Raw genomic sequence first — 72089 nt, forward strand, 5'->3', positions numbered from 1 at the left:
AGAGTAGACACAGATGCTGACTCTATCCAGTTGCTTCTATCTAGTGGGGAGGTGGCTCAGCAGGTAATATGCTTTCAGCACAAGCCAACAAACAAAGCAAAACAAAAACTGTACAAAGGCCAGGTGGACGTGAATGCTTGCCTGTAATTCCAGCCTCAGAGGTGGAGACAGCAGATCCCTGGGGGGAAGCAGGCATTGGGAATAGCTTTATCAGCAAGTTTGAGGTTTTCCTGAGAGACCCTGCCTCAAAGAAAATAAGGTGGTGAGTGATGGAGAAGGAATTCCCACATCAACCACAGGCTTCCATATGTGTTTTCATGTGAGTGAGCACCTGAAGACATGTGTGTCCACACACACCCACACAAACTCAAACACACAAACACATATCCATGCACACATGTACACATAAAAGTAAGACAAAAACACACATATAGAATAGGTGAAACATATATAAAAATATGCCAACGTTAACAAGAAATGAGAGAGAAAGAGAGAAGGGGAGGGGGAGCTCCATTAACTTTAGAGAGCACAAACTTCAGAACAAAGAAAGTCATCACGGATAAAAAGTGTCACTACATAATAATAATGGACTTGATTCTCCTGCAAACTATAGCATTAACATGCGGATGCCAAACAGTGAAGTGGCAAACTAATGGAACAAAACTGACAGAACTATGAGAAGAACCAGATCAATACACTACTGTATTGAAAGTCTTCAACAGCTCATTGCTAAAAGTATATGAAGTAGGCCAAAAAAAAAAAGAAAAAAAAAAAACATTAAAGATGTAGATGAACAAGAAAAAAAGAAAAAGGAAAAAAGAAAGATAGCAAGAAAGAAAGAAGGAAAGAAAGAAAGAAAGAAAGAAAGAAAGAAAGAAAGAAAGAAAGACAAGAATACACGAGGGCACTAGAAAATGACATGTGCTTCTAGCTCTGGAATCTGTAATCTGGTACTCTTTTCTTTAGGCTCAGAAATGCAGACAGAAGGCTTCCTCCTCTGCTAATGTACAAGCCTCCTCTGATCCAGGCCATCACTGAGAGCCCAGCTAACGACTCCCCTGGAGATTGGAAAGGTAAGGGGTTGATTTTATAATGCTCCAAAGACCTTGCAAGGTGGTGTGCACCAAGATCCAAATATCCTGGATGTTGGTGTGAACTACAGGGCCCAATGCAGATTGCTCTCACACAGACTAACTGCTATTTGTATGGAATGTCTCCCATAATTTAGGGCACTGTGCCTTTTCTGTAGAAAGGGAGAAAAATTGTACTAACAAAGGGCCTGACAACGATGTGAAAAATGAATGCTAACGTTTCTGCTTGACTGATAATCTCTGATGTTACCCCTGGGAAGCCCCAGCTTTCAGTATGATTTATTTATCCATGTTTAGTTTTCACTCCCATAACGGGTTATCTGGCAAACATAGCAGTGGGCAGTGGAAAGAAAATGAATGCTGGAAGCAGAATGAAGAAAGGGTGTCATGTTTTTAGGGGGAGGGTATATATATATATATATATATATATATATATACATATATATATATATATGTGTGTGTGTGTGTGTTCTTTTTCTGATTTTTGAATTGAAGTTTTTATTCAAACTAAGAAAGAACAAATAGAGACAGAAATTGAATTCTGGCAGATAAATGGGAAAGAGCTGTTCAATGCACAGACATCCTGTAGATGCACACAGGGACCTCAGCCAAGGTCATGAGATTTTCAAGTGCAAAAGAGAATCAGATAAGGAATTTGGCTGTCTCTTGTGTGCTCCTCCAAAAGAAGTGCCCAGGCTCTGGCCATCTGGCATCTCTCCCACTTGCAGTGCCTGCTATGTGCTATAAAACAGACTGTACTCTGGCTTTCTTGGCAAGATAGCTTCCTAAGAGTTCTCCAATAATGTCACTACAGTGTTCCCATAACCCAGAAGAAATTTAAGACCAAAGCTATCCCAGGGAATGCCAGAAACACCTCACCCTCGGCTTACCCCAGGGAACCAAACACTAGCTCTCAAGGGTCTGAGGGCTGGGAAAAAAGGCCAAACAAAGAGTCTGAAGTTTTGAGTCTAGGATTCAAATCAATATGGTGTGGCAAAAGTGCTGACCTCTGCCTGGGCTCTCGGACTGTCTGTGGAGCTTTGCTGTGCGGATGAAAGTCCTCCTGCTTCTCAATAGATGTATATTTATGTCTATCATTGAAATGGTCACTCACAGTGAAGCATAGTATTTCTTCTGTCACTGGATTTACAGCATAAGAAAAAGCAGAAAATCTGACAGCCCAAAACAGATCTTTAGTCTGTCTTTGGCTAACTACCAGAGGAGTGCATGAGGTAATTCGAGTTGAGAGGAATCAAAACTTTATGGTTATTCCAATAGAATTTTACATCTTTACCCTCAAAGGCAGGATATAACCTGGCAGACAGCTCCGTCTAGACTTTAACAACCTCACTTACAGAACCCTTCAACCTTGAACCTCTCTATACATGACTGGCTTCACTTTCACTGGTGAAAAAGAAAAGTGACTTGAATGGCCTGCAGTAGAGGGCTATGTATCTAATTCATTAATTAGAGGCACATTCTTCAGGGAGCCCCACAGTTCCTTGAGTTACCGATTGCTGTGGCCTCTATTTCAGGTTTACCAGGAAGCAGTTATTTGGGAACAAGGCCTTGGAACAGAAAATGTAAGTGTCTCTTGCAAGAACTGTCATTATGTAAGACTTCAAACTGATAGTGGCTGAAAAGATTTGAACAAGGCTACACAAGCTGCCTGCCAGTGCTTTCGTACTCAGGGAGCTGTGACGGCCTTCTCTCAATTGACAGTCAGAGAGAGATGGGCAACTCCTCGGGTTCACCTGATCGTGCCTAGTTTGCTTCTTTACAGGCTAAACTATGGCTTCTCATCTCCCTCTGCCTGCTCTCTGTAAAAGAACTTACATTTGATTTTATTCATTGTCATTCTATCCAGAAAGAGAATCCAGATGCATCTGTTAGATCTAAAAATGTCTCTCTTCAAGGGTCAATAAGAGAAAGAGAAGAGAACGTGGTTTAAAACAATTGTACTGTTACAGTTTATCAATACACGCCCTTCAGAGTTTTATTTTGTACTTAAAAAATACTGGGAGGGTTGATCGCTCTCTCTATGTGTGTGTGTGTACTCACGGGTGTGTGCTCACGTATGTGTATAGTATGTGTGCCCATGAAAGTGTATATGCTCATGTCTATATTTTTGGGTAAGTGTTCAGATATGGGTGTGCCAAAGCCTACTAGATTTCCTAAATGAAAATAAGAATGTAAAAATGGCCTTTCAGGTGATTTTAACAATAATTTTACTCATTCAGTTTACTCAGGTGGTTCTCAGAAGTTAAATTAGTTTTGTTTTTGGTTTGGTTTTGTTTGGGTTTTTTTTATTTTTTATTTTATTTTTTTATTTTTTATTAATTACACTTTATTCACTTTGTATCCCCCCATAAGCCCCTCCCTCCTCCCCTCCCATCCCACTCTCCCTCCCCCTTCTTCACCTATGCCCCTCCCCAAGTCCACTGATAGGGGAGGTCCCCCTCTCTTTCCTTCTGATCTTAGTCACATAAGGAGTGGCTGCATTATCATCTTCTATGGCCTGGTAAGGCTGCTTCCCCCTCAGGGGGAGGTGATCAAAGAGCAGGCCAATCAGATTATGTCAGAGGCAGTCCCTCTTCCCATTACTATGGAACCCACTTGGACACTAAACTGCCATGGGCTACATCTGTGCAGGGGTTCTAGGTTATCTCCATGCCTGGTACTTGGTTGGAGTATGAGTCTCTGGGAAGACCCCTGTGTTCAAATTTTCTGGTTCTGTTGCTCTCCTTGTGGAGTTCCTGTCCTCTCCAGATCTTACTTTTTCCCACTTCTTACCTAAGATTCCATGCACACTGCCCAACAGTTGGCCATAAGTCTCAGCATCTGCTTTGATAGTCTGCAGGGCAGAGCCTTTCAGAGGCCCTCTGTAGCAGGTTCCTAGGTTGTTTCCTGTTTTCTTCTTCTTCTGATGTCCATTCTCTTTACCTTTCAGGATGGGGATTGAGCATTTTAATCAGGATCCTTTTTCTTGATTAGTTTCTTTAGATGTACAGATTTTAGTAGGTTTATCCTATATTACATGTCTATATGAGTGAATATATACTGTGTGTGTGTGTTTCTGCTTCTGGGACAGCTCACTCAGGATGATCCTTTCCAGATCCCACCATTTACCTGCAAATTTCATGATCTCCTTATTTTTCATTGCTGAGTAATACTCCATTGTGTAGATGTACCACAATTTCTGCATCCATTCTTCAGTTGAGGGGCATTTGGGCTGTTTCCAGCTTATGGCTATTACAAATAAAGCTGCTACAAACATGGTTGAGCAAATGTCCTTATTGTGTACTTGAGCCTCTTTGGGATATATGCCTAGGAATGGTATGGCTGGATGTTGAGGAAGTGCTATTCCGAGTTGTCTGAGAAAGTGTCAGATTGATTTCCAGAGTGGTTGTACAAGTTTACATTCCCACCAGCAGTGGAGGAGGGTTCCCCTTTCTCCACAACCTCTCCAGCATGTGTTGTCACTTGAGTTTTTCATCTTGGCCATTCTGATGGGTGTAAGGTGAAATTTCAGGGTCATTTTGACTTGCATTTCCCTAATGGCTAATGATGTTGAGCATTTCTTTAAGTGTTTCTCTGCTATTCGATATTCCTCTACAGAGAATTCTCTGTTTAGCTTTGTTCCCCATTTTTTAATTGGATTACTTGGTTTGCTGCTTTTCAGCTTCTTTAGTTCTTTATATATACTAGATATTAGATAAAGGGTTGGTGAAGATTCTTTCCCAATCTGTAGGTAGTCGTTTTGTTTTGATGATGGTATCCTTTGTTTTACAGAAGCTTTTCAGTTTCATGAGGTCCCATTTATTGATTGTTGTTCTTAGAGCCTGTGCTGTTGGTGTTCTGTTCAGGAAGTTGTTTCCTGTACCAATGAGTTCTAGGGTACTTTTTCTTCTAAAGCGGTCGTCGAAAGTCTCCCATCCAAAAAAAAGCCCAGGATCAGACGGTTTCAGTGCAAAATTCTACCAGACCTTCAAAGAAGAGCTAACTCCAGTTCTCTTCAAACTATTCCACAAAATAGAAACAGAAGGAACACTACCAAACTCATTCTATGAAGCCACAGTCACCTTGGTACCTAAACCTCACAAAGACCCAACAAAGAAAGACAGTTTCAGGCCAATCTCCCTTATGAACATTGATGCAAAATAACTCAACAAAATATTTGCAAACCAAATACAAGATCACATCAAAAATATCATCCACTATGACCAAGTAGGCTTTATCCCAGGTATGCAGGGGTGGTTCAATATATGGAAATCCATCAATGCGATTCACCATATTAACAAACTGAAAAAAAAAAAAACAACACATGATAATCTCCTAGATGCTGAAAAAGCATTTGACAAAATCTAGCATCCATTCATGTTTAAAGTATTGGAGAGATCAGGGATACAAGGCACATATCTAAACATAGTAAAGGCGATATACAGCAAGCCTATAGCCAACATCAAACTGAACGGAGAGAAACTTAAAGCAATCCCACTGAAATCAGGGACAAGTCAAGGCTGCCCATTCTCTCCATATCTCTTCAACATAGTTCTGAAAGTCCTTTCTAGAGCAATAAGACAGTTGAAGGAGATCAAGGGGATACAAATTGGAAAGGAAGAAGTCAAATTATCACTATTTGCAGATGATATGATAGTTATTGTATGAGTGATCTCAAAAATTCTACCAGGGAACTCCTACAGCTGATAAACACCTTCAGCAAAGTGGCTGGATACAAAATTAACTCCAAAAAATCAGTAGCCCTCCTGTATACAAAAGACAAAGGGCTGAGAAAGAAATTAGGGAAACAACACCCTTCACAATAGCCACAAATGATATAAGGTACTTTGGTGTGACCCTAACCAAGCAAGTCAAAAACTTGTTTGAAAAAAATTTCAAGTCTCTGAAGAAACAATTAGAAGAAGATATCAGAAGATGGAAAAATCTCCCATGCTCATGGCTTGGCAGGATTAACACAGTAAAAATGGCCATCTTACCAAACGCAATCTACAGACTCAATGCAATTCCCAACAAATTACCAAAACAATTCTTTACAGACCTGGAAAGAAAAATTCTCAACTTCATATGGAATAACCCATAAGAAACTCAGAATTGCTAAAACAATCCTCTACAATAAAAGATCTTCTGGAGGTATCTCCATCCCTCATCTTAAGCTGTACTATAGTGCAACCGTTATAAAAACTGCATGGTACTGGCATAGAAACAGAATGGTGGATCAATGGAACTGAACAGAGGACCCAGAAATAAACCCACACACTTATGGACACTGATCCTTGACAAAGATGCCAAAACCATACAATGGAAAAAAGATAGCATCTTCAACAAATGGTGCTGATCTAATTGGATGTCTACATGTAGAAAAATGCAAAGAGATCCATACTTATCACCCTGCACAAAACTAAAGTCCATGTGGATCAAAAACCTCAACATAAAACCTGACACATTAAACTTGTTTAGGTTTTTTGTTGTTGTTGAACTCATTGTACCATTTATGTAATAAAAAACTACCAGATATTGGTAATTTCATATGGATTAGTCAAACTAGGCATATTGAAGTCAGATGACAGCTTGCGTTTTGTGGTTTCAGGAGTTCTGTAAGGGCCATCATGTTGGATGAAACCACCTCCTTTATACTGAACAAACCATGTAACAAAAATAAACAGTATTGTATAAACAAAAAAAAAGGAGAAAGGAAGTATGTGTCTCAATTTGAAATAATATCTTTCCTTTGAGTTAAATGAAGGCAGCAGGCACCAGGACCCCAAAGGGGGTGGCATGCAGAGGTGACTGCACACACAGCGCCTCCCCCTGACAGATTCTCCAGCTCCTGTTGCTTCCCATCCTGGAAGCTCATCCTTTCACTCTGAGTCAGTGTTGGCTGAAGGGGTGGCTCCCTGATCTGAACAGGCCACCCGATTCTCACAGTTTCTGCTGAGGAAAGAGGCTGGGAGGATTGCCATCCAAATTTGTGGCCATGTTACTTGATCCTATGTGGTCTTCGGGGTTGCCACATCTAAAAGCCGAGCACAGGGTTACAGCCCTTGGCAGGTTGCCCAGGAAACCCCAGTAATGCCCAGTAACCAGTCCCAGAGGGCAGCATGCAGTCCACTACATTTGTACATCAGGAGCAACTTTGGAAGTGAAACCATAACTTGGAACAACCAGCCCCCATGGGCTGTGCTTGACCAAAAATTGACAGCTGGCCCAGTTTTGTTCTCATTTCTGATTTGGCATCAGTCAGAGAAGGCAAGCTCTGCTCCCTGACCAACCATGAGGGAGATGCCTTCATGGCTTCTTTTTCTGCTGTCATGATAGAAGACCAAAACAACTGAAGGGAGAAAGCGTTTAGTTTTTATCACATCCAGTACAGTCTGAGAAGGGAAGTCACAGGAGCTTAGGTTCCTGGCTGCACTGCCCTCATGGCCAAAAAACAGAGCAGTGAAAGCTCATGTGTTCAGTGTTCAGCTCACTTTCTCCATTTTATACACTTTAGGATCCCCTCATAATCAAGATGATCGTCACACATACACATTTACAGGTCCATCTCCTACCGGGTTCTAGATCCTGTCAGGTCTCTGATTGACACTAACTGTCACAGAAACCCTTCTTGTAAGCCCACATCCAGCTTCTCAGGTTAACTGCCTCTAACCATAGCACGCACTGGCCTCTAGCCTTGCCCACAGTAGAGGATTCTTACTCTTTTTCTTGCCTTAGGGTCTGTGATAAAACCCAAGTGGTTCCTAGCTGAATCTCTGGGTACCCTGGGCTCTGACTGAACAGCCTTCACTCCTTCACTGTGCTTGCTCATTCCCACAAGCTCCCACAAACTCTGTTCCCATCCAGAATTCTAAGTATGTGTCTTGTCTTGGGAGTTGCTGCCCTCAACATCTTTGTTGTTTCTCTACTCCATGGGCTTTAGGTCTCCTGGGGCCGCTGGTTTGCCTCATGAAGGCAGTGGTACTTCGTCAAAGCTGTTTAAACATCTCTGTTCACTGCCCCCCCTAACAGTTATACTTGTGCTGCCTTGGAAGTGCCCAAAGCTAAGGCAGGGAAAGCAAGAACAAACTCTTTCCAACTTCTGGTTTTAGATATTTAGGTATTTCTAAGCATTTTTTCCCTAGCAAGGTTGGGGAAAATGGATGAAATGGAGATGAATATTCTGTCCTCACTTTCCTACAGGTATCTTCTACTTCTTTCAGGTCCTCTGGACCAGTGTGTATGTGTGTGTGTGGTGGTGGGAGGAGGGATTCAGGATTTTTCTCCATCCTATGTGTCTTCCTTCTCTAGAGGGATGCCTCCACATCCCGGAGTCTACACTACAAACAGCTTCCACATTGTTGTAGGAACAAATTTATATCCACACTTGCTGGCGACAAGATGCTGCCTTGAGCCCTGTTGATGTTCTTCCACCCATGCATGCCTTCAGGACATCCAGCAGGAGGACACATGGTCCAGCTAGTGGCCACCAGAACTCCGCTCCCATCTTATTGCTTGTTCTGCTCTGACTGACTGGTGCTTTGCTGCTCTGGTTGTCGAATACATTTCGTATCTATCAGTCTCCCTGTCTCAGACTGCCTTGGTGGGGAAGGTAAAACACACAGAAATGCGAATGCGTTCACACATGAATCTCCTTTTACTACTACTTGCTTGTAAGTGGGCTCTGTTTTAAGCCTCTAAGTGTTTCTCAACCTGTAGGTCATGACCCCTTCAGCAAACCTCTGTCTCCAAAAGCATTTACATTACAATTCATAGCAGTAACAAAATGACAGTTACGAGGTAGCAATGAAAATAATTTTATGATGGGGGCGGGTCACCACACCATGAGGAATCATATTAAAGGGTCACAGCATTGAGGAAGGTTGAGAACCACTGCTAAGGGTCTAAGCAAATGTCAGTGAACAGAGATAAGGAAAGCATTGTCTTCCTTTTGCCCTGCCAGTGCACAGCTCTGCATACGGTCTATTGTGCTTTGGATATAAATGATGCCAAGGCCACATCATGCCTACATCATGCCCTGTTCCCTTATTTTGTCTTTCTCTCCTTCCTGGCAGCCATGAAGTGACCAGCATTGCTACACATACCATCCTGCCTCCATGATGCTCTACTTCATTTACAGCAATGAATGAAAAGGTCATGGGCTAAACAATATTCTTTCACAGCAACAATGAGTGAATGACCAGCCTGTGCCCATGGAATCAGATAAGGTTGTGTTCATTCTGGGCTCTGACACTGACCACCAGGATAATATTGGGTCAATTGCTGAGTCCTATGAACTCTAGTGTTCTGATCTGCAAAGCTTAGAAACTGTCATGCAGAGCCATGTGAGGATTAAGTGGGGACATTTGTAAAATACACAGAAAAACACATAATATAAGCACTATTTTTTAAAGCAATTCTCCCATATTTCTGAATGTTGGTAGAACCCTAAAGTGTTATTATATGAATAAGCAAAACTTGAGCTTTATGGATTTTGTCTTAACAGTGGAGATGGGGTGTAGCTTATCAAAATTCATGCTTGAAAAATGGAAGATGAGGTCTGATGCATCTGAGGTAGGGGACTTAGGCATGCACATTCTTAATATGGGTGATACTATCCTGAGAGCAGAAACAATTGGTTTCTGCAGAGCAAACAAACCTTAAATATTATGGTTGTATATAGCCTTGTAAAGGGCTGTAAGTATGTAAATAAATGTTTGAAATATTTTAGTGTTAAATGTTTACTGTGCCACTAGGAATACGGCTCATTTGATGAAGTGTTAAAAACATGAGAACTGGAGTTCAGATCCTAAGAGCACATAGAAGCTTGTGGTGGGAGGGTGACCCACCTATAATTCCCGCATTTGGGAGGTGGAAACAAGAGACTCCTAGAGTAACCTGGCTAGCTAGACTAGCCAGAACCAGGGAGCTCTGGGCTCAGCGAGAAACCCTTGCCTTGGTAAATAAAGTGAAGATCAATTGAAGACATCTCTTACCCAGGTCTGCTAGTGCCAGGAGCATCATGCACACATGCACAACATATACCATGCACACACACACACACACACACACACACACACACACACACACACACTATGCATACTCAAACATGCAAAAAAATCTCACTCGTTGGAGAAAACAACAATCATTAGAGGGAAAAAGAAGTTTAGTTAAGGGTATTAGTAATGAGTGGGAATTGAAAAGCCAGGCAAAGGGGAAGAAGTAGACAGTCTTTAGGTGTGTCTACAGTCAGGAAAAGCTCAGAGCTCAGATGAGAGAGAGTGACAGGAGACAAGTGACCAAGTCACAGACGTGGGCCATAGGCAGCATAGGTCTGTGCTGTCACACAGTCCTACAGCGAGGAACAAAATGACTACTCTTCTGATTCCCAGTACTCCACATCCTGCCACACCCCAGCCTGTGCATACTCCCCAGAGGTGCACAATGATGACAATGGCCACTGTGGAGTTCTGTCAAGTCTGTGATGTCGGAGCTCCACTCATAGCACTAACTTGCATGGCTATTTGATTAATGCTCCCATCAGCTCATTGTTCTGACTTAATGTTTGCCATCTTCACCTTCTCAGGCAATTTGCATGTTTTGTCTTCTAATCTTTGACCTGTCCTCATGAAACAAATGGAGAAAGCACTTGTATTACCCAGCATTCTGTAAAGGAACAGAACCGATAGAATGAATATATATATATGTGTGTGGGGTGTATGATAGTCATGCATATGATATATACATATATATGCATATGCATGTATATGTGTGTACATACATGATGAGGGTGGGATTTTATTGCAGGCTGCAGTCCAAAATGAAAAGACCAGGTACAGGTGTAAGGTTATTGTGTAATTCAAGTGCTGATTTCATATCTGGTTGTAATCCTTGTTCTGAGAATCTTAATCTCAATGTTGTGTAAAATCTGCTCCCCAACTGTCCCCTGATACGCCAGTAAAGCAGGCTTATTGCCAATCACTGAGCAGAGAAGAGAATAGGGTTGGACATCCTGCCAGCCAGAGGAGCAGTTAGAGGAGGAAGTAGGGGATTCATTGAAGGGCTGATGCCCAGAGATCAGCAAAGAGAGCTCAGTAGAAGAAGCTACAAAGCGCAAGTATCTCTGAGATGTACACTAGGAGAAAGTGAGAATAGAGGATTAAGAATAGAGTTCAATTTAGCTAGGGCAACAGGTTGTGCCTTGGTGCAGTGTCTGGGGCTGATCCTGAGGATCCCAGGCCTCTGTAGGTCTGAGGTTGGAGTTCTGTGCCCCATACTCGAGCGGTAATCAGTGGGGGGTGGGCACAGCACTCCTGCACGCAGCAGGAGGCTAGAGTCTGGAGCCTGTCGGAGCCCAGAAACTTTTCTGGAGCTGAGTCTCCTGAGGTTGGAGCTGATATTTCCTCCACTGTGGGGTAGTCTGTGCTGTTTTGGGGTTCACAGTTCTGTCTGGGATGGCAAGTAGGGGAGGAGAACCTCCCTTATCAGAGGACTTAGAAAGGGGCATTGGAGGAGATAAGGGAGGGAGGATGGGAGTGGGAGGGGACTAGGGAGGGGGCTACAGCTCGGTTACAAAAGGAATAACCTGTAATTAATAAAACAATAAATAAAATTTAAAAAAAGAATAGAGTTAACACTGCTCAGGATTGTGCTGTGAAGATTGTTAAAATAATATAATAGAGTCTCAATTATTTGTGTGATAGCTGGGTTAAGAGAGATACTAAGAGAAACAAACACAGTTCTCTAAAAATAACATTAACACCAGGGATTTGGTAATTGTTCAGTTCCTAAGAATGGATGGCTCAGCAGTCCCAGTCTGGTGCAGGAGCCCCTGAAAATTCCTAGAGAGCTGCTGGTATTTAATCTACATTGGAATGCCGAAGAAATAGGTTCTAATATTGGTGAAGGAGTGCCTTGGAAACAGGTTAAATGAACTTGTCAGCGGGAGTGAGGGCAAGAAGGCAAAAACAAACAAACAAACAAAAAACAAAACAAACAGACAAAAAAAAAGCTTCTATGTTCCCAATACCTCTCCCATGTTTACATGGGAGGCCACCAGAAGGTGTGGCCCAGATTTAGGGCAATTTCTCCCGCCTCAAATGACCCAATCAAGAGAATGCTTGGGTACTAGTTATTTGTTCTTTGTTTTTTTTGTTGTTGTTTTCCCGGATGTTGTCAAGTTGACAACCCATATTGCCTTTCACAGTGCTCCTTTCCTCTCTACTTCTTTTTCACTTCAGGTAGTTTGTTCTTGGCTCCTGGGTCCTTTTGTCATTTCTGCCCAGCCTGCGGGATTTTCTTGACATTTCCTTTGTTATCTAATTCCCTTATTCTTAGAACCACCTTTAATCCACTGTGTAAATGGAAGGCCTATGTTTATTTTTTTGTTTATCAACCCAGATTGGAGTGAGACAGGTAGGTAGAGCCAAGGAGGGAAAGAGGTCAGCTGCCAGGCTCTAAAAAGCTCTTGGGCTGCCATCTTGGGACTGCCTGGCACATTGTTTGGGGAGTGCTTTCTTGTGTAGCATCTTTGGTGTATTTGCATGCTTGGCTATTTGTTATTAGATTTGACATTAACACTGTGATGGGACCCTTATGCACAGAGCATATGATTATCAGGGCCCAAATATAGCTGGAGCAAAGCAATGTTAGTATTGACCATACTCTAAGGCTAGTGATGATCCTTTTCCTAAATTGAATATTCTGTGGCCTCAGAGTGACTAAGATCCATCCCCTGCCTTACTTGGTTAGCTGTCTTAAGCACAGTATAAGGGCCCGAGACACTGCTGTCTCTGTCCCCAGCCACGGGGATCACTCCTTGCCCTGTTAACATGGGTCACACATGCGCTTCTTCACATTCCTGGCTTGCTTAGTCCATGTCTGGTACTTGACTAAATGGCTTTACATGGAAGATTTCCTTTAGTCTGCACACTCTCTGATATCCACACTTCACTGTTATCCAGATTTTAAAGATGTGGGCTGGAGATTATAAATAACTTAGGTTCGTGCTGCTAAGAAACTGGTAGAGCTGAGCTCCCTGTATTTCTGTGGGCCTGAGTTCTTCTTCTCTGTTCCGCATGGCCTTTTTTTTGTGTGAACACTGGTATCTCCCATCGGCTTCTAGGGTCTTGAAGGGTCACAACTTCCATATTTCATACATAAGAAAATTGGCCTGGAATATGATAGATGCACAATAAAGCTTGTTCAATGATAGCTGGATGGATAAATGACATTATATCCTAGACAAGTACCTGTTTACAAACTAAGGTTTTTATATAGTAAGGAAGCACAATCAGAGGCAGGAGAGTTGCCTTAGTGGTTAAGAAAATCTGCTTCTCTTCCAGAGGATCCAGATTCGATTTCCCAGCACCCACATAGCAGCTCACAACTGCCTGCAGCTCTAATTCCAGGGCATCCAATGCCCTTGCCAAGTCTCTGCAGGAAGCAGGCATGCAGCACACAGACTTCCATGCAGGCTAAATTTTCTTATACACAAAATAAAAATAAAGAAATCTAATGCAAACCAAGAAAAAAAGAAAAAAAAGCTCAATGAATTGGCTGAACAAGACATTGCCCCAGTTCCTTGAGGAGTAGATTTCTTTTCTTCGGCTTCCGTGAGGCTAAAATGTCTTTTTTAAATTGTTGTTGAGTAAAAAAAGCACGTGTAGTAGACACTTATATTGTGACTTTATTATTTTTAAAAAATTGCAGGGGAGTTTAAAAAATTCAGACAAATAAGATATATTTAAAATATGATACCATGTATGGAATGACTTAAAAAGGAAAATGTTTTCGTCATAAAAACAGAATCTTAGCAGTGAGTGAATCAGTAGATATTTCTAGGATGGGTGAAAGACTAGAATCTTGTGATAAACATCATCATTATATTTTTAATATCTTTTGCTTTTCAATTTTGATTTTAAAATAACATGGCCCCAGATATTTAGTTTGCTTGAATGAACCAATTTTATGGGGAGGAAATGATTTTTAAATAGTTTATCTGTTTGACCCTTCTGAGTGCTGGCAACAACCTGGGCTGTGATTGTTTAATTTCCGAATTAGTTGGGTTTTATCTCAGAGTGTTTGTAGTTCTGAAGCAAAAGAACAAGCAAGGAAAGAAACAAAAAACAGTTACAATGTATAGCTTCATGAGCTAAAGTAATGAAAAGCAACTCCCAGAGTGAATCCCCAAAATACGAAAAGGCAAAGAAACAACAACAACAACAACAACAACAACAAAAAACCTAGTCCCTAGCTTCTATGGCCCTTCTTCCTCGAGGTATCCTTAAAGTAACTTTCATTCATCTGTCTTCCGAGGCGGTGATTGGTCAAGGTTAATAGGCTGAGTTGGAGGGGTTTACAGTTAATCTTTAGGTGAAAATTAAAGGCAAAGTGTAAGCACAGACTGTAAAAGTACCAGTAGCAGAGATTGGAGCCGGGAAGATGGGTCTCTGTCGTCCACACGTCTCGAGGGAAGGAGTTCTTAACCCTGGTTGCATGCTAAAGTCGCCCGGGTATAGGGGATGCGGTCTATGTGTGTGTGTGTGTGTGGGGGGGTGACCTCAGAGATTTAGGTTAGCTTTTACTGGTGAGTAAACTGAATCATCTCAGGGAATTAACAAAGTAGAGGCAAGCCTGAGAGTCATCAAGGAGGAATTTCATGCAACTGGGAATGCCGGCTAATGGGGCAACCAAGAAGGGAAGTTTAGCGGGGCCTGGTAGACCACGCCTGTAATCCCAGCACTTGAGGAGGCAGAGGCAGGTGGATCTCTGTGAGTTCAGGTCCAGCCTGGTCTACAAAGCGACTCCGGGACAGCCAAGGTTACCCAGAGAGACTCCGTCTCAAAAAACAAAACACAACAGAACAGAACAAAAAGTGAGGGTGGCCCCTGCCTTTGCTATAAAGAAAGGAACCAACCCCAGAAGGAAAATCAGGTAAAGCATGGCCCTCACTCCCTAAGCTTTGCTACTCCTCTCCTCTAGAGTGGCCGGAAGCCGTGGGAGCACCTCTGAGTGTGTCAGAGAAGCTGACTCAGAGTAAACCTTCGGAACTGAACTCAGTCTGCTTTCTTACAAGATCCCCAGGTGATTCACGTAGGGGTGTTTGAGAAGTCAGACCCAACCAGTGTCCCGATACAACAGAATAACTGAGGGGAAAGGCTTGCCTGGTGTGGGAGTGAAAGCTGAAGCCAAGATCAGTTTTTGATGATAGCTGGCGTGTCTCCCTAACAGCCTTGGCTCCTGGACATTCTTCTGGATTAGAAAGCACCTGTATACGGGGCTTTTCCGCCCCCATCTTATCTTATCCTGTAAGGGCGGCTGCAAAAGTGTTTGTGTCTGGTAGAAGCCTGCCAGATGGAGGTCTGCTCTTATCACACATTAGGTCTTAACTAGAGATTATGGCAGCGACCAGCAGCGTACTCAAAGTCAGGTAGGAGCCCATAGGGTGGGTTAAAAGCAAACACCACGTTTTCCCCCGGAGCAGGATACACAGGAGCTAGGAACGTAGCCCTAAATCTACTGAAAGGCTTACAGATCCTTTCTCCAGAGGAAGGCCCATGTGAAAAGGGTCCTGGTAGAATCGGGGACTGTCGGTCACCAGCGGGGCCCCTCCGAGCCTTCATTTTCTCACCTATAAAATGGAGAGAATAGAGAAGTTCACAATCAAGGTCAAAGGACTACGTGGGTGTTTGGAGGGGAAAGTACATCTGAAGGCTGCCTGAACTATAAAGTGCCTCACACCTGACAAACTGCTCCAGCCTCAGCTCTTGGGAGCCCAGCTTTGTCCCCTGAACTGTCCCGAGGACCCTTCCTAAGACGTATGAACAATCTGATCCCAGGCAAACTTCTAAAGGTTTGTTTAGCAAATTGGAAAGAAAATCTCATCCTCGTTTGCTTGATTTTGTTTTTTTTTTCAAAACATTTCATTTTATCATTTATTATTAACATATTTTGTGTTGCTAAACATTACTTGAAAGCAGGATTTTTAATTCCCATGAATTTTATATTATGGGATACATGTTATGCATCTAATTTTGACTCATACATAATTCTGCAGTGATTATCCTTAAAATTAAATATAAATGCGCATATCCCTTTTTCAGTATATATTTATATAAGTAAATTTATTGAATTAGAAGGTTAAAATTTTTCTAATGTGTTTGGCACGTAGTTTGTCATGTTTCCAGCTAGAAGTGAATGTTTGTTTTTCTTTGCTCTCATCAGGGAAAGGTGTGTTTTGGTGTCTGTGATTGAAAGGCAATATATATATTTTTATATATATGTATGTATTTGTAATTTGAATTGAATTGCTTTGGTTATTGGAATACACATGTATTCTCTTTTCACACAAACACAAACACACACACACACACACAAGGCTGATCCTCATGCTGATCTCATGCTTCCTAGGCAAATGCTCTGCCACTGACCTATAACTTCAGCCTTAAAAAACAAACAAAAAACTTCCTAATTTGAAACAGGCCCTCCATAAGCTGACTTGGCTGCCCTTGAACTCACATCATGGCACAGGCCTCCTGCCTCTGCTTCTTGAGTAGTTGAGGTTATACTTGTACAGCACCAGGCCCAGCTGAGGTTATAAGTTCTTAAGATAAATAACCGTATAAAGTTTTTGTTACTTCTCACCTTTCTTCATTTTTTTTTTTTACCAGAATACTTTAAATCCTCTGTCATTCTATTATCTCCCACTCAAACACTGCTCCCAACGGTGAAAATTTTTGGCCAAATGGAATAGAAGGGTGTTTCCTCCTTGTCCTCAACGGGCCTTTTATGCTTATAAAATTAGTCAGAGAGTTGTGGTCAAGAATAAGAATGTCATCAAACAGCATAATTTCTCTTGTTTTAGCAATAGATAATTTTAACTCCTTTCACTTTCAAATTTGAATGAATTCAAATTAGCCAAAAGTCTAAAGGAGACCCTGCTTACCTGACAAAGGAAAGAGGCTCTATATGAATCTGTTCTGTCCAACCCAGCATCTTAATAGTTCTAGTGTGCGTTTGACTATGCATGACCAGATCCCAACGTAGAATCTGCTAATGGGATATTAAAAAGCAAGAATGTGTGATTACTATAACATCAGAAACAGACCTGCCCCTCCCTGTTCAATGCACAGTTGCTATGTTTGATGGAATCTGTTCATGGAATATTTATCAATATCCTTCTGTTGATAATGCTTTCTATGGGAGGAAAAGGTACATACGTTAATCTAGAGGATGCTTGCAGTCTGTCTCTACTTTTTTTTTTTTTTTTTTTTTTTTTTTTTTCACAAAGAATACCCGTGAGATGGCTCAGGTATGGGTACTTGTGACATGAGCCTGCTGGCCTTCTGTTTGTCCCAGTCCATGGAAAGGTGGAAGAAAAGAACTGACTACAGAGGACTCCAGTCCTCTGATTTCCACACATGTGTTATGACATGTTCACTCACATGCATGAATGCATACACACACACATACAACAATAGTAATATTTTTAATTTTTTAAAAAAGTCCCTACTTCTTTTGGACTCTAGCCAGCACCAGAGCTTGGTGGGAGCAGAGAATGTGTGGCCTGTATTGGTTTAGGGTCTGAATATAGGCCATGATGTCACAAGGAAAGCACACTGATGTTGCAAGTGGTATCCATTCCAGGGACTGTCCTTCTACACAGTTTGTTTCACCACAAATAGTACTTCTGTGATTGAGAGAAACAATGATCGGTCCTTCAATGTGGCTTTTCCTTGGGAAACCAAAAGCAACAATTGCCAGTGGCATCATTAATTAAAGCCTTATACCCAAATGAGATTGATATTAAAACACATCCTGAGAAACACTAACAATCTACAAAGTCTTACAAAGTAAACTTTAAGTAGGATATAAGCATGGTGCATTTAGTTTTATCTTAACACTGATTCCAAATGCAAACACATTCCCAATTGCCAAGGCAGATGCAGTGTTCATTCGTTTTTAAACTCTATTTTACTTGGGGTCCTTAAAGCCTCTCCCTTCCACCCCCCTCAACCTTAGGCAGGAGAGAGAAGGTTGGTGGGGAGAGGGGGTGCAGACCCCTTCACTTCTCCTGCTGTTTAGAGTTGATGGGTTCTTAGAGGCCATACAGCAAGTCTCCTCCAAGCTGCTACATCTGTTTGCTCCAAGCCACCATGCTGTCTGTCTCTGGTCCCTCCAAACTGCCATCAGCCAGGCCACTGGCCACAAGCTAACACTGCAAACCACACCTCTCTCTCTCTTTCTCTCTCATGTTTATATCCCTCAGAGTCCTAGACTGCACCCCTCTCCATGCTGCAAGAGTCAGGACCTTATCAGATGGCAAAGACCACACCCCCGAGTGAGACAGTTAGTTACCAGCTATGGACAAACAAAAGCCCAAACTAAAACCCCACTGTTGGGATTAAAACAAAAACATATTTACATAACATATCTGAGTTTTTAAAGAAACCAAAACTTCCTCTAGGGGGAGGTAAGGGCGGAGAAAATGTAGGTGTAGAAAGTGACCAAAGGCGGAATAGGTGAAAAGCAAGGCTGGTTAAAGCAAGTGTATTTGGGCAAAATTGAAGTGTTTAACAACAATTCAGTCTTAGAACTGAATGTTATCTTAGGTGAACTGTTATCAACCACAGCTTATCTCTTGTCTAGTTTGCTAAAGACAGATCTATTGGCTTCCTCTGAATCATCTTAATAGGGCCAGAACATTTTGCGAGCTTGTTGCTCCTTTGATTTCAGGATTGTGAAGCTTTATAGAACAGCTCTGGAATAAAAACCTGTTGTTCTCAATTTCACATGAGGTGTCATCATTGAATCCCACTGTATGTGACATGTAAGATGTTGAAAAATTTCCTGCCCTCATTAAAAAATTAGTAGCTAATATTCATCATCTCCTATATATTCAGGACATGAATCCTTTTTAACTTAATCTTCACAATAACTCACTGGGCTAGTTTCAACTGTTTTTATTTTCCTTTATAACTGGACAAATGAGTCTCAGGGACAGCAATTCAATAACCCAAGTGTGTTTTACGAGGCTGCAAGTCCAAACAAGTAAGCAAAGCCTAGTTCTTTGTTCTCTGTGTATCCTAGCAATCTCAGTTATATTCCCGGTAGCCTGGATTCCACGCCTAGAACTGCCAGCGTCTGAAGACAATCAAGACTCATTCAGGGTTTCTAGATGAGGCCAGACCTCCCTTTTCAAGTTACTAGGTATCTCTAAAAGTTAACATCCAGATGTTATCCTTTTAATACTGCTACTCCCAGGCTCTACTTCAATCAACCAAGATTGTTTTTAAACTCTGATTTTTAAGAACTTGATCTTGTTTCCCCCAGAGTATGGTACACATGTCTGAAGGCTTCATATCAAGCCTTTATGATCAAAAAGCTATAATGTCCCTGACGGAGATTCCTGGGGATTCTTGTTATTGTTGTTCAACCTCCAACATCAGGGAGACAGAAACCCATAAATCAATCACAGTGCAACACCAAATTATCCTCACTATTGTAAATGGATACAGAGAATGCGTGAGCATGCGCACAGGCAAAAGAAAGACTGTTGTGACTAAGCTCTTCTTCTGGTGTTGTCAGACCGCAGCACAGAGGAGAAGCCATAATTCAAGAGCCCATTTGACCAACGTGAATATGGGAGGGTCTGTTTTGTTGTGAAATGTGAGAGAGGGCTGAACATGGCTTCTCACCTGAGAAGTCACATGGTGGCACCGAAGGCTGATAAACAGCTGTCAACAATAGAACTCGTTACCTGGGCGTTCTCCCTGATCACCGGATCTCAGTTACTGGGCAGGATGGTCTGGCCAAGCATTTTTCCTCAGATGATCCCAGCACAGCTGTGCTTGTTTTCTACAAACTGAAGCAAGGAAGCTTTTAGCTTCCTCAGGAAATCTCTAGAAATCCCATTTCCCCTTAAAAGACAAAAAAAAAAAAGCAAACCCAGAGATTCATATTTGGTATCAAAACTTATTTTTAGGCAGTGCATGCCTGTGATCCCAGTACTTAGGAAGCTGAAGCAGGATTGAGTCAGAGGCAGCCAGCCTGGGCTACAGACATAGTGAGACCCTGTGTCAAAAACACAAAGGAAGCATTATATTCAATTGTAAGGAATTGATGTTAATCTAAACTTTGAGCTGAGTCCGATCTTGTCAAAGAACGTGGTTGAATTCGAGTATTTAATCAGAGCCCTGGACCCCATCTCACTCACAGACTTCGGGATGTAAGTAAAACGGAACATTAGGGCACTAACATTTTCATTTTTTTTTTCCCTGTTGCTTTTAACATTATTGAATGAGGTAAACAGAAGCCAATGTCACCATTTTAGGAAATTACTAGAGATGAGTGTAGCAGCAGTAAGACTCGAGTGCTGATGGGAACCCAGGCAATTCTGTATCTTCCATTATCTGTCACAAAGGTGAGGGCATCGCGGCTATGCAATCTAATGGCATTAGATGTGGGGCTCCCAAGAAATGACATGTCCTGCAAAAGTAAATGCCTCCAGGAAATGGCAACACCAGTTAAAATTAAGTGTGGTTCTGACTAAGCTGTTTTCCTCATTAATCACTTGGGCCTGAATCCCAGCTATAGTCCTGGCTGTGGTTTAAAGGCCTGTGCCTGGGTCAAAAACTCACCTCCTAGGCCCCTTGAACGTGCTGTCTCTGTGCTGAAGGTTCAGACAAGTGGCAGGCACCTCCGGGGAAATTCCCCGTGCAAGCTGAGAGGAAACTCACTGCCTGGAGAAGACCGCAGTGGTGGAGCAGTCACGACACTGATGGCTTTCTGGGTCAGTGTTCCGTTCACAGCTTTGGCAGGTCATTATCAGGGACCTCCAGGAATCTACAGAGACACACCTGTGACACGATCATAAAACGGATGTCGGGGACAAAATGGTGTTAAAGTCCTTACCAGAGAGTCCTGTGTCTTGAGAAGCTTGTGGGGCAATCTGACCTTCTCTTTCCTTTATTGCTGCCAAGGGCAACAGAGGTTGTTGGCCAGTTAGTGCCTTGCTCAGATTCCCACAAGCTTGTGCTCTGGAGGTGGGGTTCCTCACAGCACTGTCCGCCCACAGAAGGTTGAGTTAGTCAGGACCTGAACTCTAGACCTGAATCTTTTCTCCCCTCTGAACCCTGGGCTCGGTTCCCATTGCTCTTTTGGCTCCTGGTTGCATTGTTCTGCCTTGGTGTGCATTCTTTGCTCTGCTCTCCCATCCGGCTCTGATGTTTGATTATTGCCCTGACTGATAGTGATCTATCTATTGTCTGTCTATCTATCATCTATCTATCTATCTATCTATCTATCTATCTATCTATCTATCTATCTATCTATCTTTCTATCATCTGTCTATTATACATATATGTACATATACATATGTGAATATATATATATGTATGTATACACACACACACAAAGCTATGAATTCCATATATGTATGTGTTGGTCGTGCTGAGTACCCCATAGCCAGTGCAGGAGGAGACACAAGTTATTTGCACACGTTCCCTTTGCTTAGAGTCCAAGCTGAAAACGGCACAGTGAGTGCCCGTGAATACCTGGGCACACTGACAAATCCTGCTCCCGGGCCACTCTTGGCGAAGGCTGGGAGTTGGTCAGCAGGGAGCCCAGGGTCTCAGAGGGTACATGTCCTCGGTGGAAGAGATGGGCTTTAGGAAACCTAGGAGTAAGCGAGTGGGGGAACCTGAGTGGGCGACGCCGAGTGTCAGAGCGGCATCTGCAACAGCGTGGTTTCGGGCGGCAGGCGAGTGAGTCCCTGTAATCCCAGGCCAGACAAGAGCAGAAGCGGTGTCAGGAGACAGAAACACATGGAAAGTGCTTCAAGACACACTCTTCTGCGTAGAAGCACTCAGTGAGCAGTCGCTGTGAGGCCGATGGTTGCAGTCATTGCACTAGACCGTGTTCTACGTGTGAGTCGGTGAAGGGGCCCTTCAGAAAAGTCTGTCTTTTCTCACCTATACATTTTCCATGTCAGGACACGGCTCATTGAGCGCCAAGGTCAAGAGTTTCGATGTCGGATTGTCTGCATTTAGATTTGAGCCCTGCTGTTCGCCAACTGCGTGGACTTAAGAAACCTGCCCTCTCTGAGTCTCACTTACTCGAAGTAGCCAAACCCCCTGCATGGGAAGGATGCTGTTGTAAAGAGGCACTTTGTGATAAGTGCTCATTATGGTGAGCCCTGTTGTTTCTGGCTGTTCTTGTCACTACAGTTGAATTTCTTATGCTTTTGGCAATCCTTCTGCCTCAGTTTCCCATGTGCTGGAATCATAGGCACAAGACACCACACCCGGGCTTTACAATTGAATTGGTATCTTAAATTCACCTTTGTAATTTCTCCTCTTTTTTTCTGAGTAAAATAACAGTAAAAGAAAAACAGTCTAACTATTACAGTTATCAAGGCACAGTTCTTCATAAATGCGGGCAGATAATGTTGTGGGTTTATGTAGTATGACTACATAAAAACTGTAGACTACATTAAAAATTATAGTCATGAGCTAAGTTTGTAATAAGCTGAGTTTATAAACCCAGTACTCTGACGACTCCAGTTAAATATAGCATCAAAATACTATCTTCCTACAATTTTTCAAATTAGTTCCTGTTTGTTTGAATTTTGGATACATTGATTGAATGATAGTATCTAGCTGTGCATGCTGGGATAGAGTTAAACTTGTGATCCTCCTGCCTCAGCCTCTAAATATGTCCCATCCTACTTGGCTTAAATTGCAGAAGATATTTAAAACAATTCTCAGAGTTGGGAATGGTGTTCCATGCCTGTTCCTCCCAGAATTCTAGAGGATTTCCAATCCATCCTGGGCTATATAGCAATAGTTATTTGTGCCAATAATAATAATAACAACAAAAAATAAAAGTGAGAACAGTTACTGAAGGCGTTGGCCTCACCTCTCCAGCACTCCAGAGCACAGCTGTAATGCCCAGGGCCACTGCTGCTTCCTGGCACATGTATTCCTTTAAGTCTATTTGCTTACTATGTTGCTGGAATACAGAAGGCAGGAGCTTCATTTGTGTGGAAGATCTGATCCCATAGTGTTCAGTGTGAAAGACAATGAGGCACGAAAAGAATCAGAGTCTCTCCAGAGGAAAATCACCAGCCGAGATTTTCCTAGGAGTTTAAAGCTTGATGGTTTTTGTTTGTTTGTTTGTATTTCTTATGTTCTTTAAAGTCCTAAATTTCTAGTCCTTTCCCAAGTGCCAGCATGAGCTCTGACTCCTAGGCTGGCAGTAGACCCTTCTGAAAAGCAAAACCCTATTTTCCCAGTTCACAGAACTCTAGTCATTATGTAAAACAGAAAGATCTGGAAAGGACAGCTGTGCTGTTTGTTGAAAAAAGAAAGGCCATTTTTGAGAGTGGAAGAGGGGTTTGTGGTAGATGTTCTTGTGACTTGGTGTTTTGAAAGCCACAAGACCACCTCCATAAACGAAGATAGAATTCATGGATTATCTGTAGAAGGGATTTCCTTCAATCTGTGAGAAAAGATGCTGGTGATATCACTCCTAAGGTAGCATATCAAGGGCAGTTTGCCTGACATCCTTTTTTTCAGTGCTGTATCTGTCGGCTTTGCCTGTGCCGTGAAAACAAGAAGCAAAGACAGGTTATTATAACCAAACTTTCCACAGAGTACAGGGAATCATATGAAAGGAGGGGGACATGTGGAAAGGATAGGAGCTCCAAAAGGACCAAATATATCTGGGCACAGGGATCTTTTATGAGACTGTATCTCCAACAAGGACCATGTGTGGATATAGCATAGAACCCCTGCTCTGATGTAGCCCATGGTAGCTCAGTACCCAAGTGGGTTCCCTAGTAAGAGGAACAGGGACTATTTCTGACATGAACTCAATGGCTGGCTCTCTGACCTTCCCCTCCAAGGGAGGAGCAGCCTTTCTAGGCCACAGAGGAAGACATTGCAGACAGTCCTGAAGAAACTTGATAAGCTAGGGTCAGATGGAAGGGGAAGAGGACCTCCCCTATCAGTGGACTTGAAAAGGGGCAGGGAGGAGATGAGAGAGCGGGCTACAGCTGAGATACAAAGTTAATAAAATAAAAATTTAATTAAAAAACAAAGAGAAAAAGTTGGGAATTAAAGGTAATATAATTCTAATCACATGTTGGTAGCTGTTTATGAATAGAAATTTATGGAGTCCACAAAACCATGATGGGAATCTGGAAAAGCTCAAGGATATAGTGGATGCCACAAGTTTATATTTGCAAACATAAATTGTAATAAACAACTAGAAGAAAAGTTTAAACAATTCCAGTTATAAGAGCGTCAATAGAAAGCCTAGTTTTATACAGATTTTGTTCATTTTTACTTTATGTGTACATCCACTCAAAAAACATAGCTCTTACCTCAAAGTGAGGAAGAGTTTATTCTAGAGCCAAATTTGAATGACCATAACATAACCCATGAACAGAAACTTGGTTTACACCCAAATCCATGTTTCAAATTGGAAGTAGTCTTATGACATGTTTATGGTAACAGAACAAAGAAAGCCATAGATGGAGGCACTTGAAATAATATATCTGTGCTAGATGGTTTTAGGTCAACTTGACAGAAGCTAAAGTCATCTGAGAGGAGGGACCCTCTTCTAGCTGCCCTGAGCAGACCCGAGGAACTTCAGGTTCACACAAGGTAAACTCCCACACCTAACCCTCCTGCCTGTAGGTCCCAATGGGACACAACCAGAAGAGCAAAGCTGCAAGCCTGTCACAGAGATCCAGTTAACTCCTAGCACACAACCCAGGCAGGGCTTCCCCTCCATGGCTGGAGTTAGGAAGCTTCCACTTGTCCCTCCAAAGGTCACAGGAGAGTCCTCACTTCTCAGAAAAAAAAAAATTATGAAAGAATCAAGTAGCCTCTGAGCTCTTTCTCTGATGCCCAAATGAAAACGGGCACTGATGGGACACCACAGGAAGAAGAAGACACGGGCCAACCATGGTCTCCCCAGGAGACTATTTCCTATGCAGCAAAAACACAAGAAGTCTCCAAATGCCTGTCCATCTGGTCCCTGCTCATCACGTCACTGTAGGCAGGAGTGCTGGGAAGACAGTTTTCCTCTTCAGTGCTGGCACTGATTTTCTGGCTCAGGAACGTTAGAAGGGGCTCGTTTATATCTGACGTGTTCTGCACGCTGCCCTTCTCTCTGGTTAGATTCCCATTTTAGGGACTGTTTACCAAGTTTGAATTCTGGCAGCAGATTTGTTTTTGTAAGAGATTCTGAATCAATGGTTTCTTTGGCGTGTTTTGATTACCTCATGTCTAGGCTGCACTTCGCCTTTTCATTAATTAGAGGATTCCTGGAGCTGAATAGAAAGAATCTGCTCTCTGGGGTACTTCAAGTTGTGTCACTGATGGTAAGGACATTTGGGAACTACAAGGGGCCAGTACTCTCTCTGGCTACCCTTTAATAAAGGAGAGACTATCATCATGAGGTTTGGGGTGTTTAAACTCCACACAGAATGAAATACAAAAGGGAAAGGATTCATTCTGTTAAACTCTGTTTCTTTCAAAAGATCTTCATCAGCTAGCTTCACTTACTACGGTGTTAAAATAGGTTGGGCATTGCTACTTAAATTTCTAAACCCCTAGCTGGGTGTGGTGGCGCATGCCTGTGATCCCGGCACTTGGGGAGGCAGAGGCAGGTGGATCTCTGTGAGTTCAAGGCCAGGCTGGCCTACAAAGCAAGTCCAGGACAGCCAAGGCTACACAAAGAAATCCTGTCCCAAAAGAAAACAAACAAACAAAAACGTGAAACCCTTGGACTACCAACCTGATGCTTACAAGTGACACCATAAAATCATTTAGCTTACTATATTAGGTTAAATTTAGGCTATGTGTCTAAGGAGTGAGGTATATGAGACATAATTGAATTTCAACTTTAGCCTTGTATCCCACCATCCAAGGTAACTCATTATGTATTTGTAAATATTCCAGCATCCAAAATACCCAAACCCTTCTGATCCAAAGCATCTTGGGTCAGAGACATACAACTTCTCCAAATAGGCTTTCTTTCCGATTTCCCCAGCAAGCTTGATGGCTGCATCCTCCTCCTGACTGGTCAAGGCAATCACTCTGGATTTATTTTGATTCCTCAGTCTTCTTGGCTTTCCACTCATGGTGATGGTCACTATAGTCTACAGGAAGCCTTTCCCATATCTGTCCTCTCCCATGCCAAAAACACTTCCCAGACTGGTGCCTTTATTTCTTCTTGCTTAGAGCATTGCTGTTGATATCAACTGCCTTTCCAACTTGTAGCTCTTCTGCTCTGCTTTCAGTTGGATCTCTCCTTCTTTTTAAGTACAATGGCCTATCTAAGAACCAAGATCTTGGGGACTCACTTTTTGCCTTATAGGGAGACTTATACTTGCTTTCTTCTCAATTCCCTGCATTCTCCCTGAAGGGCAAAGATGTTTTTCTTATCCTTGTAAGCCTCTCTACATTCTTAACAATATTTAGCACATAGTAGTCATTTATCAAGAATTGCGTAGGCTTTTATCTAACTCTCACTGCAAACACTCTATTTATACTCTGTGAGGATTTGCCTGGGCTGAGCTGGGAAGGGTGTCATCTCTACACTTTCAAGTAACAGAGCACTGTCTTCAGTTTTTGTAACATGGTTAAAACGAGGGGGAAGGACAGAAGACAAAGATGGTATTCTTCAGCTCTCCTTCATCTGTTTTACACTTCTTGGTTAAACAGGCAGCGTGCTCTCCTGGAATAAAATGCAGACCTGTGGGAGCACTGTGGATCTTAGACAATTTCTGGGAGATAAAAATGAAGAGTGTTGCCTCCCAGCCTGCCATCTGCAGCTCAACCCAAGTGACACTGGCTTCCCTTTGGATTCACGACCAGCTTCTCTTCTGATGGACTCTCTAAACCCCCCCTCTTAATAAAATTATTATTATTATTAGTGATAGAGAACTTAGGGCCTTGCACATGGTAGAGGCGTACTCTACCATGCATCTTAAGTTTAGGTGAAGTGTTCTTTCAAATATCATACTGTCTAGAATTTGCTGAAGGAGTAGAGGGGAGGACATTTTTGTCTCATATCAAAACGGTTTCCTAAAAAAAAGGGCAGAAGAGCTGGGTTTTATGATCATAGGGGTAGTGGAAATTTTTGAGGAAAGGGAAACTTCAAGGGGAGAAATGGGAGAGTCGGAAGAGCCTTCATTGCTCCTTAGTGGGATATTTTCTTCTGACATGTCCGATGAAACTGTCAAGTGCTTCATTTCTGTTTTTAAGATGAAAGCCAGAGTCTCTGCAAGATGCGCCATAAATAGTCCCCAAAGGACTGATGGGAGATGACCTTGACTCTTTCAAATGGATTGGTGCTGCCTGACTTGAGAGCCATAGGGAAGTTCCATCCAAGATGAATACCGGCCCTGCTGCTGCCCAGAGGTGACCTAGGATTCCATTTGTTATTTCTGTTTTGACAAGCCACGAGCTTGCACAACCTTTGAAGCCTGAGTGCCAGGTCCTCCGACTGCTCGTTAAACACTTCATTTGGACATGAGGAGAAACCACATCTAACGGACTCCTCAGATTATGTTTTCTGTTTCCGAAGACCTGGACCGACACACACTAATGTTACCCCCAATCTTCATCCAGTTTTCCCACCCTAACGTCTTCCCCTACTTTAACTACAGAAAACAGATTCTGCAAGAGAAGAGCATGTAAACCAAGATATTTGCTGAAAGCCACAAAGAATGTGAAACTCAGCTTTCTCCTGGGTTGGGATTCGTAGTCCCAGGAAGAAAAGAATCTGTGAAAGAGAAGCCACTTCCTTTTCCTGTGTCAGAGCAATGCGTAGGAAGTTTAAGGATTTTTCCGGCTTCTGATGAGGACAACGTTTCTGGACCAGTGTGCTAAGACGGTTTTTCCTGCAGCTAATGAGGACTTTCCATAGTCTCTACCAGTGTTTCTGTTCCTCAAATTAAGGTTACAACTCTGAAACTAAACACAAATACAGTAAAAATTTACCCAGAGCCAAGTGTGGTACATACACGCACACATAGTGGCATTCAAGGAGGCAGAGGCAGGTGGGTCTCTGTCAGTTTGAGATCAGTTTGGTCTACAAAGCAAGTCCAGGACAGCCAAGACTTCTCAGAGAAACCCTGTCTCAAAAACAACACAACAGAACAGACAAGCACAACAACAACAACAAATTAGGCAGAACATAATGGAAAACATTTCAAAAATAAAATCTGAAACTACAGCATACCAAAATGACATCAGTATGTTCATAGCATAGAATTCCCTCTACTTTTCCCATAAAAATATAATTGAAATACATATGTACTTTAAAAATATCCTACTCACACTAGTTGCTTTACCATCTGTGTTTGTTTTTTTTAATATTATCTTTATGTGCTGTCAATAAATGTGTGAGTATATATGTATATATTTATAATATCTTCATGTATTTGTGTTTTACAATGTTTTCTAAAATGTATATGTCAGTTTTTCTGTGGTGGATTTGAATAAAGTTGTAGTCATTAGTGGCAATTATTTTGTCTAATTAAATTAGGGTTCCTTGAGGGAAATATGATAGTTTGGACAAATATCTTTAGACTTGGACCTAAAAGTATTTTTTTAAATTGTGTTTGTGTATGTGTGTATTTGTGGAGGCTGGGGGAGTATGCACTCATGTTTGTTTATGTATGTGCACGTGTTTGCCTGTGTATGTAGAGGCTGGGAGGTCAGTATGTGGCTATTTCTTACCATTTTAGGTATTTAGGCTATTTCTCTTCATTTTAGACAGATCCCTCAGCAAATCCCTGTTGCTAGACTGAATACCAGAGATTTTTCCAGCCACTTCACCACCACTTAGATTCTAGGTGGTTATTTTGCCTGCATTTTCACATAGTGATCTGAACTCACGTCTGTCATGCTTGTATATTAGGCACTATATCGACTGAATCATCTACTAGTCCCAAAGTATTTTTTAATGTAACCTAAATATTACTATATATTATTTTTGGTAATTTTGTCATTCATGACTTTATACTTCAGCTGTTAGCCTATGTTGAAATGTGCCAGTGTGCCCTGTAACTTTGACACCTTCCTTTTGTTTTCACTCATTTCTATATTTAAATTCTTAGGTTCTTTTGTCTTGTTTTTGGCACAGAGCCTCCCTATAAAACTAAGGCTAGCCTTGAACTCTCGCTTCTGTCCGTAGGAGTACCATAGAGTCTTTAATATGCTGTGGATGCTTCTACTTCAGTGAGATTTGGAAATAGAGCCCTGCCTTTGTTTGTTTCCCCAAAGCAATGCAATTCCAACTTGTACTTTCTGGTGCTTTCCTGGAGATGTGCAGTATTAGAGTGAAAGTCCCATCATGCAACACATAACCTTTAGACAAGCCTCTTTGCAAACCCTGAAGACCATTTCCAGTTAGATAATTTTGCTGTTCCCTGTTGACTCTGTTATGGTACCCAACATTCTGTCCTCTAGCTCTCACTGCTGCTCCTAGTTAGGGAGCAGCTTCATGTTGTCAGGCTTCTAGAATTCTAGTGAACAAAAATGGCAAAGCTATAAATATCTATTAATTTTGTTTGGTGTGGATGTAATTGGCTACATTTTGATGATATCAAAGGTGCCTATTCATGTGACACAGCATTATGAACCTCTGGGGCAAGAGTTGGCCTCGAAGGAATAAGTCAAGTCCCTCCCCATGTGTGATGGTTTAAATGAGAATGGCCTTCATGAGCTGACCAAATTGAATGATTTTCTACCCAGGTTCCCAAGTTTGTGGAACTGCGTAAGAAGGATGAGGAGGTGTGGCCTTGTTGGAGGAGGTGTGTCTCTCGGGGAGGGGTTAAACCCCATGTCACTTCCAATTAGCTCTCTCTGCCTCTGTGCTTCATGGCTGTTCTCTCTCCACAGGTAGTCTTCCAGCTACTGCTCCAGTGCCATCTCTGCCTGCTGCCATGCTTCCCACCATGACAGTGATGGATTCACCCTCTGAAACTGTAAGTCCCCAAGAAACTGTAAGCCTCTTTCTTTTTTTAAGTTTCTTTGATCATAGTGTCTCTTCGCAGCAATAGAAGAGTGACTAAGGTATCTTGTTAGCAACAGAAACCAGCAGTGAACATCCCAGCCTCATGGTGAAACTCAGGCTGGGAGTTCACAGTTCAGTTTCCCAGAACTCAGTGTTTATCCATGCCAATCCTGCCACTTGACATCATGGGACAAACTCAGGAACCCTTTCCCCATTCCAGAAAGGAAGTCTATCTTTTCTACTTCCTTCCATAATTCATCTGGGTCAAATGGATCCAGGACCATAGGAGACGAGAGGAAAACCAGGATTAGCTTCAAAATACCCATTTTTAACAATATACAAAATATAGTTGTGTGTCTATATTTGTATGTGTATATGTATCTGCATGTTATGTATATATTTAAGCTTTAAAATGCCAAGGGAAAGGGTGAATAGTTAGTATTCAAACATAGGAATCCAACATAATTGGTGTAACTTTTCTTCTGACTGGCTCATAAATCTGGCTAGGCCTTTGTGATCAGGATGACCTCAATTTGGGCACCTTTGAGATCCAAGATTTCAAAGATTTGTTCCAGGAGTTGCCCTCTGACTTTTGTACAATCCTTGAAAATTATTTTAACCTCTTTGTGAACTGGACTCATCTGTCAAGGGAAATAATATTACTTGTCTTCATGGAACACTTTTGAAAAAAAAAAAAAAAAAACAAAAAACTATGAGAAACCCAGAAAGGAGGCATGTTTTAGTTTAGAGAACAAATTCATCTTTTGTCCCTTCACCAATGTTTAGATAACTGGCTGAGATAAACAGTGTTGTTGAGTCCATTTGAGTGGGTGCTTAGTAGTTTTTGGCTAAGCAAGAGATAAGTATCCCAAGAATGTGCTCCCCTGCACGTCTGAAAAAACCTTTCTTCCTTGTTGGGATGTTACAAATGGCCTCTAATAGGGAAGACTGCCCTTGGAAATGAAAATTGGATCCACCCACAGGTTTAAGTCTACTCTCTCAAACGTGACTGGAACTTTTCTCTTCTATATGCTTATGGCATGGTGTAGAGTTCTTTCTGGCCCCTGATCCCTGTATCCATCAATTTTCTGGTGACTTCTTTTTCTACAGTATCCATTTTGATCTTTCAGTCAGCTTTATCTGTGGTTCCACCTGCCAATTGTGTCTCCACCTGAGTACTTTTTGTAGTTTCATATCTGTTGCTGTGATGGAATATCCTGATAAAAAGCATCTTAGGGAAGAAAATGGTCTCTTTTGACTTACAACTCCAAATGAGAGTCTATCATTGGGAAAATAAAGGCAGGAACTAGAGCAGCTAGTCTCATAACATGCAGAGTCAAGAACAAAAAGAGAATATAACCATTTTTGCCTGCTTGTTTACTCTCTGTTAGTCTTCTCATCTCTTATATTGTTTATAACCACCTGCCTAGGAAATAGTGCCACCCACAATGCTCTGCATTCTTCTACCTCAACAAGCAATCAAGACAACCTCAGACATGTCCACAAGTTAGCCTGATCTAGATAACTCTTCGTTAAAAATCTCTTCGCAGGAGATTGTGCCAAGTTGACATTAAAACTAACTAGCACAAGACTCTCCACCCAATTCCATTTTAAAATATCCTAACAGGGATTACCATTATCTTTTTTCCTGCTTCTTGGACTTTTACCTCCCTCTTTCAGTTAATTCTTCAAGCCTGATCATTCCCCCTCTTTCAACTTCCATTTTCGATCAATTGGGAAGTCATATAATATACATGAAGTTCCTCCTGTTCTTATTCCCAAGACCACTGTCCCTTATCATCCCTCTCCTGAACTATTGTTACTTCTATTATAGTGTATGACAGGCTCTACTAGGAACATAGGATATAAATAAATATCTGTCTTAAAGAAGTTATATTCCAAGAGGATGGGAAAAAGCCAACAATGAAAATATAACTAATGCCTGGGCAAGATTTAGCTAAGGTTATGTTCCCAGTGACCTACCTCTTTCCGCTAGCTGTTATCTCCTACTTTTCCTGACTCCCAATAGTGCCATCTTATTCTTAATCCATCTAAACACTTATTGTTCCTTTAGGTCAGAGGCCTCCGGATCTAATTATCTCTGGAAATACAACCACAGACACATCAAGGGGTGTGGTTCACTAATCACCTAGGCTTTTATTGATTCAATCAGGTTGACAACCATTGTCAGTTTAGAATCTAAAATATGCTATCATAGCTGCTGGTAGAAACTAAGACATTGATCTAGGTGACTGGAATATACCTCTCTGAGATGATAACTTTCACAGAGGCACACACACACACACACATACATACACACACAGGAGAGAGAGAGAGAGAGAGAGTGAAGTTACTGAAGAGAGAGCTTGCGCCTATCACTTTTTGCTTAGAGTTCTTACATCAGGATCATGCTTCCCCCCAACCCTTTCATTTGGTACAGAAAGTCTTTTTTTCCTATAATGTAGCTTGTCTAGCTCTTCTAGCATTGGCCAATGGGTGCTTGCAAGCACCGTGCTGGATAATCACTCTGCATCTTAGATAATGCTGGTTTATCTGTCTTGCTTGGATCATGATACCCTGTTTCTTCCCCCTGCTGATTGGCTCAATATCTAGTCTAATTTCAGACTCCTCTAGAAGGTGAATTGAATACCTTCTGAGCATGCCCAGCTTCTGCCTTACACCTTATTGTCACAATCCTTAAACTATGCCCACTGTGTCAGCCTGTCCCTCCCCACTTTAGGTACATGACACTTAAACTTGATCATAAAGTAATCAGAGTTCTGGAAGTGCTAGCTGTTCCAGGTTGAAAACTTAGGCTGGGTTTGCACGAATCTGAGTTAGGATAGATTCCCTCCCCGGTCCTCAGCTCTCCTGGCTGCAAAGGCTAACACAGGAAGGTCAAGTGAGGTTGGTATGTTTGGTAGCTGTCAACACGTTCAGTCTCCCTTCAGGTTCTCTGAAGATGTCAGGCAACCCAGACCCCAGGCACACTGCCTCCTGATGTCCTCTGAGGAGTCTCATTTGTTTCACAGCTTTTCTCTCCAGAACTTAAGAACACAAGTGCCCAAGCTGGACTTGGTGCATACCTGTAAATCTAACATTGGGAGAGGCCCAGGTAGGAGGACTACTTTGAGTTTGAAGCCAGCTCACAGTACAAAGTGTGACCTTGTCTTGGAAAAAGTTGAAGCATACCAACATTTCATTTGAGGGTTGCGGACTAACTTCCCTGTGTTAGGCTTCTAGAGCAAACCCCACAGCCCAAGGCAATGACCAAGGGACACAGGTCATCATGGTTAATGTAATGCCTGGTTCCCTTCGAGGACAAGCTTTCTACTGAAGGAAAATCAGAGAAAGAAGAGGAAGGGGCCTGGGAGGCATATGCTAAGAGAATGGAGCAGGTGTAGGAACCATCAAATAGCCTTTTGGTAGCGGCGTTGCCCCCACAATGGAACAAAGCCCCCTCCCCGTGCTGCATTACACTGTCGGCTTAGCTGTCACATCGGGGGATCTGGGACCACAGCCAGATGTACCCAGGCACAGCCTGGGCAGTTGAACCGTGCCAAGATAATTTGCTGAAAGACAATGGCACCCCAGCCAGTCGGTCCTGCGCATGCGCTTAGGAGAGCCTCAGGGCTGTAGTACATCAGATTCAGCTTGGCAACCTCACGTTTTAGCCAAGAGGCAGGGAGTGGGGGAGAGCCGGTGGAGAGGAGCCGCCTGGCGAAGAGGGCTAGGCTTTAAAACATCTCAACTGTCCGTGCCTTTCTATGTCTTTGGTAAATTTCCTTTCATTAGCTTTGTTAAACCTCCGACAGCCTGGAATTGTCTCCTTCCAACTCAGCCATCTGTTCCCCTCTTGTCTGTAATTCTGACCACACATTAAATAAGAAAAGGGCTTACTGTTAGAAAGAGATTTTTCTTTTAAAAAAAAAATACAATGGAGGAGGAAATAAATGGGGATGAGGTTTTCGGAGGCAGTCAATAGCAAGAGGTGAGGCTTTCTGAAGAACCCTGGAAAGTGCTTTGAGAATTTCCTAGTGACGAGAGCCAGAATAATACATATTATGACACAGTAAATATGCATGATTAAGCTACTTTTTCACACAAGGGAAGGGGCTAAGTGCTGTGTTGTTGTCTAAAATGAGGTGTCCCGCCCAGTGGCATTATGTGTCGAACTTTTGGTCCCCAGTGCACAGCTTAAAGATGGAGCTTCGGGGACGTGTTTGGACCGTGAGGTCCCTGACTTAATCAATAGATCAACCCATTGATGGATTCTTACTTTGATCCCATGATTGGGAGGTGGTAGGAAGTAGGAATTGGAGGGAAGGAGACACTGGAAGAATTCCACTGAAGCATATATCTTTTTTTTTTTTTTTTCAATGCAGTTTATTCAGGAACATTGAACAATCCTCCTCGGACCCCGGGGAAAGCCAGCCCACAGCTTAAATAGCCTCTGGGTAGCCAACCCAGGCGTGCCACGGGGGCAATGCAGATAGGTCCACATACATGGAAGCAAGCCAGATCCTCGGCCTTAGCCAAATGTGGAGTTGTTCGTGACAGAGAGCACTCACCATCGGGAAGGTGGAAGGCGGAAACCAGCTCCATCTTTAAGGCATAGCATTCCGCAGCTCTCTACAGTTCCCCCTTTTTGTTTTAGACGCATCAGGCAAGAGTAGAGGTCTGATCTCTGATATTAGAAATAAGTTGGGACTTTGTACAGATGTTCATTTAGGTGTCATCCACCCAAAGAGCATCAGACCCGTCTGATACCTTTTTCTCAGAGGCGGGACCTGGGGCATCAACCCGCATGCAATCAGACATGCTCTTCTCTGGGTCCAAAGCGGCTGACCCTGAGTGCAGTGTGAAGCATATATCTTAAGCATCTATCTACCTCCATCCCCATCCCCCCTATTCTTTGCTTTCTGGTGGCTATGGAATAAGAAGATTTGCTGTACTATGTACCAGTATGATGTTTGAATTTATATCAGCCTAGAAGCCACCAACCATGGACTGAGACATCTGAAACGCTGAGCTGAAATGAGCTTTTCTTCCCTTTGTCATGCATATTTCTTAAATTTGTTAAAAGTGTCTAATTTTATTTTATTTTATTTTATGTGTGTGTGTGTGTGTGTGTGTGTGTGTGAGTTCATGCTTACCTTGTGTGTGCATGTATTTGAGGATGGGAGGAAAAGACACTATATCCCCTAAAACGAGAAGCGTGGGCAGCTGTAAATTGCTACATGGGTTCTGGGAACCAAACATTGGTCCTCTGCAAGGACAATTAGTGCTTGTAACTACTGAGCCATCTCCTCAGCCCATGACTTAGCAGTCAAAGCATATGACAAAAATATAAAACTTTTAAAGACTAGTGACTGTAGTCAAAGAAACAAAGCTATAAATTCACAGAGTCAGTAGCTTATAATATGCAAGGAATGGGACCCCTGTAAACTAGGAGTCCTAGAATTGTGGAAGGGTCAGTTAGAGGGCTGGGTGCTGAAGGGGATCAAGTGAGTGATAGCCACAGTATAAGACCACGATGACCCACTGAGCATATACAACTGCCAAGTTCTTCACATCCAGCTAGATCCCTTCCATAGCAAGGGCATCCTTCACCCCTCAAATCAGTCAGACATTTGTCTCAACGTAGAATTGACGTTAGCTTCCCTTAACGTACTTTTTTCTTCTTATAATAAAAATGTTTATCCATACACAACCACCTTGTGTTTGGACCAAGACTCTTAAGACCAACCATTGTCCTCACATGACCTAGGTTCTAGCTACTCTCTGTCTATATTCTAGCTGGATAATATTTCTATTCTAGGAGGGTGTCCAGACTTGAACCTGCCATTCCAGATGGGTTCTAGCCAGAGACACTGTGACCATTGTCTATCACTTCTTGGACACTGTTTACTTACTAATGCAGCCTAATGTTGTTTTAGCCTCCATTGTGAATTGCAATAAGTAACTAACTTGTGATAATATCAATACAGTAGTAGTAGTAATAATAATAATAGTAAATTTTCATTTAAACTTGCTACTGCAACCATCGCTCTATGCCTGACTGAAGATCAAGGGGTGGGAGCAGGACTCAGGAGGAGAGGTAAAGGCATTCTGATTAGGGAGAGTCTGGATCAGGAAGGGTTGTCCAAAGACTGGGTGAATACTGGATGTTCACCCAAATATACCAGATGTATTTTGACAGGAGAGTGAGTTTAGAGTTGATGAGGGGTTTTTTTAGTGTCATGGATAGAGAGCTGAAGAGAACACATGAACAGGTTCGTGCAGATGAAGTATATGCTAAAGAATTCCTCTCTAGTAAATGGAACAAATATGAGCCATTCAATATGTGGCGTTACTGAATTTGGTTATCCATTTGGCTCTTTGTTTGAAGTTGTGACTTGCTGTAGTCTATCTACCACTATGTATCACCGTAGGTCTGTAATGTACAAATATAAAGAAACTTGAGAACTCTTCCTTTAAAAATGTAAGATCCCAAAGTGTAACTTAAAATGTTCTGTATATCCTGAACCAGTAGTGGGTGAATATGCTTTTAATGGGTTCAATTTTTAATTTTTCTGGGAAAAGTAGAGAGAGGGAGTTGGGGAACTCTGAAATGTGATTGAATAAATAAATAGTTAAATAACTGAATGGCCAAAGAGACAGTAGTTGAAGAGTCTTAGCTTTTAGCCTCCATATGGGTGAGTAAGAACCAACACAGAGGCCTTGGTCTGGTCCCTTATTTTTCTGTCTAGCTCTGACCTGTGACAATATAGGTGCAGGTCACCCAAGAAGCAGTCAAAAGGGGACCTGCAAGAGAGGAGGGACAAAGAAGAGTCACAGGTGAAACAGGATAGAGGAAAATAATGCACTTGTATGAAAATAACATGATGAGATCTGTCATTTTGTATAATCAGTACATGCTAGTATAAAACTGATGCTGATTCCAAACAGAGGCCACTAGTGAGGAAACTTATAAACAGGAAAAGGACAGAACCATGGGGGTCCACTCACATAAACTTAAATAGTCTTAATTAGTCTTGAAGAGTCCCATCATAACTCTCCACTCTTTCCCTGTGATAGAAACTAAAGTATCCTCTACCTTGGCTTTGGTTCTTCAGCTAAAAGAAAGCCCTTCAATCACCTTGAGACACATTCAGTCCATCATATAAAATGCCTACTCCCAGGAAAAAAGCATCAGATTGAGTTCATGTTAAACCTGTCTTCTTCCTCCTGCAACCCACTGTGAGGGATCTGGTTGCAGTGGAGCGTCAAAAGGACAGGCACCCCTCCTCCCAGCTCATCTCACATGACACTGGCAAGGAAAGTTCACGACGAAAGAAAGACTCTGGAAGGGTCTTGCTCTATGGCCAGTGGCATTACATGACTCACCACCTCTGTATTTAAAACTGACTCTTTCATGGCGGCTTTATGCTATGCTTCTCTGACAGTAATTCCTACAGTGTGATTGCAAATGTTGGTCTTAGTTGTTGATGTGACTCGGTTCTGAGTTTTCTGGGACTGGTAGATGGTCCTCTGTGTGCCTGACATGTGGGGCAGTGACTAGGGATGAAAGACCCATCTTAACTATGGGTGGTACCGTCTGACGGCCCGAAGATGGGTGGAAGGCAGGTAGAAGGCAGCATGCAGCATGCAAAGCCCTCTTCTTTCTGAATGGGCATGTGGGGTGTGTGTGTGTATGTGTGTGTGTGTGTGTGTGTGTGTGTGTGTGTGTTTTGACATCCTCAGCAGCCATCATCCAGTTTCTTAACCTTACAACACAGACTCCACACCAGTGATTCTCCCCGTGGTGTTCCCAGCTTTCATCTCTTGGGATTACTGAGGCCGCCAGCTTCCCGAATTTAGCAGCTGCTGCATTCTCCTCTTCTGTAACACATAGACAGCCATCGTTGAACTACTTGGTGCCACTCATGTAAGCGTATGCAAGAGCCTCCTGTAAAATAGCCGCACTTATTCTAATGGTTGTTCCTCTGGAGACCCCTGTCCAAACCTATAGTTGGTGCCCTTCCATCACTTAGAGGCTCAGCATTAGACCCTCAGTGTCAGATGGTTTGTGCATCTTGGAGTTGCTTCATTGGTCTCATTTCTTGTCAGAATGGCCTCCTTTAGATTTAAATGGACCCAGAAGAGATCCTTCTACCCACCCTCATCTACTCTTTAAGAAAGATTTATGCACTACCTTCCTGGAACTCTGAAGCGCCTAAGCTATCCCAAGCTGATGACAAGTTCTTCACAACATGGCTGCCAGGTCACCAACATTTCCTTGACCTCCAGGTTCCTCAGCCCAAGTAAGATACTCACCCATTTTACTTCCCTAGCCACCAAGAGCAGGTTTTAAGCTCTGCAAACAATCCTGGAAGGGCTGCTTTCTTAGTCTCCTTCAACTGGAACTCAGCAGTTAACTGCTCCCTTCAGGACCATTCTCACATGCTCTTCCTGGCTTCTGTCTTTTCTGACCTTTTTTTGCACCTTGTCTATGGGAACAGCCATTAGGCAGAAAGCTCAGGAGACTTGTATAACCAGTTTCCAGCTATTTCCTTTGAAAAACTGATTATTGATTGTGTGTCTCTAAACTGACCTCAGGATTGGCCACCTTCCATGGTGCCCCCAGTGGAATGTTCTAAGTGAATGCATTTTATACCAATTGATTACTTTTTGGTCCCAAAATAGATAACTCTGATCCCACGGCTGATTAGGCGAGCCACGAAGAAAACGAGTTTCACGATAAGAATTCTCAGTAAGAACAGAACAAGCTTTTGAAGCAATTCATGTGCTTAACCTGCTGTTTGTAAGGAAACCAGTCTCCAGCGGTTTGACTGGAGACTCCAACCAGTCTCCTGCCACCTGTGTCACAGTCCCGATGCGTGTCACTGTGTGGGCTTGGTCTGCATGCCTAAGGAATAGGTTCCAAAATGCTTTCTCTTCTGTTTTATGCGCTCTCTTTCTCCAGGCGTGTTCTGCTCTCTAAGCAGTCCCTTACAGAGCTCGGTGAAAAAATTAGGGCGTCTTGCCAGCAGCCTGTGAGGGAGCTTTGGAAGTGATTTTCCCGCCCCCATTCAGCTCCCAGCCCCCGTTCAGTTTGCAGATACTGCATAGTGCGTGCTGGCAGCTCAGCCTCAACTTAATGAGCTATCCCAAGCTCGAATCACGTTCTCAGCTGCTCCTGGGTCTCCGCCCCTCCCAAGTCATGTTTGTGAGTTTTAAGCAGCTCATTTTTTGGCATAATTTTTATGCAACAGTAAATAGCTATTACATTGTCTAAATAATTGGACTCACAGTTTTTCACTTTTGCTAATGATTTTCACCCCGACCTTTTTTTTTTTTACATGACTGAAGCCTTCTTCCTATTCAGAAGATAAAATACAAATGTATATTACAAATTAATACTTTTAAAAAAACTGTCTCTAACAAGATCTCTTTAAAATACCAGCAGACTAATTTGATCTGCTTTTCAGAAATGAGTATTTAAACTAGACACGTTTGACAAATCTTCGCTTCAAGATACAAGTGGCGCTTTGAGAGCTGGGCTGAAGTTTGTGCTTGCTCTGAGAAGCTCTGCACCCTAACCTTCCACATATGTCGCATCTACTGAAAATTTTAGCAATTAAAAGGAAAAAAAAAAAAAAAGAAAAGAAAACTTGCATTGTGTTAGTAACAATTGCCTTGCTGGAGGATGGCACCTGACAGAAACAGCGTGGGTTGGGAGAAGGATTTATTTGGGCTCATGGTTTCAGACCAGCGCAGCAGGGAAGGCACAGTGGAACAGCTTAGCTCACAGCAGCAGGGGCACGTGGAGGAGGCTGCCACTCACATCGTGATGGACCATGAAGCAGAGTGCAAGGCAGGAAGCAGGAGTTGCTTATGGTCTTTAAAGACCCACGCTGGTGATCTCCTGCCCTTCGTACCCCACCTCCTTAAGGCTCCACAGCCTCTCAAAAAATCACGCCACCACCTGGGAATAGGTGTTCAAAATGTGATCGTGGGACATTTCAGATGCTAGCCCTCACAGGCACGGGGAGAGGACCTGTTCGGAAAAAGGACCTGTTTGGCCATCTTTGTAGTTAAACATTTTTATTGATGACTAAATGATTTCATGTTTGAGGTGTTTTAATTTGTTTTGACTCATTTTCACTCTGTTCTTCAGAGAAAAGATGAAAAGGAAAGTTATTTAACATGTGGAAAGTGAGGCAGAATCCAGGGGAAAAGAAGCTAAAAGACTAATATGGGGCAAGAAATGGATCAGGCCTAGACTGAGACCAACACTCCAGGCCCTGCATGGAGTTTGGTTCTGGAAAACCAGGACCCAAGAGCTTGCTTACACGATCCAGGTGAAAACATACAGTCTATGCCGGAGACGGTGATTAGCAGGGAGACCCACAACTGGATAATGAGCAGAGAAGATTTTGAAGCGAGCACTCGACCCTGAATCTTTATAGAACCCCTTCCCACAGGGCTCAGGGATCTATGAGGCAAAGAAGGTGGAAAGATTGTTAGAGCCAGAGGAGATATGTGACTCTAGAGAAACAATGTCTTCCAGAAACAGCAGGACTAACACCCAGAAGAATTCATGGAGACAGCGGCAGCATGCACAGGGCCTGCGTAGGTACAAACCAGACACAGTCCGAGCATGGAGAAGTACGTACAAAGTCCCACCTGTAACCAAGAAGCGATTGATACCTGCTGAGAAAGAGAAAAAATCAATATGTTTTCTTCAATAAAGAGATACTAGGTATATCAATCATACCCCAGAACCCATGCCCAGGAGTAATTAGCCAACACAAAACGGACTCTGTGTGTGTGTGTGTGTGTGTGTGTGTGTGTGATCTTTCATCTTATTGTTTTTTTGTGTGTTTATTTATTTATTTTGAGAGAGGAACAGAAACAATATTTAGCTATGTTGATAGAGAGGTGGGGAGGATCTGAGAGGAGCTGGGAGTGGGGAGAGAATATGATCAAATATAAGGTTTGAAAAAATTTAATAAGTGTATATCTATTAAATAAATGCACATACACTCTCAATTTAATCAGTAAACAGCAACAAAAGCAACACTGTTGAGGGGGAGGGCTGCCCTGTCATGTAAGTGTAGCAACGAGACACAGCATATTCGGTGCCACACTCGACTTCCAGTTCTGGTTCTCTGGTAGGAAGGACAAATCTACACCCCCAGTGCTCCGCCTCTCCCACAGTGGAGTGGCAGACAGAGAGGAATGGAAACTCGGGCATCAAGATTCACATGCTCTCCCTGCTGTTGACAGGGAGAGCCTTTCCCCACTTGGGCTTCAGTTTGCAGGAAGCTAGAAGCCTTTAATGGTCAGGGCTTTATCCAGCAGAGTATGAATGAAACAAGCCTGGGCTGTTCCAATGATGGTGGTGGTGGTGGTGGTGGTGGTGGTGGTGGTGGTGGTGTGTGTGTGTGTGTGTGTGTGTGTTGGGGGGAGTATTAGGTAAATGTAATTGTCTTGTAGAGCATTACAGTGTGACTTCCTGAGCTTTTCAGGGCCCAGCCCTCTCAATTCTCAGGAGAGCTCTCTTAGGAAGCTCTCTCTAATTCTACTTCCAGGCACATGTCTCTGATCTAATTCTTTACCATCAGTGCAGACCCTGGACACTGTAGCCAGAGCCCTGGAATATTCCAGCAGGTGCCTTGAGCCTCAGATTCAGGCCTACAACAGCAGACCTTGCATTCAGAAGCTGTATTTAAACGCATAAAGTCATCTCGTCACAGGCTGTGGTGTTTTCTTGCCCACCCCTTTATATTCCCCCACGCTGGAAGATCACATTATAGAAGAGATGAAATGCTGTTGGTTCTGTGTGCAAACCCATCTCATTTTAGAGGCTGGTCCAGGATGACACAGAAACTCCACTTCTGGAATAGAGGAGTCTCCATCCTGCTTCCTTCCCAGGCAACGGAAGGCTTTTTCTGAGCCAGCTGCTCACCTTACATGGTAGGGGTGTTACTCTCACACCCTGTTTATCGGAGAGTCAGTGTGCATGTCCGGGCATGAGTTTGGCCAGAAGCTCTATGCAGGATCCTTGCGTACATACAGGCCGAGTTGACAAGAATACCTGCAGGCACCCTCAGCTACAATTGGGATGGCCTCAGTCTCAGTACTTAGAATTAGTACTAAGCCTTAGGAATTTCTGGTTCAAACTCTGAAGTTTTTCCAATGAAAGATCACTTGAGCCTATATGTGAAGTGTGGGACATAAGAATCAAAATCCATGGGATCATATTCAGTAAATACCTCCATGACATGTTGCAAGAGTCTTGAGTTTAAGCACAGGCATTCTAGGCTCAAGTCCGTTTTCCAGTTTTTCTCTGAAGCCTGCTCTACCCCTAGAACTGCCTGCCCCCTTGGAAGCTCATTTTAATTTAGTGCCTGCTGTGATAGGGGAGCTTTTAAGTAGCTAGGGAGCTCCATTACAATTCATCAAATCCCGGATGGGTAAGGGACCTTCTAAGATGCTAGGAGACATTTTGCCTGTCTGTGTGTGTCAATGGGTTAATGTTGGAGTTCGCCAGCACCCTGAACACCCCAACATTCAGAGCTGGTTTCTGAATGTCTGAAGCTAGCTACCTAACTACAAAATTGATGTCCAATCACACAACCAAATCTGAATTTGACTACCCCTCGCAGGCTGCTCATTTCCATGGCATTGCTGCACTATGAATGCCCCTCTGGAGAAGCAGCTATCATGCTAACAGCAGGAAAGGCATGGTCTTTCTTATCTATAGGTAGCAGGTGTCTGGAGTTTGTGGAACATCTGTATGTGCTTATTGAGCTACGGAGTTTGTTTGTCCTTACAAATAAAAATGTCTGATCCACACAGAGGGCTGAGGAGCTGCCACGCCTTGCCATGTGTGCGGGGATTTGCTTTTGTTTCTGTAAACCCGGTGGTGGATTAGACTGGCTCCACCTATTTATGGTGACCCTAAGTCACCTTGCCTATCTGGTACTTTATCTTGTCAGAATTCCTCTCGTTGTTATCATTCCTATCTATCTTGACTCACAGTTGGGTTCATTCACAGACTAAGTGCTTAATCCCTGCAGTCAGCATCTCTAGACTCTTGGTCTCCCCTTGCTGGCTCTGACATGTGAGTGTGAGGGAGGTTAGCTTGACCTTGTAGCCCTGGAAAGACTTTTCTAAAGGGGATGACAGTACCCCTTCGGGGTACTCGGCTCTACTGAGGACCTCTGTGATTTTGTATGTGGACCTGGTATCCTTTGAAAACAGAAACAAAGAAACAAACAAACACAAAATACAGCATTAAAAGAACAGTGACCTCTGCTGCCCAATGCCTGGCTGCCCCCAGGGGATCACCATCTGTAACCAGTGGCCATCTCTAATGCCTTGTGATAGAATAATACGAAGGAATGGGAAGCCTGTGAATTAGCCTTAAACTGCTCCAGCAGGTAATTTGAAGCCAGGCCCAGCAAACCGGCAGAGGAAAATACCTGAATGGCAGAAATGTCAAAGGGGAAATAGGTCAACAATGGCATCTGATGCCCAGGGGAGAAGTAGGCAGGTTACACACCCCCACAACCCTTCAGCCTGCCAGCAAACCAAAGGTCAGCTTGCGGTTGACATTTTCACCCAGTCAAGTGTTTGCTCTTCGGAAAAGCACTCTAGGAGCCCTGTAAGGTAACCCACCTACTCTTGCAACTGTCATTGTCATCATTGTCACTCCCAGGGGCAAAGAAAGAGTGCTGGTGCAAGCAGGAGACGGTGAGATGGATGAGCCTGGGTAATGTTCTCCACTGAGCACGCCCCGGTGGCAGACTCAGCTCAGAGTTCGGAATGTTCGGTCTTCCCCAGAATTCTCTAGGAGTGCTGCACCACACACGTCCCTGGGATTTTTCAGATGAAGAAAGTGAGACATTGAGAGGATACTCTCAAGATCAGTGGGCTCCTAGGCCAGACTGCTGGAGCCAGCACCTAAAGCCTGATGGAGGAGCTGAAAAGCGGTGAGCACAGCTGTGGACACCCACTGGGTTTGCTCTAAGTGGCCTCCAAAGCCTTGGCGACAGTGACAGATCCTCCTTACAGCGTCATTACCTAAGTTCTTAAACCTCACGCTTAGATTTTCCAGAGAAAGACAGAGAGCTTTGAGTCTTCCATCTTTTACAAGTACTTACTGTACATGTGAAAGAATATCTTCTTTTTCCTTTTTTTTTTTTTTTTTTTCTGGAGAAATGATTCAATACAGCCTAGCTTGCTCATCTGGCCTCAAATGCACCAAGAAGCCCAAGATGACATTGAACTCATAATCCTCCTGCCTCCACACCCTCAGCCCCCAGCACTGTGATTGCAGGCAGGTATCATGCCATCCAGCTCTAAATATGTGTTTTCAGAGATTAAAGCATGACTTTCCACACGAGCTTGCAGATTGCTTACCAAAAACACAATCAACCCATAGGCAAGCTGTTTCCAAAGATATTTTGAGTCATTTGAGAAGAAAAAACAAAGAAACAAACAACAAAACAACAACAACAAAAAACAGAATAAGGGTTTCTCTCTAAATATATAATGCTCTGCAAGACAATAATTGTTAAGTTTCAAACCCAGGACTAGCAACTGAGGCACCTATTTAACATAGCAAAGAGGACCTGGCCTCCAGGTTCTCCCAGCATCCCTCAGTCCCTACCTGTTACAGGGTATGGCTAGCATACCCTGCCCTCTACCCTGAAGTCTTCAGCCCAGAGCCCGGGCTGCCCTTCCCCCAGAAGCTCTTTCCTATAGAACCCAGACATTTTGGTTACCTGCCCCCTCCTTTTGCTCCTTTTGCATATTTGGCTCCTGGCTGCTGCTCTTAGTTCCCCTCTAATGTCCCCACATGGTTCATGGTCATGATCGCTCTGGACTCTCCCAGATGTGTCTGCCTCTGGCTATATTCTCCCGTGTATCTACAGTAAACTTTTTCCTTCGCCACACCTAGGGGCAGTCATGTCCTTTCCTTTTCTTTTCTCTCTCTCTCTCTCTCTCTCTCTCTCTCTCTCTCTCTCTCTCTCTCTCTTTTTATTCAATCATGACCCAGAGGATATTCTCTTTACCAGCAAAAACCTACAAAGGAATAAGCAATCTTACAGCAGTATCTGGCCTTGCCCAAAGTTAGTGACAAGGGTTGGAGTTGTTGTAAAAAAGTCACCTGGTGTCTGCAACTCTGGGTTCAACCCCCAACACTACCAAAAATGAAATCAGTTGACAACAAACCAATCAGGTGTATTTCCTGTGTTCAATCATGTGCATTTTCTTTCTTCCTTAACTATGTTTCACTTTAGAAACCACTTGATATTTTGAAATCCTGAGGCCTGATCCCTTAATTGTATTAGTTTCTTGTGGCTAATACAATAAACCACTTCCAATGTAGTGCTTAAAGCATTCCGACTTTATTCATTTCAGTTCTGAAGGTCAGGAGACTAAAGTGGGTTGGAGGGGTCATAGATCTGTCCAGAACAGCGGTTTCCAAACTGTGGGTCATGACCGCTTTGAGGGTTGAACAATCTTTTTATGGGGTCACATACCAAATATCCTGTATAGCAGACATTTACATCACAATTCCCAACAGCAGCAAAATTACAGTTGGGAAATAGCAACAAAAACAGTTTTATGATTGGGGGTCACTGCAACAAGAGGAACTGTATTAAAAGGTCGCAGCATGAGGAAGGCTCTGGAAGTTGTAGGAGAGAATCTGCTTTTGTCGGTTCTCCCGCTTCAGGAGGCTGCCAGCAATCCCTGGTCTGTGCCCCGTTCTCCAGGCTTCTCAAAACCAGCAGTTTGGTATGTTCACTGACTCTGAGCTTCCTGCCTTTCTCATCTGTGAGGACTAGTCTTGCTTGTCAGCTTGGCTGAATCAAGAGACATGGTAGTTAAATGTACCTGTGTGTCTATGGAGAGGTTTCCAGAGTGGGTTTAATGAAAGCAAGAGACAGAAACTGGTCAGACAGGTTAGTGACAGGATTCTTCCCTTTGGCTAGAAGCCAGAAGTGACCTTGCTTCTGTCCTGGCTGGAAGGGAAAATGTCACAAGGGGACTCAAGTTCTACCTGAGTTTCTTATCATCTTTCTTCTCCTTTTATACAACCTAAATTAGCAGCACTGCCTAGAGGGTAGCCATGAGGGCCTGAGAGGCATCTGGACCTCATAGGTAAGCCGACTGGACTGACTCGGCCTCAATCTGAGAGCCCACACCCATTCCTCAGCCTAGAAAGGTGTGACTAATCTCCAGACAGAATCCCTAAGTGGTCCACTTTTCTGAGCCCTGTTCTAGCTGGACAGGAGCTCCCCCACCCCCTCTGAAACTCTCAGCTACCAACCTGTAAGAAAGTTGTACCTCCCCTGTGGTCCCTGAGATTCCTTCTTCAGATTGGCAAGCTTCTGGGACCCTAACTCCTGAGCTAAGCCAACCCAAGCTTCTGTCAGTATCAGATTGATGTCTGAAACAGTGACTGATGGGGAATGACCCGCAGATGCTGACAGCACCTGCCAAATAGTCACCCTTGGATAAAGAGGTCCAAGAAAATGGCAACATGCAGGCACCTGCTCTCCCTTCTGCGGAGAGGTCTGTCCCTGTTGCTGTGGGCATTCTTTGACCTTCCCAATAAGGACTCAACACCAGTGTCTCTCTGGTGAGGCCCCATCCCTTCATCCAAGGCATCCATCTTCTTGAACTGAACAGCTAAACGGAGAAAGCCACTACCTAGCATGTGAATCGTGTGTGTGTGTATCTGTCCTGTCCTGTCCTGTCTCTCCTGTGCCTCTCTCAGCTCCATTCCTGTATAGAACGTAATATATCCCATCACTCCAGGACAATCTAGATAAATCCCTCTATCTTAAGATCTACAGCTTAAAGACACGCGCACAGATTCTGAGAATAAAGCTATGAACGTCTGTAGTAGGTTCTTATTTGTATCACCACACTAAGCATTGAGTCAGGATAAGTGGGACAGGGAGGCAGGCAGCAGTGTGTTTTGTTTGTTTGTTTGTTGTTGTTGTTTCTTTTGGCTCAAATATCCCTAGGTGTTTCCAGTGTGAAGCAGAGTTGAAGCCACTGCCCTGAGCAATCACCCAATCTTTGGGTGACCTTGTTGTCCTTCAATGGGACACTAAGAGGACATCATCTTGTGTTTCCTTTAGGAGTTGTTACCATGCCCCCCACCACCACCATGCGCTTCTCTGGAATATGGACTCTTCTGAGATGCTTAAGGGAGGTTGGACTGCTATGGACTCTTCTGAGATTAAGGCACTTGAAAAACAGGAGGTACAGAAGCCCCTTTGTTAAAAGCCAGAGAGAGAATTCACATGAGAACGATGCCCTCCTTTGCCCAGAAGGCAGGGATAATTGTTATGTGGAAGGAAGGGAGGCTGAGACGAGGAAAACTTGAGCAAAGAAAACTTGTCAAGCTGACCTTGTGTTCCTAGCCACTTCCCAACCCAGGGGACTCCTATCCCAAGCTTCTGAGCCTTGTCACACTGTAATACATACCCTATGCAGTAGACTAATGCTTTGTTCTAACTGTTCCCATGGTCTTCATTCTCCTACTGAAGTGCCTCTGCCGTGTCAGACTTGAATTCAATAAGCACTCATATGTTTCTGTTGACCCACCCTGTATTAATTTTGTCCTAAGGTAAGTCCCCCTTCCAAAAAAAACAAAAAACAAAACAAAACAAAACTTGAGAGAGTAGAGATAAAAGTTTGCATCCCTTGTACTTTATTGATAAATATTGGATAATATTTTGCAAACAACTAACAGTTTTAGCAGTAATTTCCAGGTTAACAAAGCTATACTCCGGTCATCCTCTGTGCATTCATCTTTGCCTCTGTGCCTCCCTCACCCACTGTAAACTTGACCAGCCACTAAAAGCTTTTGTCCTCCAGGAAAATGGAGCCAGTGTGACTCATTTCTCTTAGGATAGTGGTGACAGTGGCGGGGGAGCAGGATATATGATCGAGATGCCATCTGTCAACATGACCCGGGCAGGACTGGAGGGAGAACCATCTCAGGTTTCCATGGCCAAGAATCATGGTCTGTGGACCACAAAGGACTGAGGCTCATAAACACTGTTCAAATAACTAAAACAAAAATAACATCCACAGGCGCATACCTACCCATCTATCCATCAATTATACCTTATGGCTGAAAGCGGAGAGGAGTTGTGAAAACAGTCAGAGAAGCCCTCCCTGGAAATCTTGGTGTGCTTCCAAACACATAAAACCTGTAGCAGTTATCCTGTCTCTAAGCTTACTGCATTTCACAACCACAGACCTGAGAGCCTATAGGTAATCCTTTCCCCAGAAACTAGTGGTAACTACCAACACAGACACAGGAGTTTACTGTTCTGTAGCCATTCTTGTCATTTGATTAAAATACCACATTGTTCTTAAGCTTTTCACTAATGTGGATAATATTCCTGGAAATGCTGAGAAGTCCCAGAAATTCCTGGGATGCTCAAGGGAGGTGGAGGTTAGAATGCTAGGGCTCACCTAAAGTGTCACCTGCCCCAGTTTTGCTCTTTTCTGTCTGCACTTGTGGGCAAACCTGTTCCCTTTAGCACAAGGCCCAAACTTGGGCTTTCTCTGACTTCGAGGTTGATGAGTTTTCATTACTGAAGAAGGCTGACATCACAACTTTAATGAGCCAGGGACCAAATTTCCTTTGGCTCTGGTTTACAAATCTCCTTCACCCGGCAGGACCAACTTTCCAAATAAAATCACAGGTCTGTGACAGAATGGAAAAGCTATTAACTAAGAGCCGTCGTCATCATCCATCTTAGGGAAGAGGGTCCACTTGATTCTAATAATTTGATAACTCCATATTTGTAAAATTGATTACTTGCTAAACTGTATTTATAACTCCTAAACCAATACTTGTGCTTTTGGGAGAAAGTGCAGACATCCATGTGTCAGTGAAAAAATTAAGACACTTGATACTTCTGGTACTCTTGGTTGAGGCTGAATAAAACATTAAGTAGCCTTTTTTTGTTTTAGTGCCTAGAGTGGTTTAAAAAAGAAAAAAAATGTTCCCCATAGGCTCAGGTTTTTGAACACTTGGTTGTCAGTTGGTGTCTTGGGATTTCTATTGCTGCAACACCATGACCAAAAAGCAAGTTGGGGAGGAAAGGGTTTATTTGGCTTACACTTCCACATTGCTGTTCATCATTGAAGGAAGTCAAGACAGGAACTCAAACAGGGCAGGAACCTGGAGGCAGGAGCTGATGTAGAGGCCAAGGGGGAGTGCTGCTTACTAGATTGCTCCCCTGGCTTGTTCAGCCTGCTTTCTTATAAAACTCAGAACCAACAGCCCAGGGAAGGAACAAAGCACAACAGGCTGGGCCTTCCTCCACTGATCACTAATTGAGAAGATGTCTTACAGTTGAATCTCATGGAGGCATTTTCTTAATGGAGGCTCCTTCCTCTCTGATGATTCTAGCTTGTGTCAATTTGACACACAAAACCAGCCAGTACAATTGGTGTCACTGTTCATGGAGGTCTAGGTGATGAAGCATTGCTAGAGGGAGTATGCATCACTAGGAGAGGTCTTTGAGATTACATAGCCACATCCTGTTTTCAGTTTGCTCTCTCTGCTTCTTGCTTGTGGTTAAGGGTCTGAGCTCTCACATTCCGGCTCTCACATTCCGACCATGCCTGCTGCCTACTGCCATGCTTCCCCACCATGAAGGACTCTTAGCTCTCTGGAAACATACCCCAAGATCAACTCTGCTTTCCATATGTTGCTTTTGGCTAGGATATTTTATCACAGTGACAAAAAATCCTAATGAAGTACCTAGGCACCCATTATTTGATGACTCATTTAGAGCCTACAACCTTTGCATTCCCATTCTTCTTACTTATGCTGCTGCAAGGCAGGGTACAGCTTGTAGAGAAAATGCATCATTAGAGAAGGCTCATTCTGGATCTGGCTGCAGTGCTTTTGGTTACAAGTTCAGTGTCAGTGAGTCAACACTACAGATTAAACAATTTATTATAAGCAGAAACACACATAAAACAAATATGTGTGTTAATCAGTTGGCAAAATTTTGTTTGCAGGAATGGCAGGGAGCTAAAACTTCAGTTCTGTGCATGGAATGATTTTATAAACTGTAATTCCTGGATTACAAGAAACAACTGCACCTTTGTTTAGAAAGATATCTGGCTGAGCTCCAGGGACTAAAGCAGAAACCACCTCCATACAATAAAATAAAGACTCAGAAGAAAGTAGAAGGAGGAGGAGGAGGAGGAGGAAGAGAGAAAGAACCACCACAACAACAAGAAGGAGAGAGGAGCCACAGATGGGAAGGAATAAATTTAACTGTCTAGGTAAAAGGCCACAAGAGCATACTGTGCCAGGCACAGGAGTAAAGAATGTTCCAGAACAAAGGAGTATTATTTGGAGACTTGGAGTACTTGCCCTGTTGGGCATCCTAGACTCCCGATTGGCAGTTCTGTCTTAAAGTCTGCTGTCTGCCTGTTTACTTACTTGATTACTTATGCATTTGAGAGACAGGATCTCTTTCCTGGAAAGCCTTGAATTTGTGGCGAGCCCAAGGGTGCTAGTCACATTTCATGGCTAGGGTTTGGGTGGCCTCTTTTAGTACCATCTTGGACACCATACCCACTGTGGGGAAATACCTTGGGCTCTTTTAGTAAGGTGAGGAGCCAGACCTCGGTGGGGATACCTGATGTAATTCAACACACAGAACCATCAGAGTGTAACCTTGCCAGGATCTGAAGACATCCTTGGCAGGACTGCTGTGCCAATGACTTTGGGATTGGATCCAAAACGGCCCAGGTGATTTCACATGCTCCAGAAGGTCTGGGAAAAACCAGGGGATGTTCTGTTGGAGGCAAATCAGGACACACTGCTCTACAGAATGCCCTCTGACTTCTTCTCTACCTCGGTTCTGCAGAAGGAAAACTGCCAGCTATGGGGATGTGAGGAAACCGCTGTGTCCAGAAACAAGTTATAATTCATACATTTCCAAGGCATATGCCCCATGTACTCCTGGAAGTGACCCTGTGAAAGAGTGACAGGTATCATTCTTCCTTGTATGTCTGTTCCTACCTGACACACTCAGGGCAGTGGAGGCCACCAGAGAACCACAGATTGGACCTGTACGCTCTGGACATGGATTGGAGCCTTCCAAGCTCCTGGTGGCCAAGAACAGTCCTCTGATAGCAGCAGAGTCCAGAAATCTTTGTTCTCTTCCTTTCCCCTGGGATTCCAAAGAAATTCAGTCCCACCCAGGATCCCCGCTGACTTGGCTTCTTTCCTGAGGGATGGAGCTTATCAAGCAGGTCCACAACCTTTTGAGAAACATTCTTGCCACCTTTGTCCTTGAAAGGTCTCAGGATTAGGTGCAGGTTAGGGAGTACCAAAGGTGGGATTTTGCCACGTGGACCCTGGATTTCTCTGGAGCCTTGCAGGGGTGCTAGGTGAGAAACAGAAACAGGCAGTTGCTGGTGACACTTGTGCCCTGCAGACCAAGGATCCGCAGAACCAGACTCCGTTCCTCCCAGCTGGCTTGGCCTCTTTGCTTCTGCCCTGAGCTCTGGGGGCCAAAGACCCAGGACTCCCTTCTCTGTCCCTGAGCTTACTGAGTGTGCTGGCTATCATCCTATGCTCACCTCACAAGCACGGTTGAAATCCTCATATATTCTTTTCTTCCTACTAATATTTCAGGATATTCTCTTTGTTTGGGCTTAAGAGACCAGCAGGTCAGTGATAATGAACACCTAGGACAAGGATAATTTACTTGACACATAAGCACGCACTGGACATAATCGATCATAAAAAAAAGAAAAGATGTTTACTTAAATTGTAGAGGCTGGGTGCCAGGGTCTAAGAAAGATTTAGAAATAAATGGACCTTAGGGCCAAACACAAGATCACTTCTGTAAAATGTCTTAGACTATGTCTTGATCTCAGGGACATTTTAACTCAGATAAGACAATCCAACATGGACCAGCAGGGGCCCCATCCAGTCTATCAGAGCTTCTTAAACTTTTTCTGTTCGCTACCATGTTTTTAATAAAGGAACCTTTACACAACCCCAGGAATATAAAGTAGGTACACAGATTAAACATTTACTGATAGTGAATCATAGAGAAATTCATTTTAAAACAACTCTTTGATATACACGTGTCTTTAAAAATTGTGAAAAGTCTTAGATAAAGAATTAAATCATGGGTGTGTGTCTGACATTGCAGGGGGTATGGTAAGACATCTCCAACATTTTCCCCATTTTAGTTTTTCAAGACAGTGTTTCTCTGTGTAGCTCTCGCTGTCTTAGAACTCTCTCTGTGGACCAGGCTGGCCTTGAACTCAGAGATCCACCTGCCTCTGTCCCTGAAGGCATTCTGTATAGTAGTAAGGCATGTGCCAGCATATCTGGCTCAATGTTTTTAAAGTTGATAAATATTTTGATTTTGTAACAGTCAGGGCTGGGAACTCTCTACCTCACAAAGAGCCAGCAGAAAATGGTAGAAGCATGTACTGAACCATTTTAAACATTGCTGGAGATTCTCTTTGTCACGTAAAGAAAAAAAAAAAAAACATTTAACAAACATCTTTAAATGAAAGTCAAGCCAGAAACTCAAACAGAAATGTTCAAAAATATAGGTCTGTTTTCTACAATTAGACCATGATGTCTCTACAAGAGTAGGATACTTTTAAGTACAGCAAAAAATCTGCAGTGTGAGGGTTATATGGCATGTGGTATTTAGTGTGTGTATGTCGTGTGTGCAGAACCAAGGCTGCAGTAGAGCTATGTGACACAGCAGCCTGGCCAGGCACTGCTCAGAACCTCCGGAATTTATCATTCATTTTGTCTTGAATTATTTTGTCATCATTGCTTGTAAGAAACCTTTCCCACTTTTCAAACTTTCCACACTTCCTCTTTCCCATTCAACTCTTTGACCCCTTGTGGGGACATGACCTGTGGTTTAAGAAGCTGGGCTTTATATCCCTGTGTACTCCAGGTTTTATGGTAGACTGTGGCTGTGTCTACAGCCTGCTCTTCCTTCCTATTGCAACCCCCTTCCGGATGTGCAGGTGTGGAGATGGGGAAGAGGGCAGGAAAGGAAGGTGACTAGAAGAGAAACGGCAGCCCTGAAGACAGGTACAGTCAGCTGAAGCAGGGAGGTCGGGAGCTGACTCCTGTGAGCCAGAGTCAAGGCCCTCACTCCTCATCCTGCTATAGAGGAGACTCCAGATTTCCTGGATCCCAGATAATACCTGTGAGGATGATCCTACCCAGGGCGGCTTAACTCGCTGTGTGGCTTCCACTGTTGGCTGCCAAACACACTGTTTCTACCAGAAGTTCTCTTCTGCAGAGAGTCACGGAGCCCATATTGTCTCCAAGTGCTGTGTGGGCCAGAGTGACCTGCTAGTTCCCTCACTTAGCCGCCTGCCTGTTTGTGGGGACAGGCTTATTCCACAGGGCAGTGGGGTTTGGTGCCTTCTGGGACCCAGGCAGGACTCCAGAGCTGTTTCCCACCAGAGGGGGCAAAATGCTTTCTCTGTTCATGACCCATTCAGAGTAATGACACTGGATGACCAATCTTTTTCTCCTACTTCATCACCTTTGTCTGAAACAAAGACATTTGTAGCCTTCTTCTTGTCTAGCTGTCTCCGAGAATTTTTCTCCTTGACACAGCTTAGGCTAACATTCCTAGCTGCTAGAAAGGCTGCAGACAGGCCCTGCTGCTAACGTGAGAAAGGGCACTGTTGACCTTAGCTGTCACCACAGTCCCCAGTGAGGTCTAACCTGCTTTCAAACTCTCTCTGCTCTTTGCAGGACACTAAGGATATGCCAGAACACCGCTTGGCCTGTGCCTGTCTCCTGGAGCTGACAGCCTTCCTCATTCCGTTCTTTCCCATTCAACGAGAGACAGTATTTTTCCTCCAATAAATTCACAGGCCCAAAGTGACATAATGACATATTCCTCTGCCCTAAACTGTCTCTTTCAGGGCTTTATTTTGTATTCCTGGATCTCTCCAGGCTTCTCCTCACTCAGGAAGTACTGACGTCTGGTAAATAATGATGCTGGAAGGTTCCTGGGGCTGACCTCCTTCTCTCTTTTAAAAGACAGGTCTGAAGGCAGGCGCTTTGATGGTGCAAACCTTTAATCCCAGCACTGCGCAGAGGCAGGGGTATCTCTGTGAGTTAGAAGCCAGCCTGCTTTACAGAGCAAGTTCTGGGCCAGTCAAGAATTTACAAGGAACCTGTTTTGAAAAACAAAACAAAAACAAAACCCAAAACAAATAACAACAAGCAAACAAACAGGCCTGGTATAGAGTACAGAGATGAGAGACAGGACAGTTCTCAAGTGAACAGTACCTAGCCTGGCCGGTGCCCTACAAGAACGAATGCTTCCTAAAAGGCTAGAGAGTTTTAATAATGCAATGCTCTGCCTTCTGCCACCCTTTTTCACCCTCCTCTCTGAGTCCTCTCTTACCCTCCGTCCCCGACCCTTTCTTACTTTTTCTCCTCCCACCTTCTCTCACCCTCCCTCCCTCCACCTCTACGTGTCTGTTGTGTATTGCACACTTTGGTGTCTAAAGTATCTAATCTTCTATCCTACGCGTGCAGTTGATGCCATTGGCTTCTCTTCAGCCCTTCTAGATGTGAGCTCCTGCAGAAAGCTCCCAGCAGGACTTAGATATCTGTATGCACGTGCCTAGGATCCCTGGTAGGCTTCCATTGTTACAGCATTGCTAACCATCATTTTCACACTACACTCTGAACCCGGAGCTGTATCCATTGCTTCAGTACTGGATCCTGAGTCCGGCTGACTGCTCCTTCCTGATCAAGCCTGTGAACTTAGCTTCCTCAGAGCTAAATAAATGACCCAGGCAGCCTTAGAGCACTGAGGCTTGATACAATATGGAAGGTTATATTGTATGCTGAGAGATTCTGTTGCTTCTAAACCAGGGCATAAACACTCAGTTCAAGAAGCTATCAACTGTAACAAATGCACCTTGACTGACAATTCAAATGCCTGCCCCTAACACCCTCTGGGAGTGCCTGACTTGGGAAAAGTTCTGTTCTGGGCAGCAGTTTCTTTGTCAGGAAATGAAGGTGGTCACAGAGTTGCACACCTCCACCCCAGCATTCATCAGGGTGAGGCAGGAGGATCATGAATTTGAAAGCTGTCCACGGGCCTATGCACACCCACACTCGCTTTACACAATAACAACAAATAAAACATACATGAAAAAGGGGATTTACTTTTTAAAACTTTATTAAAAATAGTTTCCATTGCAAAATAAAATCTTTAACTTTTTAGAAAATTCTACTCATAATCTTATGACTCAGGCACACTCATTATTACCATAGCATACATATTTTACATACTTAATCATATTTTATATACAATTTCCTTCCTTTTAAAACCGTATTGCTATAAATAACTTTCATATTTTCTTAAGTATGCACATTTTAATAGCTAACAACTACTTAAATTTTTACTAAGTCATACCCTATGAAGTAATTAACCAATTTATATTTGGAAGTTGTTTTCTTGTTAAGAATAGTAGGTATTTTGTGTATGGTTTCTTAAAAATGATTTCCTCAGAATAAGTCACTATCATTGTAATTATTTGATAAATGTCAATTTTTTTTATTTCCTTCTGATTCCTCTCTAAATGTGTTCCATTAATTTAATCAAAAACAGGTGTGGCTGATGTGTGATAACCTGAGTAACCTTGCCAAAATTTTTACGTTAGAACGGTTTTAGCCAGTGTAGTGATAAAAAATAATTTTAACATGTATTCTTTAATTAGTAAGCTTAATTGTCTTTTTTACTTATCATTTTTATTTCTTTTTCGTATTTTGATAGTAGCATTCTAAAAGTAATTTTCTAACTCAAAGCAACGTTTGTTGAATGTAGGAAATCAGTAAAAAGGAAAGTTATCCTACATAACATAAGAATAAGTTATCCTACACCCTGCCACCAAGAGAAATGAGCTAAATATCCTGAGGAATAAGAGGCATACTGATTTGGCTTTAAATTCCTCTTTTCTACATAATTTGCTTAGAGGTATATGAGATAGATGCTAGATAGATGCTAGATAGATAGATAACAATAGATGATAGATAAATAGATAGTAGATAGATGATTGATAGGTAAATAGCTGCTAGATGGATAGAAGATAGGTAGATGGGTAGGTAGGTAGATGAGATATAGAGAATATATAGATGCATAGACGAACAGTATTTTCATTAATCCGCAAAATGAGTAGAGGATGGTAGTCTCTGAATATGTGGCAGGGAGTCAGCCAAACTGTGCTAACGATAGAAACGAGCTCAATGTTTCTCAATTGGGTTCAGAGGGAACACTACTGATGTGAAAATCTGGAAACAAAAGAAATAGGAAAATGGAGATGAATGGGAATCACATTAGAATAAATGCATGCCATTTCCCACAGGTCCCTGAGAATGAAGCAAACTCTTGTACTCTGTGGAGAAGCTTCCCAGTGCTGCCTGGGGCTCCTGTTCCTTCTTCCTTCCCCTGAGCACAGGGTATGATAAGCACATCCCATAATACCCTTACCTCCAGAGGCCAGTAGAGAGTACTAGAAACCGGTTGTGATGCTGACAGGCACAGCACACAAGAAGAGCCTGGCCCACCTGGATCCTCTTAGTTTAGAGAAGGCATCTTAGGACCTCTGGGAATTCTGCAAGGAGTGATGATGTCACCAATGCTTCTGCCTGGGCTAGCCTTTCCTTTGTAGTTTTAGTAAAGAGGTGTTAAGACAGAGGTTCTCAACCTGTGAGTTGCAACCCCTTTGGTGGTGGTGGTGGGATGCTGAACGACCCTTTCAGAGGGGTCACATATCAGATATGCTACGTATCAGATATTTACATTACAATTCACAACAGTGGCAAAATTGCCTTGTTGTGGATTTTGTAATGAAGTAATGAAGTAGCAAGGAAGTGAATTTTATGGTTGGGGGTCACCCCAACATGAGGAACTGTATTAAAGGGCTGCGGAATTAGGAGGGTTGAGAACACTGTATTAAGACCATCTAGCCTGTGAATTCACACGGTTGTCCCTTACTTCTCTAATATCCAGGACTCTGACCTGCCAGAGCCCGCCTTACTCCCCACCAAGAGGCCCTTGACCTTCTTGGTTGCCATACTCATTAACTGTGTACACTAAGATGCTTTTCCAGGTGCCAGGGAATTGTGGCCTGTGGGCCAAACAGCAGCAACCAGTTGGTTTGGAAAATACAGCCTTCCTAGGACATCTCCAGGCCCAATCCATATAGTTGCTCTCATCCTATAGGAGCAGCCTCTGGGTCATAGACTCTGGAACACGGACTGTGGTCCTTTCTAGAACTGGCTGCTTTCTCCAACCTGCTTTCACCGTCTTGCAGAGGGCCGCCTCTCTTAGGTTCCTACATTGTCCCCATCGCCAAGTCTTCTCTGTCCCAAAGTTTACCACAGGCATCAGGGACTCCAGGAAGATTTTATTTTTCCATCCTAGAGCACTCTTGCAGGATGTCTCAGAGTTCCTATTGTCATGATCAAACAGCATTACCACAAACAACCTGGGGAGGAAAGGGTTTATTTCAGTTTATATCTCTCAGGTCAAACCCATTTCTAAGGGAAGTCAGGACAGGAACTCAAACAACACAGGAACCTGGAGACAAGAACCGAAGCAGAACTTATGGAGCAATGTTGCTTACTGACTTGCTCCTCATGGCTTACTTGGCCTGCTTTCTTATAGCACTCAAGACCAAAAGCCTAGTATGGTACTAGCCACCGTGAACTGGGCCTTCCCATATCAATCAAAAGTCAAGAAAACATACAACAGGTTTTCCTTAGGCCATTCCAGTGGGTACATTTTCTCAGTGAAGGGTCCCTCTTCTAAAATGGCTTTAGCTTGTGTCAAACTGGCATAAACCTAGCTGGCACAGGGCATAAGGCCTACGTGAGAGATTAACTTAGTACCCCTGTTGCATGATACCTGCTACACTACAGGGCAGGGTGTCCCCTGGGTCCACAGTTACATCATATTGGCATCAAGAGCATACCCATGTTCATGGCTTGCTGCAGGTTGAGCAGCAAATACCCTGGAGTTTTACCACACATAACCTGCTGTCAAACAAAATTAACTTTTCCAGGCCTGACTCACCTTTCATGCTGGGGATTTTAGGAAGAGGTGTCAAGTCAGTCGCCTTTTGATTCTTGCTTTAATCAGCGTGCTCTTCTCAAGAAGAACAGCATGGAATCCAAGATGAAAGGCCCCAGCGTTACTGACAGAAGTGTGCTGTGTTCTTTCTCCCTGTGGGTACCAAAGGCAAGTTCTCTCTTGAGCTTCACGGAACAGCTATGATTGCGAGATCTAGGAGATGGCCTTTGTCCTAAGCATGGCCTCACTAGAGAGGAACTTTCTATTTTGGGTTTGATTGTCAGAAACATAGTTAACATGGTGAAATGATTTTGTGAGGTACCAGGGAAAGAGCTAAGGATGGATTTCTAGCATAGGATTTCTAGCATACACACACACACACACACACACACACACACACACACACACACTCAAACATATAACAGCACTAAATGATTAAAAAAATGCTCTTAGGTAAATTGTACCTTACTCTAGAGTGCATAATTGCAGGTTTGTTCATGTTTATTTAAAATACTTAAAAGATAGTCTAAAAGGAGATAATCCAACATACAAGACTTCAAAAGCTAAGAAGAAAAAAACAATCTTGGAAAAAGTTAGACACAGTGATTCACTTTGAATTGAGCTTGTGATCTGATCAGAGTGAGACCTCAGGATTCTTAAACCATGACTAATTCAAATTTAGCTTTTTAAGGAATTATCATATTTGATGTGAAATAAGATCATGCTCTGACAAGGAAGTGAATGATGTCACTCCCATTTAAAATAATTCTGGCAGACAGGATTTGAATGACAGCTTCGCAAGCATGAAACAGTCTCTGCAGGGGCTCCCTTCTAGGTCCTCTGGTCCCAACAGAAGCTGAGAGCCTCAGATTCTAGCCCCTTACATAAAATGATGCACCAACATTTGCATATAATCTGTGTGTAACTGCTTTGTGCTTCAAACTCTCTCTAGAATAGTTAAGGCGCTTATTATTATGCTAATGGATTGCAAAAAAAACCTATTATACTAGATTGTTTAAGGGATAATAACAAGAGAAGGGGGAAAGTCAGTGTGTTCGGTATGGATGCTTTTTTTTTTTTTTAATTACTATTCAAACATTTTCCATCCGTGATTGGTTAAATCAGACGAGGAACTCTTGGACGGTGAGATGCGACTTATTTGGGCTCTCTCCCGTTCTCTTGTTCTTCTTTGTTATTTCACACAATGAATGTTCAGCTAAAGCAAACAGCACAGTTTGTCTAATTCAATACTATAGTCCACAGTTGTAATAATTAAGATTAAATGGGAAGGTGATTTGCCAGAGATCCCTACTGAATTTCTTAATTAAGATTTGTGTCCAAATGTCCTGGTCTCTAAACTGGTGTTGTGCATCTTTGTCATAGGTAAGTGAGAGAGCACAAGCACACGAAAACCAGTTAGTCACAAGAACAGAGCAGGAGCAATGAGAAATCATGGGATTGCCTGGAGATAAATTAATTCCTTAAAAAGTACTGATCATCTCAGAAAAGAGAACTGGGCGGGGGGGATGAGACCAAGACTGGTGTTGGTAGTTTACTTCTTAGCATCTGCCTTAGTTACTTTTCTATTGCTGTGAGAAGGCGCTGTGACCAAGGCAACTTACAAAGGAAAGAGTTTAACGGGGCCTTAGAGATTCAGAAGGTTTAGAGTTTATGATCATTGTAGCAGGAAGCATGGCAACAGCAATCAGGCTGGCATGCAGCTTTTGTCCTGATACACAAGCTCAAGATAGATAGATAAAGAGAGAGAGAGAGAGAGAGAGAGAGAGAGAGAGAGAGAGAAAGAGAGAGAGAGAGAAAGAACAGTAACTGGGAGTGGCATGCCACTTGCAGTGACACATTGCCTCCTCAATGTCACACCTCCTAATCCTTCCCAAACAGTTCTCCCAACTGGGGAGCAAGCATTCAAATAGAACCTATGGGGGTGGGCTTTCTCATTCAAGCCACCACAACATAAGTGATACTGAGCAGGGGACATGCCCAAAATACAAGGCATTCCATGACACTTGATAAAATTCAATTAAATGAACAAGTGATTTTTTTTTCTTTTTTAGGTTCATAGCTGTCTGAACCCTTTAAAAAGTGAAAGAAGCCCAGCATAGTTTAACTTTCTATATTTCTTAATGCAGCTAAGGTGTTAGATCTACTGCTGTTCTTGCTTTTATTTCTTTTTTTTTTTTATTTTAAATGCATGAGTGTTTTGCCTCTGTCTCTGTCTCTGTCTCTGTCTCTGTCTCTGTCTCTGTCTCTCTCTCTCTCTCTCTCTGTGTGTGTGTGTGTGTGTGTGTGTGTGTGTGTCTTTGTGCCTGTAGAAGCCAGAAGAGGATCCCCTGGAACTACATTTATTGAGAGTTGTGAGCTACCACATGGGTGCTGGGAATCAAACATAGGTCCTTTGCCAGAGCAGGCAATGTTCTTAACCTGATGAATCATTTATTCAGTCCATTGGTTTTACTTTAATTAGTGGAAATGTTTACTCTTAAATATTGTTGGCAGTAAACATTCTCCTAGAATTCTAGAGAGAAAAACACTTAGCAGCAGGCGTCTCCTTGATTAGCTGTTATCTCGGAAAACTCACATGGAATTGATGAAAACACCAGTAGTAGCGTATGACATATTTTTCAGAATTCTACATTTGAAACTTTCCAGCTGTCCCTAGTGGAGTTGGAAGTGATGAAGGGCTCTAGCAGGTACAGATGTGTTTGGGAGGAAAGTGAAGTTCCTCTATCGTTCTGTAGCACCTTGGTCCCATCAGGACTCTACATAATAATCTACATGGGGTATCCCTCTTTTCTTCCTGAAATGCTGTGTAGAACTTTCTGAGTACAATTTGTAGTAGCTTGTAGAAGACGCACAATCTTTAAATATTGCCAGTAAAGCTTGATAGGCTAAAAGCTCAGAGTTTGCAACAGCTGTCTCTGGGCTTATGCTTCCAGAAGAAAGCACCCTCAATTAAATTTCCTTCAGGTATCAAGAGATTGCATTAGTGTCTTAGTTAGGGTTACTGTTATTGTAATGAAACACCATGACCAGAGCAACTTGGGGAAGAAATGTTTTATTTGTCTTACAGTTCCATTTAAATGTTGATCACTGAGGAAAGGAAGGACAGGGACTCAAAACAGGGCAGGAACCTGAAGGCAGGAGCTGATGCAGAGGCCACGGAAAGGTGCTGCTTACTGGCTTGCTCCTCATAGCTTGCTCAGTCTGCTTTCTTATGAAACCCAGGACCACCTGCCCAGGGATGTCCCCACCCACAGTGGGCTGGACTTTCCCACACTGATCACTGATTGAGAAAATGCCTCACAGCTAGATCTCACGGAGACATTTCCTCAATTGGTGTTCCCTCCTCTTTGATGACTTTAGCTGATGACAAGTTGTCATATAACCATACAGGACACTGAGGAAACCTGAGCCTGTGGTTGGTTCTTTCCCTCATCCCCATCCTTATCATTTTGAAATTTTAGGAAGCTTAAATACCTCACTTCAGAGCTACAGCCCAGTTATTTCTGTTGGACATTGATCTATCAATGAGCCCTGTGCCTGCACAAAACACTAGTGTTCCTTCCTAGCTTTAGCTCCCTCAATTATGACTCATGTCTACTAGAAAAACAGTGACACTATATTAAAGGATTTCTTTTGTACATGAAGATGGGGGTGGAGGAAATTAAATCCCTTGCACAAAGATCAAGAAAAATGAAAGACAATAATCCATTATAGAGTACCACACTGGAAGGGGAAGGAGGTGAAATTTTCTGTAGCTGTCAACATTTGAGGTGGGGGGGGTGGTTGGAAAGGCCTGGGGAAGTCTTAGAGCTACAGATGGCATGTGGTAAAGACAGCTGTCTACTCAGCTTGAGGCCTGTCCCAGGCTCCCCTTCCTTTTTCTTCCTTTCCTATTTCCCTTCCAATTTTAAATAGATGGGAGGATGTAAGAGGAAATAGAGGGATGATAAATTAAGTGTAAGGAGTCACATTATAAAACAACAACCCCCCCCCCCCAAAAAAAAAAAACCAATGGGAACAAAACCAAACTCCTACTTCCTCTGCCAATTCTATGCAACATTGAAGAATAAAATGTAACAAAGACTCTGGCCTTGGGCTCTTTCAAGGCCTTGGCACTGACCCATAAGAAGGGTGGCCTACTTTCCATGAATTTCTCATCAGTGACAATCTCATAGCTATTTTTTATGGTTCCTCTTTGGGTAGGAGTCATGGATGCAGAGTATGGGTGCTCTTCCAATTGAAGAAGGGAAGGAGGAGGGTGCTTTAAGGGAAAGACGAAGGGTTAAATTGTCCTTTAGCCTTACCCATTCCTTTCACAGCCCCACCTCAAACATCAAAACCAGCTGCACAGAGAACAAGGCAGCTCAGCACATAAAGATGCTTGCCATCATGCCTAAAAACCCAAGTTCCATTACCAACCAGAACCCATATGGAAGAAAGAGATAGGCAACTCCCACATTCTATCCTCTAACATCCACATGTGTGTGATGCAAGGGACACACACACACACATACACACCACTGAATAAAAATGTAATTAAAAAAAATCTACCTGCACAGTTCCATCCTGTATCCCACTCAACCTCACCTCAACACCTAAGACAGGACATTCAAGACTTTGTGGAAATCAAACTTTGTTTTCTGACACTTTCCTTTATTCTTGTGGATCAAACACATCCCCACAGCCAGGTGGTGGTTGCCTGTGACCCCAACTGCTCTGGATCTTATAGAGTTCAGATGTGATTTCCAGGATGTAGAACTTAACAAAATATTATTGGACAAACCATTTTTATGTTTGGTGTTTTTGTTGTTGTTGTTTTACCTATAACAAGCTAAGGAATGCGTGATGATATTCACCTCAACCCCATCTCTAGGAGAAAGAGATCCAAGATTATCTGGTTTTATTTATTGGCTATATTGAAAAGAACTGTTTGCATAAAATACTTTGGGAATCTGAAATTGCTCACTGATGATTGTCAGTCTTTCTTTAACTGAAGGTGTTCGAGTAATTACAACATCCACCCTCCCTACCTGAGCACATTAGCCATTCTGTGGGAAACCATGAGTGAGCGGCCATGTTGCCACCCCAATCCATCCATCCCTACTGTCATGTCCCTACTGAGCTTTCATAGTCTGTGTGTTGCTGCAGAGCCAGCTGAGGCCAAGGCAGAGTCTTCCGTCAGAAAATAGCAACGGATGAAAGGGTGGATAGAAAAGTAGGTTTTCCTTGTGATGAAACTCCCAAGATAGTCCAGTGTCTAATTTGGTTTAACTGGAGAGCACTGAATCCACCAAGCAAGAACATTTTTATTTGTATTCATTGATCATCTGACCAACTGTTATACAAAAATACTGAATGCAACAAAGACACCACACAGTCTGATAGATCTTTGCCTGCCTTCCCTGATCAAATACAGATTTGTAAAATGATGTATACAAAGCAGACAATGATTATTCAAACATAGTAAAATAAAGAGAAGGGCTTTACATGTGAGGGAAGTGGGTGTACGAAACAGTGAGCCAAGCTGCTTTAGAGCCTTAAACTGTGGGCCCCGGCTCCTTTCTCTCTTCCCCTTGCCTTTGGCTCTATCTTGAGGAAAATGCTTTTCCACTGGGAATGGGGATTGTTAAACTGCTTCCAACATATGTAACCAACTCCCTCTTTCTTATCTATCTAGCGTAATTTTAGCTGAGAGTGTCTTATGAACTCCCTAGGCAGCTTATATTTTGCAGTAAAGAGAATTCCAACACGTATTACTTTCAAAAGAACTTTAGTTGCAAGGTGAACCAATCAGAGCGGGCTTCCGCTAGAAGTACTGTCCAATCAGAACAGAAGTAGAACTAGTCAGTCAGCGCCAACCTGAAAGTAAGTAGACTCATTTTCTGCTCTAGGGTCACTGATAATTACCTCTGTGTGGAGGGTGTGCTAGGCCCCTGTCTGCCTGACACTTGTTATTTACCTGAAGACAGATTTTAAGAATTTAGACGTAAACTGTTATCCAGCACCCAACTCTACCAGGCAGGTTTTACATTTCCCTAACGCTGACTCAGGCAGAAGTCATCCCTACAACAAGAGATTTCGTTTCATTCCCTGGGAAGAGAAGAACTGACTTCACTCTCTCGGACGTTAACAAGCACCTGCCCTGTTTTCCTCTGCAGTGAATTTCTTTTGCCGTGCGGCGCCCGCTACCTGCTGGAAACAGGCTCTGGAAAGTGACTTGTCTCTTGGTAAGCAGTGGGGAAGCTTTGAGGCAGCCTCTGTGATTTGGGGCACCTTGAAGCGAGAAGTGGTACCTCATTGGTCGCTTTCTGTATGTGTCTCCTCTCTGCAGAATTTTTTTTTTTTTTAAAGTTCAGATGTAGCCACTATGTGTCATCCTTTATTGGTGTGTGTGTGCAGAGAAATTCAACCTGGACCTTCCCCTTCACAGCCATTAACAGCCTGCAAGTGATGCCGGTTATGAATTAGGTTAAGCAGGAGTTCTTATTGCTTGCTCATTTAATAACTTTGCGAGCCCAGGCAACCGTGGCTAATTCATAACTGAAAGAGCAGCCTCCCGAACGTATGCATTGATATAGACACACCATACACCCCACGTAATTTAACTCTGTTCAGCTGAAGAGAATTCACACATGAACTCATTTGTGCCCACCTATTCTCCTTGTAGCTTTTAAATTTTGACCTTGAAGCTCATTCTTTGTGGGAAATTGCAGTCTTTTTCCCCTCCATTTGGTACTGAAGCAAAGAATTGTGATGTTTTTATTATGAGTATGGAAGAAGGAGGTGTTTGATAATACAAAAACCATTCCCCTAAAGTTCACACCCTGATAACAAAATTTAAAACAATATCCTGAAAGGTCAAAGCAATTCTTATTTTTAGGTTTCACAAACACTTAGCTAACACATAAAGGCAGCTTTAAAAATAAAAAGTAGTTGTTTAAAAATTCCATTATACATTGCACAATATTTAATTTGAAATAAAATCTCTAAAAGGCACATTTAAAAATATTACATGCCTGTCAAGGAAATTCCAATGTGATTGTCACACAAATATGCTTATAAATATGATATCTATTTTTTAAATGTGTCAAAATTATTGTTGTTTTTTTGTAGCTAAAACATTCTATTTGTGGACTCTAACATTTATTTATTGTTTCTTACTGTAGTTTCTCAAGGGGGTCACAAGAGAATTTATATGACTATGCAGTGGTAAATATGTTCTTTTGTGATCTTCAAACAGACTAATCAGTTAGTTACCTTTCCAAAGATGCTTGTAGGAACAGAACTTGGAAAATGAATATTTCTTTCTATCACACAGTTTAAATGTGGATATCTTCACCCCCTTTTTTTGGGGGGGTGTCTTTCAATAGGTCTAGCTGTCTGGAAACTCACTCTGTAGATCAGACTGGTCTCAATCTCAGAGATCTGTCTGTCTTCCTCTGTCTCCCAAGTACATGGATTATTGGTGTGTGCCACCACACCAGGCTTTAAATGTGGATACCTTGGCTTCCAAACAAACCCTCATTTATTGTCACTACTCTAGAGTAGTGAAAATGCTGAAAAGAAAAGCAGTCAGGTCTGTGTCACTCCATCAATGCCCACAGCAGGTAATACTGTTTGTTACCCATTAACTATTCCTAGCAGTAATGAATGCTCGACCCTGGGTGAAGCAGCAGTAGCTCGTGTGTTTTTTTCCCAGTGTGCTTTGCACATCCTTGTTCCCTTCCAACAGCCCATTTTTTGCATATTCTTCTGGTTCTACAACTAAGTTTAAGCTACCAAGGCAGGTGCTCTAAGAGAAGATGCCCTTTACAGTAGAAAGTCCTGATTTTTGTCTAATTTGTGGTGAATTTTTAAAACACTACAAGCAAGAATGCAGTCATTTGACTATAGTAGACAGTAGCCTGTAACTGTTGAACAAACATGGAGTCATGGATCAAAATACGTGTGAAAATACATTGGTCACTGGAAGCCCATGTCCTATGACCTTACCGTTCAGTTTGTCCACTCAGATGGTCGGGGTGATGGACAATGTCACTGAATTAGAAAATGTTGACACCTGCGTGTTTCTTAAGATTTTCTTAAAATTTATATAAGTTGTCCCTTCCGAGGTAGAGTATGCCTTCATGTGAACTGCAACAGTTTAACAGAAAGCACTGTGTGTTAATTATCAGTGTGATGACTCATGGGCCGTATCACCTACCTAGGAAACTATCTCTGGAAATCAGATTTAAATGCAGACATATTAAAAACGAATAGAACATAATCAAATAGGGGCATCTTCATGAAACAACAGTCCCTGACCTAAGAAGCAAGCTGTAGGGCATTATGGGTTGGCAGCGCACCAAAAGCATCCTTCTAGTTCCTGAACTAAAGCAAATAACTGAGAAGAATTTCAAACCTTTATGACTGCCATCGCCAGAAGAAAAGCCTGGAATCCATACAGGTTTTGTGAGGAAAATCTTCGAGCGATTTGGACATGATGAATTTGACAAAGGAGGTAAAAGGGACACAGGTCAGTGCAGCTGCAAGTCAGTTGTGTGTCAGTCTGTATTTCTAAGTTACCAAGTACTTGATAGGTTATTTCTTGGCAGGTTACCCCTCTGCCTATCCCAGACCTCAGAAGGAAGCGGACCCTGCCAGCCTCCCCCCACCTTCCGCTCCGAACACTGAAGACCTATTGTGTTCTTGGTGCTTAGCTCTACCCTGCCTAATATGGGGCAGGGCAGGACTCAGTGACATTCCTGGTGATTTGAGAATTCCTGATGACTTCCATGAGGCAATGAGGAGTCATCTGTTGCCCTCTGTGACCTCTGGCCTCTCTACCTTCCAGGAAGTCTTTGAAGCTTAAGGATCTTGGTTTATTTTTAAGTTCCCACAGTGGTACCCATTGATGACTGAACTTGACCAAGTTCAATTTTCAAAGGCCTTGCATTGTAGACATTTTTCTGGTCATAGTGGGGGAGCTATTGGGCTTGTGCTCCAGGCCATGTCCTCTAGATTCAGTGTTGAGAAGTACTGGCATGGAGGGTGTGGAGGAAACAGTTGGTCCCCCAAAGCAGATCACACACCCCCAATGGAAGAGTTCAGAGTGATCGTTAAATTAGTCTGACATTTGCAAGAATGCCTTCTTCTGAGCAGATCATGCCTGGGGGATAACAGAGCTTCGGACTGTGGTCAAAGAGACTCCGGAAGCACATGACAGCTAGCACATGTGCTAGAGGAGAGAAAAGGAGGCAGTGCAAACAGTCTGAGCCTTGTAAAATCTATGGTAGAAAAGCCTTCCAGGCCAGCTTTGGGAATCCTAAAGAGACTACAGAAGGCTATCTTTCTTTTTTCCCATTTAGTCAAAGGATGCTAAGCATGCAGCCTTCCTTTCCAACTGCTTAAAAGCCAAATGGGAATCAGATGTGCTGTCTTCCATGCTGGAGCAAATTTGTTTTATTCTCTCATCTTTCATGCTATCTAGACTAGCGTTCCCTTTTTTTTTGCTGTCAGTGTCATGTGGTAATTTTTACTTTCCCACAGCCTTTTATTAACAAATTATAGTTTACATCTAGTCTAATGAAGATAAAACGTAGAATCCCAAAGGATGTCTTCAAGGTCCCTTACTATATCTGTCACTTGATAGGGCACATGTTTTCTTAGTATCTCAGGGGAGTAATTTTCATAGGAAAATTTCAAGGAAATTTTCATATCGAGTGTAGTTGGGATCTTACTCTTCCCCCTTTTCTTCTATTCTTGATCAAGACACCCTATGGCTACTAAGTAGGTATTCCTATGAAAGAGGAAGCAAGAGCCACAATATTCTAAAATGGAGGGACCATCACGGTTCAGATAGAAAATGGTAGTGTTGGAGGCCACACAGGGTTAGGGGAAGAATGAAGTGGGGAGGTGAGAAGCACAGCACCAGAAGGAAATCATTTTTCTAAGGAAGGTATCCCTGAGAGCAAACGGATCCTATCCCAGGATGCCTAAGAAGACGATAAAGAGGAAGAGGAGGAGGAGGAGAAAGAAAAAGCTGTCTATGTTGGAGAAAATATATGTAGCAACAGTTAACAATTACAATTCTGGGGAGATTGACGAAGTATGTGTATGTAAAGTTAAGAATAAGGGAGGCGAAGTTAGAGAGGGCATTGCAAAACACAAAGGAAGAAAGAGAAATGACACCTGCGGTCGCACTGGAATTAGGAACCACATGATGAAGTCATCATTTCTGATATATGAAAGCTATGGAAATAAGTGCAGGAAGTAACTACATTTGTAGAGGACTGCGGAAGTCGTGGGTGAGTAAAGTGCTGAGCAACTGCATATTTTGACTCCAAGTCCTCAAACCCATGAGATACTGGTAAAGCTATACCCAGGTGGCCAGGCTCAAGAGAGGTGGCAGAGCTCTCCCCAGGAGTCTGAGTCTGAGCATTAATGAATGAATGATCAATATATGCAAAGACTAGCAAATGTGGCTTCCTCCCGCAGGATGTTTACAGCCTGATACTGTCTTCCTACAGAGACCCCCAGTCTTTTCTGGGGTTCTGTTGCTGAGAAGAGAAACATAATCACAGCAACTCACTTAACTGGGGACTGGCTTACAGTTCAGAGGTTTAGTCTATTGTCATCATGGAAGGAAGCATGGCCGCGTGCAGGCCAACATGGTGTTCGAGGGGTAGCTGAGGAGTTCTATGCCTGGATCAGCAGAAAAAAGGGAAGAGAGAGTGACACTGGGCCTGGCTTAGACTTCTGAAGCCTCAAAGCACACCCACAGTGACACACTTCTTCCACAACTACTCCAACAACACCACACTTCCTAATGGTGCCACTCCCTATGAGCCCATGGGGGCCATTTTCATTCAAACCACCATATCCCCTACAGAGACTAGGTAACACCCCAGCCCGATACCCAATGCTGTACCCAAAAAACACGCTGTAGTTCTGGGTTGTGGCAGTTAGAGAACTTCACCTGACCTTGTACACATATCTGTGCCTATCATTTCCATTCCCTTGTCATCTCTAGCTAAGATCTTAGGACCCCAAGCCCTGCAGTTCACAAAATATACATGTGTACATGTATATTTTGTAATTCTATTCCTGGGGAGGAGCTGGGATAACTATACTATTTGTATTTCAATGGTATAACAAAATACTTGAGGCTGTATAAATTTAAAAGGAAAAAATGTTTCTTCGGTTCAGTTGTTGAAGTTAAAAGTCAAGAATCAAATAGTTTCAGGGACCAACCTCTAGTGATGGCTCTAGTGGTTAACACTGAGGGAATGGGGAAGAGGAAAAGGAGGAAAAGAAGGAACCAAATGGTCAGGATTATTTTAATAACCTTCTAATAAGTGAGTTAAAGAAAAAAAAACAAACGTAAAAATACTTAAGGCAACCTTGATTGCTATCCACTTGGATAAAGTGTGTAGGTTCAGTGAGATATTTGTTAAACAAATATGAAATCCCAACAGGGATCAGAATAGACAAGGTGTAGAAACTATGGTTTTACTGAAGTGATGATATACCACAAATTACTTGTACAACATCTCCCATAGTCCATAAAAGAACATTAAAGTTCTTGGTGTTTCAATTTCTACTCTGACACTGTCCAGTGGAAATATAAAGTGATCTTCGTGGATGCTATTTTCTTTTCTAGCAGCCACACCAAAAATGTGTTAACAGATAAAACACGTGTTAATAGTATGTCTCATGTAACTCATCATATTCAAAATATCCCTTTAGCATTTGCTCAGTAAAACTGTTTAATGTGTGATGTTATGCTCCTTTTTACCTACTCATAAGAGTACGGTGTGTATTTGCACTTACATGTCATTTTCTCAAAGGCAACATGAGGCTAATGGCCATGGTGCTGGGCAACTCAGCTCTACACGCAAACTGGGTCTATATCCTGACTTATAAGTCATTTTTTGTTATATTTGCCATAGCCTCTCCTAGGGCTGTTTTCCCAAATTTCAATTCTTTCTTTCACTTGTTTACCTCTGGGAATTGCATCTGCTTCAGAGAGAAGCAGTCTTTCTTCATCCTTCAGTCAAAGTTCTCACTACGTTGTTTGAGCTGCAGCTCTCACCTTTATTTGGCATGCGCTTAATTCTGCCTTATACTAGATTTAGTGGCTTGTTTGCCTTTCTCATTGCCAACTAGATCAGAACTGTTGGTGGCACGCACCGCTTCATTCATATTTACTTACCACTTATTCAATAAATACTTGGCTCAATAAAAAGATCTGTGAAAAGCACATGAGTTAACCCTCCCAAATTGCCAGGAACAAAAAGCAAACTGAAGAGAAGAGGGTGACTAGAGTTGGGACTGAGAGCCACAGTGCTGAGGACCCAGAGGGAAGGAATATTCATTAGCCAGAGAAGTCGCTGATGAAACTTCCTGAGTCCAGGTACTCAGGCTGCTCTCTCATCCTTTCAACTTCATAGTTCGCATGCAATCCCTCTCCAGCATTTGCTTCTTACTCTAACCAAATTTATTTCTCAAGGGAAAGGTTGAAATTCAAGATCCATCATTGTGTTTGTCTGTATTCACACGAATGAGCTATGTCTAGTCCTGATGGGAGTAATGAGCCAAAATAAACCTGACTTACAAACAGCTCCTGTCATGAAGTAGAACTTGTGACATGGGTGATTTTTGCATGACCGTCACTGTGATTTCAAAAGCTTCTGGAAGAACATGTTCAGCGTGCTTACTGATATCTAAGAGAGCTTTCACAGGATCAAAGCCACCTATCCTAACTGAACAACTAACTCAGGAACTAAGTCTGAGTTCCACACAAAAATAGCTTTAAGCTAGAACTCCTGCTGTTGTGTAGGAATCAGAAGCTGGTGAAAGTAACAAAGCCCATGGGCTGGAGAGGTTTAGGGTAGAGGGTGGGTGAGAAGGGCTGAGAAGAGCCAGAATGCCAGCAAGAAACTCTGTAAGGAGCACTTGCCGAGATAGCTTCAAGGCTAACATGTGCTTTGGTAGGCTAAGAGGCACCACAGTTAGCCATTTCTCCTGTGTTTCAGGGTCAGGACAGACCCGTGTTAACCAGGGAAATCCCTGTAAACCTGCTTTTGACATTGTACTCCACACATCTTATGTGTTCAATTACTGACTGGCTATCAGAAAACAGAAACCAGCTACCATTTTGCTCATAGGAGGTGTTCATAAATGTTTGAACCATCCAATGAATGAATCCACGATTTATCCTCCATGAGTCATCCAAAAACAAATTTTTTTTTGAAAATTTGGTTGCTCAAGAGGAACGTGAAGTAGGAGAAAAGAATCCAAGAATGAGCTGTGGATGCATGAGAAAACTAGTTTGTGATTCAAAGAAAACTACTGATTTTAAACTCTTCCTGGAAGTTGTTAGCAATCGGCCATCTCCACGGCCTGCCCCAGAGACCCAGCAACAGCAAGGTACATCATCACTAGCTGCCAAGATGTGACACATTCCCACTGTCCAGTTCCCCGCCCCTCCTCTACTCTCTCTTTTCATCCATGCAAGATTTCGCTCAGGGTATGTTTCCAGTGACCAACCTCTTTCTGCTAGGTGTTATCTTCTACTGTATACACCCTCCCCATAAACCTCCCGCATGAGATCTGTTGCGTGGTGTGACGTTATGGCGTCCATCGTTCAGATCATTACAGAAGTTTTATGTATTATTGCACAGAAATTAGTTTCTCCAAGGAGGGGTCAGGAGACTTTGTGATGTTAGTATCAGGGGTATAAAACAGTGGCTCTGGGCACGAACTTTGAGGGAGAGCCTTATCAGTCTGCCCTGGACTTGTATGAGCC

Source organism: Meriones unguiculatus, chromosome 4 (genome assembly GCF_030254825.1).
Source record: "Meriones unguiculatus strain TT.TT164.6M chromosome 4, Bangor_MerUng_6.1, whole genome shotgun sequence".
Taxonomy (NCBI): domain Eukaryota; kingdom Metazoa; phylum Chordata; class Mammalia; order Rodentia; family Muridae; genus Meriones; species Meriones unguiculatus.